The 69,836-nt window shown below is 50.0% G+C and overlaps 3 protein-coding genes across 7 annotated transcripts in view; 1 reads left to right on the top strand and 2 right to left on the bottom strand.

Annotated features, from left to right (window-relative positions):
* The first annotated feature begins 2,110 nt into the window (after positions 1-2,110).
* SDCBP2 (syndecan binding protein 2) lies at positions 2,111-19,332 on the top strand. Of its 2 annotated transcripts, none has more exons than XM_015241794.3 (9): positions 2,111-2,293; positions 10,185-10,256; positions 10,923-10,992; positions 11,602-11,702; positions 15,113-15,253; positions 15,913-16,088; positions 16,168-16,339; positions 18,183-18,274; positions 18,513-19,332. In XM_015241794.3, exons 2-9 carry the CDS (start codon positions 10,203-10,205, stop codon positions 18,565-18,567), a joined length of 861 nt encoding a protein of 286 aa, XP_015097280.1. In that variant the 5' UTR covers positions 2,111-2,293; positions 10,185-10,202; the 3' UTR covers positions 18,568-19,332. The 2 variants fall into 2 exon arrangements, with proteins under 2 accessions (XP_015097280.1, XP_031530866.1); XM_031675006.2 differs by lacking the exon at positions 2,111-2,293 and adding an exon at positions 5,783-5,867.
* A 326-nt stretch (positions 19,333-19,658) lies between these two features.
* On the bottom strand, positions 19,659-60,193 carry SNPH (syntaphilin). 3 transcript variants are annotated; one of them, XM_072943959.1, is made up of 6 exons: positions 60,098-60,193; positions 59,750-59,856; positions 31,937-32,033; positions 31,144-31,251; positions 26,800-26,949; positions 19,659-23,823 (listed from the first exon to the last, which is right to left on the bottom strand). In XM_072943959.1, exons 3-6 carry the CDS (start codon positions 31,984-31,986, stop codon positions 22,650-22,652), a joined length of 1,482 nt encoding a protein of 493 aa, XP_072800060.1. In that variant the 5' UTR covers positions 31,987-32,033; positions 59,750-59,856; positions 60,098-60,193; the 3' UTR covers positions 19,659-22,649. The 3 variants fall into 3 exon arrangements, with proteins under 3 accessions (XP_072800060.1, XP_072800059.1, XP_006207369.1); XM_072943958.1 differs by lacking the exons at positions 59,750-59,856; positions 60,098-60,193 and adding an exon at positions 36,873-37,138; XM_006207307.4 differs by lacking the exons at positions 59,750-59,856; positions 60,098-60,193 and adding an exon at positions 36,873-37,138 and having other exon boundaries at positions 31,937-32,592.
* A 4,227-nt stretch (positions 60,194-64,420) lies between these two features.
* The window catches only part of RAD21L1 (RAD21 cohesin complex component like 1), a 23,629-nt gene continuing 18,213 nt past the window's right edge, over positions 64,421-69,836 (bottom strand). For both annotated transcript variants that reach the window (XM_031674973.2, XM_006207398.4), the window contains exons 14-15: positions 69,587-69,664; positions 64,421-66,001 (exon numbers count right to left, since the gene is read on the bottom strand). In XM_031674973.2, the coding sequence (XP_031530833.2) occupies positions 65,813-66,001; positions 69,587-69,664 (267 nt within the window). In that variant the 3' untranslated portion in view covers positions 64,421-65,812. The remainder of the gene's footprint in view (positions 66,002-69,586; positions 69,665-69,836) is intronic.

Raw genomic sequence — 69,836 nt, forward strand, 5'->3', positions numbered from 1 at the left:
TGGCTGATGACTCAGGTCTGCCGGGGGGCTGTTCAGGAGTTTCTGAGTGTCTGCCGCATATTGGATCACCTTGTTTTAGACTTTTGAAGATTGTTCACACAAATGTATAACAAAGCAGAAATATATCCTGGTCAGAGCCAAGGTGCTACTTTTTATTTTGAAAATAGCCCCTAGAGATCTAATAATAAGTCCTGATCCTCATGGAACTTCAGGTCTAATTGACAGCCTAAGGTACACAGGAATAAAGGATGATTACTATCAAAGAGTGGAACGGGACACTCTGATCCAGAGCTCAGAAGTGGGACAGGCCACATGGATGGGGATGACTGGGGGGCTTCCTGGAGGAGAAGCTCAGTGCATCTGGAGAGGTGCAGTGGGGTGGGGGGAGGCATTCCAGGAGAAGCAGCAGCCCAGGCAAATGAAGGGGAGAGGACTGTGGCTTGGCTGGGTAGAGGCGTTCAGGGAACAAGATTGAAATGGTAATAAGGGGGTGGACCAGGAGGCCTCAGTGTCAGGTCTGGAGTTTAGTCCTGACCCTGACCCTGACCCTCCCTCCCTCACCCTTCAGAGGGAGCCACTGAAGACTGAGCAAGGACATGCCAATGGAAAGAACTTCTTATTGGCTGGAATAGGGGAGAGCCAGAGATGGGAGGCCGCTGTAACAGCGTGGAGCAGAATGAAAGCCCCTGCATGTGGGTAGGAGTCAGGGGACAGGAGTTCTAGTCCCAGATCTGTGTGACTTGCTGTGTGACTCGAGGCGAATTCCTCACCCTTCTGGTCTGGTTTCCTCCTCCATCTTCTTGAAAAGGCCCTTTCAGACCTGGACTGAGTGAAGTGAGCTGTGTGTGTGTCGGGGGGGAGGGGAGGGTGTCATTTGGTTCAGTTGGGGGTCTCTATTTTCTACTTTTGTTCGGTCATCAGCCAGGGTTTATCACATGCTTCAGGCCCACATGGCTCAGCCCTGGGGTGTGTCCACGCCTCAGCTTCAAGGGCATTTGTCTCACAGAGGGGAAACCAGGACCTTGGAGCCACTGTGCAGCTGTGTAGCTTGCAAGAGGGACTTTGCCTTTGCCCTATTGCGCAGGGATGGCAGAAGCCACTGACATAAGGACTGTAAAGCCCGTGGGGCGGGCTCTCCATGCACTGAGCGCTCAATGATTGGCAGCTGCCTTTCTGAAACACTAGCCCGCCCTGGGCGGCTGCCCTGCGTCACTCCTCCTGGGACAGCCCAGCACGTGGGTGCCAGGCCCTCCCCAGACACCGAGTGTGACACGCACCTCTGAACAACCAAACCCACTGGGACCTCAGCTAAATTCCTCCCCCTTTTCTGTTTCATTTTATACAATTATTAGGAGAGAGAGTCGAATACAATCAATTTTTTCAAAATTTAAAAGGCATCAAAAAGTGCGCTATTAAAAAATCCCCTCCCTCCTCAGCACACAGTCCCTCAGTTTTCCTTCCGGGAGACAACCCACCTAACTTCCTTTTTAAAGCAATTGGTCTTAATTTGATCCCCCCTTACAAATATCATAAACATTGGAAGCAAAAACTAACTTCGAAAGAAAACAAAACCAAACCCCACCACCTTGAAACTCACACAAAAGTACAAACCAAAAACCCCGCCCACAGCCCCACCATCCAGAGTTCTAGCATTTTAGGGTCTGTCCTTGCAGACTGTTCCAGTGCCTATTCACTTTTGAAAAAACAAAAACAAAACACAAGATGATTATCACAGTATTGATTTTTCAGTATGTTGCCGGAACATCTCCTCATGGCTTCTTCCTTAAATGGCTTTGACAGATTTATAATCTTCTACAGACACTGCCTTAATAATGCAGCTCTAGTGATGGGCGTTTTGGGATGTCTAGATGTCCCTATTACAAGAAACATGGTGTTGGGCCTGGAGACCTCACTGCCTACTTTATTTTCTTGTAACAAATTCCCAGAAGAGGAAATACTGAGTCACAAGGTTATGGCCATTTTGTAAGACCCGTCAAACTGCCCTCATGTTCAGTAGGACTTGGTGTTCAGTCCAGATCTGATGCTTGGTTTATACCTCTTTCAACCGCAGTTGTGTGAGCCCCTAACCCTAATTCTACATCCAGACTAAGGCCAAAGTCTTCCTCGGGGCCTGGTGACCTGCCTTGTTGACTTGGGCCCATCCCAGTCCGGGTGAGTCAGCTGACCAGGGAGCAGGAACCCAGCTGGTACAAGGGCCACCGCCTTCCAGGGAGAGGAGCAGACTCCGTCAGCAGTGCCTGGAGGAAGGCACGCAGCAGCACCTGGTCTGCAGGTAAGAGCGGGGCCCCAGAGGCTGGGACTGGGATAAGCGAGACCTGCTCTCATCCGTCTTCTTCCCTCCCTGTCCTGGCCCTTCTGGGACCAACAGGCCTTTTCCTCTCAAGGTGCTTCTCTCTGAGGTTTCCTCTTCTGGCCCCAGCTCTGCGCCAGGTTTGAGGGCTGGGTGGTGTTTATCCAGACATCACTAGGGCCCCAGGCTCCTTCTGACTGCCCGGGCAGTGCTTTTGGAGGTGGGACCCACACTTTGCTCCTTGAAGAGGGCCCTTGGAAGGCCAAAGAGCAATTTCCACCAGGAGCCGAGGGTACCAGCTTCAGTTTCTGTTACTTCTCCAGCTGAAGCTGTTCCCATCAACAACCTCCCTGCCACGGCAAGGAGAGTGTGCTGGGGATCCGGGCTGGTGGCCTGACCTGAGGACTGGCGTCCTCACTGGGAGACTCCCACGCAGTCAGGAGAACTGATGAGGTAATGGATGTAAGGGGCCAGGACCTGCCCTCCACACAGCAAGCCCCAGAAAGTGGAGCTTTGAATGGGGTTGCTAGGCACTGGCAGGCTCTGCACTGGCTGCTTTACCTACAGTGGCCCAGATACTGATAACTCCACCACCATCACTTCTCACCCGGGCTCCCTGTCCCTCTAATCGATCTTCCAAACACCAGCCAGAGGGGGCCTTTTCGAACGAAAAGTTAGATCATGTTACTCTGCTGCTCAGAATTCTCCAGTGGTAAACACCAGTCCCCAACATGACCCACCACCCCCATGGGATCTGGTCCCTCTCACTACTTCTCCAGTCTCCTCTCCTACTAACCCCCGCTCTGAAGAGCTGACTTCAGTCTCACCGGTCAGATGTTCCCTGAATGCAGCAGGCACCCCCACCTCCAGGCGCTGCAGTGGCTGTGCCCTCAGCCTCAATGCTTTTCCCTACCCACTTAGGCTTTTACTCAAGTCACCTGTCACCCTCCACCCCCGGCAATGAGGCTCTCCTGGACCTCCAGGCGGGCTGTCTGTACCCACCACCCTGCTTTATCTTTCTCCCCATCACTTCCTACCATCTAACACAGCGTCACACTTATTTATTGAGCCAGGAAGTAACACTCAAGGACAGATTTTTCTTTTGTTTCTTGCCTTATTACTGGTACCTAAAACAGTCCTGGGAGAGACATTCAGTACATATACTGGCTAAATGAACAATCGCTAATGATTACTGCATGCCCTTTATGTGCTAGTCCTTTCCATACACATCTTATCTAAGAATCTTTTCATCTCCATAACTCTCTGGTGCCAGTATCATTACCCATATTATAAAGGAATAAATGACATGCAAAAGGGACTTGTCCATGCTCGCTCTCCCACATCAGGGGCAGCAGTCTGAACCCATCCTGCCTGCCTCCAAGGTCCTTGCTCTTGCTCTGCCTCGCCTGGGCCTGGATTCTGGAGTGTCTGCATTCCTTGAAGAAGTCCAGGGTTTCTCCAGTAGGCAGTACAGCCTGAGAGAAGGAGGGGAGTATATGCTGGTGGCCTAGCAACAGCCTCTTCCTTTCCGACTCACCATATCCCTGGGCTAATTTGGCCTTCCAGGAGCTATTCCTCTGACATGCTAACCCACGCTTCCCTCCCGCACACTGTCTTCTGAAGGATGGATGAGCTGTCCACAGGAACGAGTGGGTGTCCTGTAGTTTCAGCTCTTTGGAACAAAGTGTTCCAAAGGCGCGCTCTCAATCCAAAGTCCAAAGATGGGGCTGACGACCTCTTTTCAGCCGTGCTGGTCTCTGAAGACCTGATGGCTGCTTTGTTGTGGGGGCTGTTATTGCTCAGAATGTCAAAAAGTATAGAAAGTCAGGGATGGAAATTCTGGAAAGTGCAGTGGAGAGGAAAATTTCTCTGGGTGAGATGGGTGAGGTTGGTTCTTTTCCTTTCAGAGGAGCCCATTAACTGCAGGAAGCCATCAGCACCGAACTGAGCAAACTCTTCCACTGTCAGATTGCAGGAGCCAGCCTTTCAGTCTACCTCATCAGGGCAGTGTTTCGTCTCCCTTTCCAGGCCCAGGGTTTTCCTTCAAAGGACTTTTTTTGAGGGGCTTTCTCTTCCCTCTGTGTCTGCTTTTCCATTTCTTGCAGAAATAGTAACTGGATGACTGCTGTGTGCCAGGCACTGGGCACAACACTGGGGCTTCAGAAATGAGTGACATTTCTGACCAGAGAGGGAGACAGGCAAACAATTACAGCACAGCGGAAATCCAGGAAATGCAGAAGGCCAGGCTCAGAGCAGATGCTTACTAAACAGTAGAGGAATGAATGATAAGGGAATATGAGGTTCCATGGTTTAGAGATGGAAGGCTGCCTAACCCTGTTTGGTTTTGAGGATTTGGGGGAAAGAAGAGGAGTTCAGCAGGTGAAGAAGGGGGCGGGAGAAGGTGGGCATGGCATTTGAGACAGAGGGAACAGCACCTGCGAAAGCACAGAGGCATCAACTAGCAGGGTGAATTTTAGGATAAGCAAGCAGTCTGGAATAAATGAAATGCAGCGTGAGTGTGGAAGAGTGAGGAGGGTACCGGGAGTCCGTGGAGAGGGTACTAGGAGTCAGGTCATGGAGATTCCAATGTCAGGTTGAAGTTCGAGATTTTATCCTGAGGGCAGCAGCTGGGTATGGCTTCAAGCAGGAGCTGAGGATAGCTCCCAGATTTCTGGCTCAGACCACGGGGTGGATTTGGTGCGGTCACTGTACAGGGGCAGCAAAGCTGGGGGGAAATGAGTTGTTTGAATAACCTGCAGGAGGTGGTAAAAGAACTGGAAGGCAGCTGGACTGTTAGTCTGGGCCTCCCTATCCGTGTAGTAACATACTCCACTCTCACCCTCCTGAACTCTCTATCCTTCAGGATCCAGTCAGCGCTCCCTTCCGTCCTCCAGACCTTCCTGGCTACCCTAGCCTGTGTCCTGCACCCCATAAACCCAACTGCCTGAATCTCTAACAGGCTGTGGGTCCGATTTCGCTGTGGGATGTGATCTGCCCGGCGAAGCACAAGACCAGAGTCTTGATTTTTTTTACCTAGTGGGGTTAACCACCGCTCAGGATGAACCCGCCCTCTCCCTCAGCCTTGATTTCCCGCTTTGTGAATACAGCCAGGCACAAAGTGCACGCACTGTGGCACCGGAGAAAGTCCCAACTGTCCCTAGGGCCCGTTTTTCACTCCAAGCCTCAGGTTCCCAGTCTGTCCGACGATCTCCGATCAATGATCTCCAGACGACTCCCACTCTGATCCGCCTGTTGCTGGTAACCGGGAGGGAGGCGACCTCCCCTGGTTGCTACGGATTGCGGCGCAGGGGCAGAGGCTCCGCCAGGCCGCTAGGGCGCGCTGCGGCAGCTGGTGCGCACGCGTCTCACCCACTCAGGCTTGCGCGCCGTGACATGAGGCTCCCGGGGCCCCGAGAGTAAGAGGCGGAAATAGGAGTGTCCTTACGCCCGGGTTGCTTTCCCGGTGGGTTCCTTTCCCGGTGGGTTCCTAGAATCCACCCAGCCTCTTGCTTTCTCAAGGCGCTCATGGCTGGCGCCTGCATCCACAAAAAAACAGGTAAAGCAGCAGAGTAAGATATGGGAAGGCTTGGCCGGGCTCTGTGTCCCCTCTTTACCGGACTGGAGGATGCGCGGTCAGATCGAGCTTTAAATGGGCGAATGTCCCTTCGCTTCCCCACACTCCGGACCCCTGGACCCTGTACGGCCGCCCGAAGGCGCGAGGGTGCGGTCGAGCCGCCCTTTGCTGACTGACGAGATTCCGTTCTAAGGCAGCCGTGGGAGGGGAGGAGGGCAGAGCCGACACATCTGCGCTTCCCGCTGCGCGTTGCTCGTGCCGGAAAGGAAACCCTCTCGCTCCCCCCGATTTCGGAAGCGCCTTCGGTCCTGGGGTATTTCTTACCCGCTGTGACCTCATCGTCCCTCCCATTCTTTCACGGGTTTCTTGCCGGGCCCCGACTCCTGATCCGGTGCTGAGCTGCAAGTGCCCCGCCCGACTCCACGCAGTTTCCCCACAAGAGTAACTTAGTGATGGAGCCCTTCCTGCCCAGGGGAAGGCAACGTGATGCCCTGTCTGTGCTATAAGAAATGAGGGCAACGAAAGTATAAAATATAAAAGAATATGCCCTTCACTATGTAGAAGCTCCGACTGGATTGTTCCTGATCATGCTTGTATTCTAACTTAAAATGAGTGAGTTTGGACTGACGGTATTCAACTGAATTTTGCCACAGCTTACATTTGGCATCTTGAATCCAAGGCTAAATGTATTGTATACAGGGGTGGAGTCACTGTGACGGCTACAAATGCAGACGCACATGGGCGTGTTCTGGTGACTCACCTGGGGGAGAAGGATCAACAGTGATTTTCCAAACCGGGAACAAAACAAAGTGTAACTTCCCTCGGTGAACTTGTTATATACATTTCTGGATGATGTATATTAAAACTAGGGAAAATCTCACTGTATTTGTATATAAAACAGGTTGTAAACATATTTTTTGCCTACATGAAAGTTTGGCAGGATACTGGCAAGTCCTACAGGACAAAGGACAGTTTGTTCTCTTCTATGCATTACAGGAGATCCAGGTCTCTGCTCCGTGCTTCCTAAATGCTCAGTCTCTTTAGTCTTGTGACACCCCAAAATGCCCACAAAAATTTCCAATCTATTCCTTGGAGAACTACAGATTTATTCAGTCAAATAACAGTTTTTGCCAGCATACAGGTGCGGGGTGCTGTTTTGGTGGGGAAGCATAGGGTGGTGAGCTGGACAGTCGCTGCCCTTCTGAGATGGGGTCCACTTTGAGAAAATACCCAGATAGTAATCATATAATATGATAAATAACTTTAATTGGCACACAGTGAACCTTCAGATGTTGTACATGAATAGATGGATGATTGAATGAGACACAGCGTATTTGCTGGCACAGAGCCATTCCCCACTGTATCATGAACTGCTGAAAGGGGAATACCTGCTTCATGATTCCACTCAGAGCCCAAACCTTAGTTGCGACCAGAGAAAGTGGCAGTGGTGAAGGGGTCCCAGACACAGAGGAAGGGCTGCGTGGTCCTAGCCTGGGAGTGGTTCCCAGGAAGTCAGTCTCTGATTCTGCTCTCCCAGAGGGCAGCTGCTAAAAATATGACTGCTCTGCTGCTTCAGTGTTTGAAAAAGCAGGGCAGGGGTGGCCTTTTATTTTCACATCATGATCCTGGTGGCAGAGCATGTTTTGGGCAGATGGTACCTCCTCAGGACTGTCCCAAGATGCAAATCTCCCAGAGTGTGTGCAGAGTGAGGAAGACCACAGGCAGAGGAGTCTCTTCCCTCCGCTTGTCTAAAGGAGATGAGAGCCAGTCCCCCTCTCCCCCAGGACAATCCCTGACCTCTTGAGATGACTATTTCTGCCCCCAAGGTGAGGCTAGGGCAAAGATCTGGAGCTGCCTGCTTCCAGGAGCCAAGTAGCGCACCGGCTGGATGATACTTTGGGAAACAAGAAGTTGCGTGCAACCCCATGTAAGAGGGAGACCTGGCTGAGTGTTGCCCTGCACGATTGCTGCTCTTGCATTGCCGAATATTTCAGTTTTTTTCCCAACGCAAGTTAGAAGTGAAGAGTTTTCTATTTACAGATTGTAAAATATTGGCACTAATTCAAATTAAAAAAAAAAACAAAACAATGTGTGAGAGGAGAACGAAACCTGTTTGGGACCTCTTGTCTTTGTTTCCATCCTGGGATGGTGGATGTCCTTAGGACATCACAGCTTTACTTTACAAGGAGAAAAGTGGAAGCTCAGGCAGGATGCATCACTTCCGGAAATTTTATTGAATTAGTGTCCCTGCTCCAGGCTAGGTGTTCCACAGCAAATTAGCTGGTCCAGTTCCTGCCCTTTTGGAACTCCCAATCTGGGTAGACAGATAAGTAGAGTCAACTACAGGAGCAGTGAATGATCAAAGAGTAAGGATAAGGGGTGGGTGAGACTGGAGGGCAGGAGACGGAGCACAGATCAAGGCAGGCTTCTCAGAAGAAGAGCCCTCTGGTCTGGGACTTGAAAATCATTGAGAGTTAGCCAGGTGGGGAGTGGGAGGAGTGGAGGGGTGCTCCAGATAGACAGAAACGCATGCAAAGACCTGGGGACATGAGACAATGCGATGAACTGGAGGATCTGAAAGTAGCTCATTGTGGCTGGAGCTGAGGGTGGAGGTTGGGAGAAACACCTGTGGCAAGAAATGAAGCAGGAGCCTTCCTCAGGGGTTGCAAGCAAACGTCTACTGGAACTCGGCTCCTGTGAGTAAAGCAGCCTCGATGTGAGAGACGATAGAGGGTGGGAGGCCTGGGGCGCCCTGCTCGGCTGTGGACTCAGCTGCAGTCCAGGGTTGCTAGAGTGTCCTGTTTTTCAGGAGCAGTGCGAAGTTAGAATATTAAACGCAGTGTCCTGAGTTCTGTGTTTAGGCTGCTAATTTGCATGTATGAAGTACTCAGCACAGGTCAAATACAGGTCAAATAAAATCTGTTTGCCTCTGGCCTGTGAGCCACCGGTTGCCATCTCTGGGGGAATCGTTAAAAGCCTTGTTGGCCACTTCAGGGGATGTGGGCTGGATTCGGAGAGTGGGGAGCCACTGAGGGGCTTTAAGCAGCGGCAGGACATCCCAGGCTGGTGCAGAAAAGGTCTGTTGCCTGAGGACAGCATTAGAGGAGCTAGGACCGGTTGGAGGATATTGTGGCATCTACGGAGGGGCAGGGGGCGTGGTGGAGTTCCGTACAACAATGTGGGGATTAGGAATGGGATATGGGAGAGAAGGGATTTGATGGAAGATTAGAAGGGGGAGTGGTGGGGGGAGCACTGGGGAGGGTTAAGTTTGACACAAGGGTCAAGACAGCAGGTGCCAAGGAAGGACAAAGAGCAGTGATGGGTGGGGATGACCTCAGCCCGTGTGGGTCACTCAGGGGAGATGCCCAGAGGATCTGGACCTGGCCCAGGGAATATGGGCCCACTGGTGAATAGAACACCCTTTGACCCCAAGGAGGGTGGCGCAGGGGTGTCCAGCTGGAGCGGAATGGCCCAGCAAAGGCCTGGAGAGGTGAGAGCCAATGTGTTAGTGGATAAACAGAAACAAATCCAGAAAGACAAACTGCTCCTTCCTCCCATTTCAGCTAGGAAGGAAATAAAGCATTTCTGCCAGATAATTCCTTTGAATTTCTTGGGATCCCTTGCTCTGAGGTCCTACTAGTTCTCCTCTGGGATAATTAGAAGGCATTTAGTAAATGTTTCTGGTGCTCCCCCAAAGCCCCATGCCCTCCCCTCTTTAGAGCAATGCTCTGTTGAGTATAAATTATGCTGCAATGTGCCTGTTTTTTTTTTTTAAGAATTTCCATCGGTCTTTATTGTGATCAAGATCAAGGGTCACTAGTGAGGCTGGAAATGAGTGGTAAACAGTAGGAGCTCAAATGCCTAGAGGTGAGGGGTATCAGGGCAGGCGAGGACTTCTAAAGTGCCTGCCACCATTCTGTTGTGATATTAAGTCCTCACTCACTTGATACCGGGTTGAACTCTATGCAGTTGAACTATTCACCTGCTGGACTGAATTTAGGGCTTCAGACATCAGACCTCGTAAACCTGTCTGACCTTCGAAACCTGGCAGGGAAGGATGTGACCCTTGGTCGTGCTCTTCCTGGTCAGCATGTCTCGGGTGATCCTGGGGCCCAGGTTCTAAAGCCTAGAGTCTAAGGAACGTGGTGGGATGGGAACCAAGCAGACTGGTTTAAATCCCAGTCTCTAAAATGGGGATAATAGTACCTTCCTGATGTCCTTCTCATCCTGAGAGTGCTGAGGGGCACGGGTTCGTGCCTCCTCTCACCCCTCACCCTCCTCATCCCCTGTGCTCTGCAGGTGTTCCAAGGGGCAAACATGTCCACCCTGTACCCATCTCTGGAAGACCTGAAGGTAGACCAAGCCATGCAGGTAACCTGCCAGGCCTGTGTTAGCCTGGGTCCCCTGAGGGGGCGTTCGGGATTACCCCAGGATGAGCTTGTCTTGGATCAAGTGTCGGAGGCCCCTGGGAGTTCCCGATAGGCCTGCCCACTGCAGGGCTGGCTGGGCAGAGCAGGTGTCCGGAGGCCAGGGCAGTGGAGTTTCAGCAGGAATGGAGAACGAGCAGCTGCGAACAGGCCCGTCTCCTGCTGGCTCTGTCCCAGCGCTTCCTCCATCCGGGCTCAGTAGACCCCATGCTCTAGGGCGAGTTTCCCGAGTAAACCCTGTGGCCATGGCGTGTGGCCTGCTCAGCCCCCAGAAGCCCTTTCCTCCTTCCATCCCACATGTGGTTCCAGTGGGTTTTGAGAACTGGGGACTTTTTGACTGAGAATTTGGTTGGGAAGTGGGCCTCAATGTTCCAGCTGCCTCAGGTAGTGATTGAGTCGTGACATTTGGTGGGTGGGGGCCCCTGGGAGAACCCCAGAAGCGTGGACATCTGTAGGGACCACATTTACATGTGACCTCGAAGGTTCACAGACACCCCCCTCAGGCCCGCTGGCATACCTAATGCCCTGACCCCCAGTCTCAGGGAGCCCCAGGCTCCGAGAGCTCAGGGGGTCCCTTCACAGCTGATCAGGACTCCCTCTCCCTCCCCAGGCCCAGGCCAGAGCTGCAGCCAGGATGCCCGCCCTGCCAGTGCAGGGGACCAATGACTCCCAGCCTCCAGGTAAGGGAGTGGCTGGGTGATCCTGCCCGAGAGTGACCTCTCCTGGCTATTTCCGAGTGTCTGCCTCTTGCCAGCCACTGAGCTGTGGGCACGGTGGACCCTCACTAGAACCGTCTGAGGGGGACACTGAGAAAGCTAAGGCTTTGTGAGGGCACCAACTGCGCTGACTTAGGGCCACCAGGGAATGCCAGATGTGTGTGGTGGCCCTGGAATTGCTCGTGGCCGGCTTGATTCAGGTCCTGTGGTAGCAAACTTGAACTCAGGATCAACTCTCCTCCTCCTCACCGTGCAGTCTCCCCAGAGGTGCCCTGAGGTCTGGCCGGGGCCAGGTGAAGTCAGTTGAGTTGAACACCAACGTGTTCACGGGGTACTTGGTGTTTTGGCTGCTCCTGGAGAAAACTGACCATCAGAGGGGATGACCCCCATCACCAGCGAGCGTTCCTGGGGATGCAGAGTGCTCTCGGGGAGATACTGTATTCTTGGGAGTAAACCACAGTCCCAGGCCCTGTTTCTTAATACAAATGAGTGACCACGTGGGAGCCAGGTAGGTACGGCTAAGCTCATGCCCCGCGTAACACCTTTCTTCTTCTTTCCTTCCCTTCCCATCAGTTCTGTACCCAAACCTGGCTGAACTGGAAAATTATATGGGTCTTTCCCTCTCCAGCCAAGAAGTCCAGCAGAACCTGCCTCAGATTCATGAAGGTGCCAGTGTAGGTATTTGTCTCTTGCCTAATGTGAACACAGAATGTCCCAACTGCCCCTCCCTGGTCTTGCTGTTTAAACAGACTGGAATCTCCTCTTTCCCCAGCATTCCTGTGGCTCTGTTCCTTGATGGCACGTTTCATCTTGAGCCTTCATTAAAAGTGCTGTGCGATTTCATGGTTTTCCCCAGGGGCCTTGGGGCTGGAGGGCTACTGCCTGCCCTTTGACCTCTGACCTGCTGACCTGGGCCTTTTCGATGAGAAGGGAGGGCATTGAACCCGGCCTGAGCCTGGGCGCTTGCAATGAAGGGCTGCCTGGGACCTGACAGAAGCTGCGTTGCTGGGCCGGGCCTTGGGGGAGGAGCTTGTCACCCAGCTCCCGTCCCCAAATTAAATAGTAATGCTTGATTGCTGCCCTCCATGTCTTTGGGGAGCAAAAGAAATCATAATGTAGAAATATTCACTCTTGGGAATGTATTCACTTAGAGAAGCAGTCCCAAACCCTCTCCCAGTTAGCTCCAGCATCCCTGCGGGCCACTTGCCAGTGTCCTTGTCCGCCAGCCTCTCCCTGATCTAGTGCAAATCTACTGCACAGTGCAAACGCAGATCTTGCTAAGGCGGCAGGATTTCACGAAGTTGTTGGAAGCAACGATGTGTGCTGCGGCACCGACACAGGAGGGTCTCACCGGAGAAATGGACAAGGATGAGGGCATGTGGGACCGTGAGAGAAACTGGTGACACCCTGGGGTATTTCGTGTAGGGAAGTACACACATGAAACAAAGTAGGTCATGTTGTATAAAGTCCAGTTTTAATTCGGTGATTTAATCCTTCTTTGATCCAATAATTAAGACAACCTAAATTTTGATAAAAATATGACAGATAAATGTATTTTTATAATTACAAATTTTAAAATTGTTTTTTATTTAGTTTTAACTTTTTATTTTTAAGTTATCATAGGTTCATAGGAAGTTGTGAAGATAGAGAATTTGTATTCTTCACCCAGCTTGCCCAACAGTTCCATTTTATGTAACCACACTATAGTATCAAAACCAGGTCTTTTTCATCGGTACAACGTGTGTGTAAGGTTCTATGTCATTCTCCTGTCTGCAGCCACCAGGGCAGTCAAGATACAGAACTATGTCATCACCACAAAAGTCTATTTCTCTTACTGCCCCATCATAATCATGCCCAGCCCCACCTCACCTCCCTCAACTCCTGGCAACCACTAGCGTGCTTTTGTCCCTGTAATTTAACTTTGCCACTTCAGAAGGTTGTGCAAGTGGAATCATAGTGTGTGACCTCTTCAGGTAGGCTCTTTCCACTCCTCCTCATGGCCTGCAGAGCCTTGCAGGCTGTCACGCGTGTCAGGAGTTCTTTCTTTTTTTATCTCTGGGTTGTGTTCCATGCTGTGGATGTGCTCTAGTTTGTTTAACCTGTTGAGGGACATTTTAATTGCTTCCAGTTTTTGTCTGTTACAAACTAAATTATGATGGATGTTTGCATCCAGCTTTTTGTATAGATGTAAGTTTTCGTTTCTCTGGGATAAATGCTCAGGGGTGCAGTTGCTAGGTAGTGTTAAAATGTATGTTTAACTTTAAAAAAAAAAGAGAAACTGCCAAATGTTATTTCCAGAGTGACTGTACCCTTTTACTTTCCTGCTAGCAATGCGTGAGTGTTTCGGTTTCATCACATCCTTGGCAACATTTGGTGTTATCACTCTTTTAAATTTTAGTTATTATGATAGTGAGGTCTTATCATAGTCTTAGTTTGCATTTCCCTAATGGCTAGTGATGAACATCTTTTCATGTGCTTATTTACTAGTGAATATTCTTTTTGATACAATGTTTCTTCATTGTTTGCTCATTTTCTAAATGGATTTTTGATTTTTTAAGTCATCCTTTGAGCTTTATTCCAGAGTCCTTTGTCAGATATGTGGTTTGTAAATTATCTTCTCTCAGTGTGTAGCTGTTCCCTTCCAAAAATAAACCCTTCTTGAATTAAAATGGTTTCTTGGAGAGCAAAAGTTTTTAACTTTGATGAGGTCCGATTTGTTGTTTTTTTTTCTTTTAGGGATCATGCTTTGGTGTCCTAAGAAACTTCACTGAGCCCTAGGTCCTGGAGATTTTTCCTTTTACTTCCTTCTAAAATTGTTATAGTTTTATGTTTTGCACTTAAAATTATGATTGAATTTGAGTTAATTTTTGTATTCGGTCTGAGGTCGGAGTTCATATTTTGCCTGTGGCTGTTCGGTTGCTCCCACATCCTTTGTTGAAAAGACTGTTCATTCGCCACTGAATTGCTCTTGCACCTCAGTTAAAAAAGCAGTGGCCTCTGCTTGTGTGAGCCTCTTTCTGGATTTTCTCTTCTGCTCTATGATCCAGATGTCTGTCCCTCAGCCAGTATCAAACTATCTTGATTACTATAACTATATAATAAGTCTTGAAATTTGGTAGTGACTCCTCCTGCTTTACTCTTTTTGTCAGAACAGTTTTAGCTCTTCTACTTCCTTTGTCTTTTCATACAAAGTTAAATAAACTTCTAAAGGTACCTTGCCTGTATCTACAAAATATCTTGTAGATATTTTGATAGAAATTGCTTTAAATCTTTATATCAATCTGGGGACAATTGATAGCTTTACTATGTTCTTCTGATCCATGAATGCAGAATATCTGTCCATTTATTTAGATGTTCTTTGATATATTTTATCAGTGTTTTGTCATTTCCAGCATACAGTCCCTGCATATGTTTTGTTTGACTTTTTTGTATGTTGGTCTTGTATCCTGTGACCTTGCTGAGCTCACTTATGAGTTCTAGGAACTTATTTGTATATTCCCTGGAATTTTCTGATGGGTGCCATGCAAACAGGGGCCATTTTATTTCTTATTTTCCAATCTATATGCCTTTTATTTCTTATTGCTCTGGCTAGTTCTTCCACTATATTTAATAGTAGTGGTGAGAGTGGGCATCCTTGCCTTGTTCCAAATCTTAGGAGGGAAAGCATTCATTCATTTTGATACTTTAAGCTTAATGTTTTTCAAGGCAAAAATCAAATTGAGCCTGTTCCCCCCATACCCCAATTGTTCACTATGTGATGTGAAATTTTTCTTTACTTTTAAGTGTATTTAAAGGGATCTTCTCCTGATACCAGTTTGCCTTGGAAAAGGAGCGCCCCTTTCCTTTATATCTGTCCTCTCGTCCCGCCGTGATTTCCTGGCTGTTTTTTATGGGTGTGGACTTTGACGCCCCCTAGTGGTTTCATGGAGCCATATGTGTGTGTGGAGACACATGTGGTCTGGGGTGGGCTGGGGCCCAGGGTCCACTCCATTCTCCTCTCCCCATCCCTTCTTCTGCCCCAGGGACCCTTGAGGCACAAGGCCCCAGGGGCCAAGCCGACCCCCTGCTCCTCTGTTGTCTGCAGACGACGGGTCAGGTGGTGGCGCCAGTGTCCGGAAACAGCGTGGGCGTGCTGCGTGCGGAGATCAAGCCCGGGGTGCGTGAGATCCACCTGTGCAAGGACGAGCGTGGCAAGACGGGGCTGCGGCTGCGGGCCATCGACAAGGTGGGGCTGGGGGCGCAGCGGGAGAGAAGGGTTCTGTCAGAGGGCGAGCGCGTGTGCTGCAGCGCCCGGCCGCAGCGCAGCTTCCCACACTCACTCCCTCGCCGGTATCTGGGGTCCTGGACGCATCACCAGGCCGAGAAGTGGGCAGCCTGGGGAGCCCCGTCCAACCCTGTAAGGAAGGTGTCCGGCAGGCTGGGAGCGGAGGCCCACCTAACGCCCAAGGCCAGGCCCTTCCTCTCAGTCCCCTCCCGCAAGGCCTGAGGGCTGGCGCTTCTTTGCCCCAGGGACCCTCCACCTGCCCCTCCGTGGGCTCGGCTCAGAGCCTGCCTTCCTCCCTAGCCCTGGTCACAGGGGTCTGGCTTCTGGCCGGCAGTCTACAGACAGTGGAAGCCAGGGGCACCAAATGCTGTGGTGACAGACCTTGTGTTCCAGTGGTTGGGGATGCAGCCTCCAGTCCAGGTTGAATTCCTGACTCTGCTGCTTCCTAGCTGCGTGGCCTGGAGTGTTTCCTCACCAGGTTCTGCCTGGACCTGTGGTGCAGAACTGTATTTCCATACCCTGTAGGCTCCAGGAGAATCAGGAGGCAAACAGCAGCTTGGAGGAAGGACATGGGCTCAGGGTGGACCAGGGGAGCTGACTGTGGGGCCTACCTCCCCCAGGGGCTCTTTGTGCAGCTGGTCCAGGCCAACACCCCCGCGTCCCTGGTGGGGCTGCGCTTTGGGGACCAGATCCTGCAGATTGATGGGCGGGACTGTGCTGGCTGGAGCACGGACAAAGCCCACAGTGTGTTGAAGAGGGCATCAGCCGAGAAGATCGTCATGGTCGTTCGGGACAGGTGAGTAGCCAGGTCCCAGGATCCTCTCTGTCTGCCCCCGGGCACACCCCAGACCCAGCTCACTGTCCCTCCCTGCCAGGCCATTCCAGCGGACCGTCACCATGCACAAGGACAGCACTGGCCACGTAGGCTTCGTCATCAAGAAGGGGAAGGTCGTCTCTTTGGTCAAAGGGAGCTCTGCGGCCCGCAACGGGCTCCTCACCAACCACTACGTGTGCGAGGTGAACGGGCAGAACGTCATCGGGCTGAAGGTAGGCGTCGGTGGGCTCCGTCCCCGGGTGTCAGGGGCTGGGAGACTGCCGGGCTGCGGGAAGATTCGAGTCTGTGGGGGCCTGCTGCCCCCGCCCCAGCCTCAGTTTCTCATCCTAAGGCTGCTGCAGGGATTCAGTGAAACTAGGTACATTGAGGTGCGCGCACAGTGCAGGCATGAGGTCGGTGCTCAGTAAATGTCAGCTGTTGTTAGTTACACACGGAGGCCAGAGCTGTGACAGGGGTGTGTGATGGCGTTTGTGAGGACCAGGGGTCCCGGGGGGCTTCTGGCTGTGTGGACACCTCCCTACTCTGTGTGGCACCTCTGTTTGCATCTTGGATCACATTCAGTGATGGGGATATTTCAGAAAACTACTATTCAGGACTGTATTTCTTCCCTGTCCCCCTACACCGAGGAGGTGTGTGTGGTAGGCTTTATCCTTAAACACAAGAAGGAGCAAGTGGTCCAGGCCAGTGCTGTGACATAGACTGAGGGGTAGGTGCCTTCAGTCCATGGAGGAGGATGAGTCACGTGGCTTTGGGTCCCTGGATAAATGAGAGTGATTTATCCTGACTTGATGCCACCGGGACCAAGAGTGGTTCTTAATCCCAGTTGTGATTTCGAGTTGGGGTCCTTCCCTTCCTGCAGCCAGGGCTTCAGGGCTCACAAGGCAGGGCTCCCTGGTGGAGGTGGCGTGGGCAGTGGCATCTCACTTGACAGATGGCAGTCTTTTAAGCCAGTTCTCCTCCCCTCACAAGAGTCATCAGCAGGCCATTCATGTGTATCTGCTTCCCTGTGCTGGACGGTCTCCCCACCTTCCCTGGAGGCTTGTTCTAGTGGCTCATGAGCATTGTGATCAGGAAGTTCTTCCTAATGTCTGCCTAAGATCCCTCCTGCTGCAGCCTCCCCTTCCTCTGGGACCAGGCATGATAACCTGAAGGTAACACATTATACTAGGAAGCTGAGTGCAGTAATGCCGATTCTGAGTAACTGGCTCCATCAGATGTTAGTAAATTCACTCCTTTCAAAGCAGGACAGTTCTTTCCTCTTAAGATTTCTGAAGAGCATTCATTCTAAAAGGTGCTGCAGATTCTCTCATCCTCAGTGGTGACTCAAGGCATCACTGCGAACTTATCAATTATCCTGCCAAACCATGGTGGTGTAAGGCTCTTGGGAATGAGTCTGCCCCTTTGTTGAGTGGCCCCAGAGAGTACCCTTCTTGAGGTCATTTTTATCTTTTCAAACATCTCTCTGTTTCCACCCTGTGGCCATCACTAGTCCTGTGGATCACATCTTCTCCCATTTATCCTGGAACTAAGAAAATGCATAACCCAGTTAGAGACCCGCAATGGCCATAGCATCAGTCTTTGGACTGTTTGGCACATGCTGTGCAAAGACTTCATTTGTTGTTCTGCCTGTGATCTGAATGGCGTCTGCAGGCAGGCCTCTCTTTTAACTGGTCAACAAGATGTAAGAGGAACGGGTACTCCGTGGGCTTGGCTCAGGCTGGCTGGCTGCCAGGAGCCCAGCGGGGGTGTGGCTGAGCCTGGGAGATGGCTTGGAAGATGTGTGCTTGGTGAGATTCCCGGGCTCTCTAGGGGAAGGGGAGGACAGTCACGTTTGTGAGGCCCTATCAAGGTGAGGGTGCGAATGGCGTGCTGACTTTACCGAGAGATCCTCGGGTGGGAGGCCCATGTTCTGGCCCAAGCAGGGCCTCACGTGGGGGCCTGCCACCCTCACCTGGGAGGCAGCTCCGTCCCTGCCGTCTTCCAGCAGGGGCCACAGAGAGTGCCCGCAGAGTTGCCCCTGGCCCCCAGGGTGACCGCTCACTCATTCTTCTCCAGGACAAAAAAGTTACGGAGATTCTGGCCACAGCTGGGAATGTCATCACCCTGACCATCATCCCCACAGTGATCTACGAGCACATGGTCAAAAAGTAAGCCTGCTCCCCTCCCGCCTTCCCCTCATCGCCCCGCCTCCCAGCCACCTGGCTTCCTTGAGGCTTGTGCCCTCCGCGTTCCTCCCTTCGCCTCCCTTCGAGGTGGTCAGTGGCGTCTGATGATCTGAAAGTCTTAGGAATGGAAGTGAGGGCCCACAGGGCTGCACGGGCGGGGGGCCAGGGCCGGGGAGGAGGAGCTGCCAGTTTTGGCGACGGGCATTGTTGCTGTATCCAGGTTGTCCCCGACGCTGCTCCACCACACCATGGACCACTCCATCCCGGAAGTCTGAAGCGGCAGGAGGGCAGCTCCGCCCTCCTCGCCTCCTGCAGGGAAGGGAGAGGCCTCGGGTGACAGGCTGCTTGCGGAGGCCTGCCCGCTGGGGGCGGGGCTGTCTCGAGGCGGGTGTGTTCCAGGTGGGTCTGTCGTTCATACACACTGGCCTCCTTGGGCTAAGGGGACTAAGGCGGGGGGCCCACTGGCAGCGAGTCTCTGTGCCGGTTTAAATGCTGGGCGTGTAGGCAGGCCGGCCACTTTCCGAAAGTTGCATCTGGGTCTCTTTCAAGATTTTGCCTCTACCAGAAAAAACAGTTCCACGTTTTGAGAGAACAAACACATTCTTTGTGAGAATTGGTCTTCCTTTACTTGCTCTTTGTCACAAACTGTATATAGTCATAACCCTTCACTGTCTTTTGAATAGAGATTTGATTTTAAATGAAATCCCTTTCTCAGAAGTAATTGAAATTCCAGAATCCTCGGTCCCAAAATATGCGAGAGCTGGTTTTCTTTCAAGCGGTGGTGAGACCAAGGCCGTTCTACGCGTTGCCTCTGAGAGCACTGATTTGACTTTGCCGCCGTCACACAGCCCCTGCCAGTCTGAAGCAGGGGTGACTAGAGTGGGGACGTGGTGGGACTCGGGAAGGGAGCACTGGCTTTAGAGCACCCCTGCTCAGCGACGGTGGCAGCTTCCGCACCTGCAAGATGGGTGTGAGAACACGTCAGGGGGGCTGGAGAGGGTGGAATATGATGCACTTACAGAATCTAGCGAGTCTGACACTTGGTGGGGGGCAAGTGACCCCCAAGAAGAGAGTCAGAGGCACGGCAGAGCTGAACCCTCAACCTCAGAAGAGATCTCTGCCTGCTCGGCTTTTGCTCGTGTGCCTGTTATGACTCTCATGCAAGTGTGGACAGTTTGAGCCTCCGTCATGCCCCCATTCCCCAAAAAAGACACAATATAAAGCAAGCAGGCCAAAGGTCTTGTTGTGTTTTCATGCTTTAATTCAGAGCTGTCAGCTGCAGGTACAACTCTGTCTGAACAAAAGGACCAAGGAGACAAAAGTGAAGACCCCTCCCCACCTCCCACCTTCCTGTATCCCCTGAATTCTCTGTTAAGGGCATGGCCGAATATGATTGCACACTGTAAGTTGTTTGCGCTGACCCCTAGGTCAGAGAGGGGGTCATGAATTCACCGGGCAGAGGCCCCTCCTCGGGCCTTGGCCCCAGGACCTTGTCATTTGTGCACCCCTCCCCGAGGCGCTGCCAGATACCCCTGTGCTAGTGGCGACTGGGAAGGGTGTTCAGTAAAAAGCTATGTTATCCCGTTGGGAGATATTTGGAATAAACTCCACTTGAGGCTAGCTCTCTGGGCAGAGTCCCAGCCCCCAGCTCTGATTCCTGCTTGAGCCTGGACCAGAGGAGCAGTCAGGTAGCTCCAGCCTGGGCCCCGCAACTTAGGAGAAGCCACTTCTGGCAGCGAGGCTCCAAAGGACCAGCAGTTCCAGAAGCTGATTCCTGGGAACATTGTCCCTCAGGATCTAATCAGCTCCAGCCAGAGGCTGGGGAGAGGGGAGGCCCCAGAGATTTCTGCTCCAGAAGCGGAGGGCAGGAGGAAAGGTCACAGCCCACAGGAGGGGGTATCAAGCAGGAAGGAAGAGGGAGCCTTGGAGGGTGAGCTCTCAGCAGGGGGCCCCGGCCTCGCCCTCCAGCCCCGCGTTTGGAGCCCTGCGGTCAGGGCTGGGAGGCGCCGCCCCTTTTGCATAGATGCGGGATTCTGAGCACACACACGCACACACGCGCGGGCCGGGGGCCCAGCGTCTGTCCCAGGCCTGGGACAGCGGCCGCCTCCTCCACTGACAAGAGGCAAAGCCCATGGAAAGCCCCACCAAAGCCTCCAAAAGAGAGGACCCCCTGTGCTGTGGCCTGGGGCCCCTATGATCAAACAGGCAGGTCTCGGGGGCCAGAGCAGCAGCAGAGGGTGGCCCCGGCCCCACTCACCTCATCCACAGGCCTCGGGGTCCATGCTCTTCACAAGTGGCTCCTCCAGCATCAGAGACAGAGCAGACCACAGCCCTGGGCCTGACCACGTCCACCAGAACACAAGACACAGTAGGAAGGCCACAGACAGCAAGACGCAGACAGGAGTAGAGGGGCTACGTGGCTTGACTAGATTCCATTGGTGAAAAATATATAGATTTTATGTTGTCAAATATAGTCGTACATTTTCTCAGCAAAGCCTTGACTATCTCTAAGGAGACACTATGCAGCTCTGTGGGTACACGGCACAGGAGGCGGGGTCCGAGGCCAGTCCTGGCTTGGCTTTGGATTGGGTCTGTCCACTGCCCCTCCATGTCGCGACCCCAGGGTCCTGTGGGGCAGCCCAGCCCGGCCCCCAGAGTTCAGGTTTGGTTCAGCTGGGGCGGGAGGTGCTCCACAGAGGCTGGCAGTCTGAGGCCTGGAGCGAGGAGGGGGAGCTCTGGAGGCACAAAGCGCGTGGCAGAGGGGCTCTCCCCACGATGGCTGGGCCAGCTGCCCACTCCCAGTGCATGCAGGCGTCCCCCCTGGCGCGGAGGGCACAGAGAAGAAGGGCGGAGCCCACGAGTCAGGCAGCGGCTGTCAGAGCAGCAGGGGTGGGCAAGCAACCTTGGCAGAACCAGAGTGGCCCCTAGGCCAGAGGGGTGAGTAAGACACAGGGTCCCACCAACTGCCCCCACCGCCAAATGTGGGGCCTGACTCTGGAGAATGAGTGGGGCGACCAGATGGGTAGAAATCCTGCAGGAGAAAAGGAGTGGGTTTATTCCGTAAAATAATAATGCTAATAAAATGTCAGCAGCTTTGCTAGGAGACCAAGATGTGGTCCCGGGGAAGGAGGGGGACTGAACCTTCCCAGGCCCACTGGGCTTGGGCTGGGAGCCTCACTCCACCCGGATCTGGGAGACCGCCCAGGGCAGCCTACATGTCCTGCACGGACGTCGTGGCTTCAGTACCCCATCTTGCCGTTCATCCCACCAGAACTGCCCCTTAGAGGTTGACAGGTATAAGATTTAGGAACCTTCACCCTAGAAAGCAAGCAGCCACCTCACTGGAGATCCTGGGATATGTGAGAACCAAGCCCCACAGTGCAAAGCAGAAGTTGGTCCTAAGGTCCCCAGAGAGACTCAGGCAAGCTCCAGGGAAGGTCAAACCAGTAGGGGAATGGCTAAGTCCAGCCCCATCCCCAGGCTCCAGGGCCTCGACTCAGAGTCTGGAGGAGCCCCTTTGAGCTGCCAGCCCCTGTCTCCTCCTCTCATGCTGGCAGAGTCTCCAGACGGACCTGGAGCTCAGGCGAGCATTTGCACCCCGGCACTGACCCACCTGGCCTCACAGGAGAATTCTCTGACACACCACGCCCAGGAGCACTGAGGGGAAGACAGATGTGGGGAAGGTCTGGGATGAACAGACAGACACAGAACCACGCTGCTCTCTGCCACCTCTTCCCATTGCTACCTGTCCTCCAGCCCATGGCCTTGACTGTGCTCCTGAATCCCAAACCGGGAGCAGCTGGAAGAGGCTGGAGCGCAGCCCAGGCCCAGTGGCTGCAGACCCTGCCTGAAGGGTTGCAGCGACCCCCATCTGAGGAGGGAATACTGGCCCGGAAGCCTTGGCTGAGGGCAAGGGGTGGCTTGGGAGGGAAGGTGTGGGGTGAGCTGGGAACTGGACAGGATGCGGGGGTGGGGGACAGGGAGGCTCAGAGGACAAGTGAAGCCCGGCCTCCCCGGATAAACACACCAGAGACTTCCTGAGCAGGGGCTGCCCTGTGTGAGGGACCAGGTGGGCCGGGGGGCCAGGTTGGGGACCTCACCCTCTCTCTCTGCAACGTGTCCCATCAGCGTGCCTCTCTTGCCTTGCTCTCTCCTCCCTTCTCTCCTGTTGAAGCTTTGGGATGCCTTTCCCCAGCCCCGACTCCCAGCCTCTGACACTGTTAACAGCCAAAAAATACCACTTCCAAACCCAAAACTAAATAAATAAGATGATGCCCCATGGGAACATACGAGAGGGAGGATGGCACCCCTACAATCAGTAGTCAGGCCGCTGGAGCCCCGGCCGGGACGGGGCTTCTCAGAGCTGGGAGCTGCCGCCCGCCGTGCGCACGCTCGGGCCCTGCTGGCTCAGCGAGCGGCAGCTGATCCTGCGGATGGAGTGCAAGGCCACGGTGCAGCAGCCCCGCAGCAGGGAGCTGATGTTGTAGATGGGCTGGCCCTGGCGCCGCTGGGAGCGGCAGAGCCAGGCCACCGTGGGCACGGCCGGCACCACCACTGCCAGCAGATCCACGATGTAGTGGCGGCTCCAGTAGCTCTTGGGCTCCTTCTCGGCCGCGGCCGCCTCCTCCTCCTCTTCCACAGGGCACGCCACGCTCACCGACAGGCTGGGGTTTGGGTTCGCACCGGGGTGGTGTGGGCTGGGCCCCTGAGTGATGGGCTCCGGGGCCTCGAGCTCGTCACCCACCGTCACCACCACCACAGAGTTGGGGTCTCTGGGCCCCGGGGGGTGGGGATCCGGCTCCGGGCGCCCGTCCCCTGACTCGGGGACGGCCCCGCAGACCTGGGCCTTGGTCACTTTCTCCAGGATGTTGTCCAGGTCCGGCTGGTACTGCACAAAGTCCGTCTGGATGGCGCGCTCCTGCATGCAGCTGGCCTGCACGCCGGCCTCCGTGCCGCACAGCAGCTTCTCGTAGGTGTTGCTGGCGGGGAAGCGGGGGCCCAGGCTGAAGGAGCTGTGCAGCGAGGAGGGCTCCTCGGGGCCGCAGTCCACCCCTGACGACAGCAGGCTGCTGGCCTCCAGCGCATCCGTCCGGCTTAGCGTGTCCTCGGTCGCCACGAAGCCACTGTCAATCCCGTCCTCGGCGGAGGCGCCGGGTGGGCGGTCACCACAAACGGCAGGGTCGCTGAGCTTGGTGTAGGTGGAGCTGCGGGTGAGGGAGCGGGCCGGGGAGCCGCCGGCCGACTCGGCAGCCCCGTCCTCCTTGGCCAGGCCGTTCTGCGCCACCTCCATGCTGTGCAGCAGCGTCTCCAGCTTCTTATTCTGGATGTTGATGTCCACAAAGTACTTCTGCAGCCCCTTGTCCTTGTCGATCAGGTTGTTTTTGACAGTGTCAATGACCTGCTTGAGCTGCTTGATCTCCTTGCGGGCCTCCTTCAAGGCCAGCTGGGCCTCCACACGGTGGCACTCCTCCTCGATCCAGTCCTCCTGCATGCGCGACAGCTGCGTCTTCAGGTCGTCAATCTCCGTGTCCCTGTGATCGGATGAGACACACATGCTCTCTGCCTGGCCTGTCACTGCCACCAAGGCCAGGCAAGGAGGGGGCTGTCACCAAGGACAGAGGGCCTGGCTGCTGCCACTCAGAGCGAAAAAACAAAGGAGCGATTTGATGCCTCTTTCCTCGTTCTCTCTATTCCCCAGGGAAGCAGTGTGGGCGGGAGAGGGACCACGGGGCCAGGATGGGCCCTCCTCGGGGACAAGAAGGAGCCACCGCCGAGTTCTGATCCCCTAGAGCTGAAATGCAGAGGACTATCCACATTTAAATCTGTCACCCAGAAGAGAGTAGACAATAAAGACTCTCAGTTTAAGAATGCCACTGCTATGAAAACTTAATACATCCATTTAAAAATCTTCACATAAAATGACAGAAACGAAACCTTAAATCTCTGCTCTGCAGAAGGGCATGTGGCCCGCCAGTGGTGGGCATTTTCAGTGGAGGGCTGTTTGGCCAGAGACCCCGGGGAGAGAGTGAGGAGCCACTTAGTTTTTATGAGAGAAATGACTGCCTCCAAGGTAGCCGGTAATTTTACATCTTCCCTCAAGTGGAGGGCCGAGAAGTGGTGGCTGAATGGGAGGAGAGTGATGAGAACAGGGTGGCTGTCTTTCACCTTTGCTGGACGTTTCATTTTTGTATCTACTGCAGAGAAGAAAGGCCAATAAAATCGCCAAAAAAAGCATAGAGCTACTCCTGCAAGAAGAGGCGAGAGCAGGCAGACAGACAGTCAGAAGACGTGTCTAGAAACTCTCAGGCTTTTAAAATCCTTGAGTCATAGATGCATCCAGGGTGTGCAGGAGAGGGAGGTGAGGTAGAAAAAGCTGCTGTCAAGTCCAGAGGTAAAGCCAGGGTGAGACTGAACAGAACAGACTAAAAGCAGTGAGAAAGGAGGAAAATAGTTCTTGAGCCTGAACTCCAGCCCTGGACGTTCCTCCTCCAGCAAAACGGCCCACACGCAGCCCAAACCCTACGTTGACGTAAATAAAATCCAAAATGCCCTGACCACCACTTTGGGGTTTATGACTCCAGCAGAGTGACCATCCCAGATCAAGTACCAGGCACTGTGCAGTTCAGGAAATGGGACCAGGAATCTCACTCCATAAAGCACCGCAGGGACTGGGACTGGAGGGCTGCAGTGGCCACAAGGTCCACAAGAGCATCACCTGGAAGGGGAGGCAGGGGACAGGCTGCCCAACAGAACACAAGTCAGTGACGGCAGTGGGATGGCAGCGGGGACCCGGAGCTGCTCAGAGCCCCACCAACAGACAAACAGGCAAGTGTGGGGACACTTGCTCATGCCTCCTGCTTCAGAGTGGGGGTGCTCATCCTATGGCAGCCCTCCTCACTGGTGCTGAGCCCTAGGGGGGAAGAGTGAGTTTGGAGAAGGCACTGGGTACGCTCAGCTCAGACGCCTGAGCTATGGCTTCCCAGCCCTGTCCAGGTCTCAGTGGGCTGCAGGGTGTTACACTTGAACAGGGTCCTGAAGGATGGATGCGTTTGCCAAGGAAGAAAGGTGAGGAACGGGCATCTCGGAAGTGGGGACCCAGCATATGAAAGCACAGAGTGTCAAAGCATCTTTGAGCAGAAGGTAGGCTACCATGGAATGAGAGGTTTCAGGCTGGATGTTCAGAGCGTGTGTGGAGTGTGACAGCACAGCCAGTAAAGGACCGCCACCAGTACTGCACGGGTGCCAGGCAGAAAGGCCAGGAGCTGAGGGGCGGGCGCCCTGCCCAAACTGACAGGCAGATGGTCTGCTCTGAGCCGCACCGCAGCCCTAGGAGGAAGCAGGGAGGTGGGCTGTGTGCTTCCTGAGGACATCAGTGCAGGTGGCCAAGCAGACCCAGGGCATCACTGAGGAGATGATGGGAAATAATAATAGGAATCCTAGCTCTGCAGACAAGGAGGCCCACAGAATGCCACCTGTAGCCTCCCAAAGTTCAAACCGACAGCAAACCCAAACTAGATGGGCTGGTGGTGGAGCTCTGGTCAAGAAAGACATGGTCATGCATACTGTGTGCTCCCATTTACACAGAATGTCCGGAATAGACAAGTCCACAGAGACAGGGTTAGTGGTTACCAGGGGCTGGGGTGGCTGGGGGGAACTGGAGTGTGACTGCTACTGGGAACAGTGTTTCTTTTTGGGGTGATGCAAATGTTCTGGGATTAGACACTGTTGATGCTGGCACCATTCTGTGAATACACAGAAAATCCCTGAATTGTTCACTTTAGACAGATGAATTGTATGGTATGTGAATTCTATCTCAAGAAAGCAGTTACATTTGAAAAAGAAAAAAGAAGGCATGGTTGTGGTGGCCTGACCTCCAGTGCTCCGCCCGGCACCTTGTCCAGCTCAAAATCGGCTGCATATTTGAATCCACTAATTGTCTAGAAAAGACGCTGAGGCGATAAAGAGCTCAACCATAAAGATGAAGCTGCCGGCCGGGAAAGGCAGAGGCGGGAGGGTCAGGACTGACCCAGGGTCCGGAGAATGAGTTCAGACAGGCCCACGGGGGTCCCTGGGAGACCCCGGGCTGGGTGGGAGCTCAGACATCATCTGTAAGTGGATGAGGAGGGAAGCTTCTGGGGCCGGGACTGCTGGGCCACAGGCCCTGGTGACTCTCTGGAGGAGGCAAAAGAGGGCTAACGGGTTGTTTTTCTCCCGCAGAGAGAGACGGGAGAGCCAGGGAGTGCACCTGTGCTCCTACTCACCAGGTAGGAAGGAGCCAGGGGAGGAGAAGTGGCAAAAAGGGGCCGCCAGGCTGCAACCCGCAGAGCACCACTCCCGGAGGGAGGCCGGACAGGCCCTCCCAGGGCACACTGCTCCTGGCCTGGCCCCAAGGAGTGGGCAAGGAGCGGCTGAGGAGGGGGCAGGGGCAGGTGGGGTTTTGCTGGGAAGGGAGCCCCCAGCTACTCCGTCCTCCCAGAGATGTCGCGGGGCCCCGGCCGCCCGCTCACCGGTCCTGGAGCCGGTCCTGCGTGTCCTTCAGCCGGGCCTTCAGGTGCCGGATGCACACCTCCTTCTGCTGCAGGGGCGTCAGGTACTGCTCCGGGGTGGGCGGCTTGATGCCGTGGTTGTCACTGCACAGTGTGTACTTCATGGAGCGCCTGCAAGGGGACGCTCGTCAGCCACAAGGGGCACAGGTGCTGTGGCTCCAGGGAACAGGGGGACCCCGGCCTCACCCTCCTGGTCCCAGGGCCATCAGAGGGCTGCAGGCCAGGCCTCCCCCACAAGGCCCCTGTGGGCACAAGAAGGCCCAGCCCTCCTGGAAAGTAGGTTTTATTAAGGCCCTTCTGAGTGATGAGCACAGTGTCGGGGTGGGGAGCTCAGGGCTCCTCTCGCTCGGAGCGGGGAGACACGTCACAGAGCACGCATATAAGCCTGGCGCCCCCGGGGCATGCCACCAACATCATCTCCGTCAACCCAGTCCCGGGGTGCTGCCCAGAGCTCAGGTGTCCAGCCTCCCAATCCAGAGGACGATTTTGGGGGCCAGAGACTGGAGAGGGAGAGGCCTCCCCCTCCGTGTGCCTATCCTAGGGCCTGCTTGGTGGGCGAGGACTTACCTGTGAGTGACTTCATGTGAAAATCTAACAACGGTACAGCAAGAACTGTATGAGGCATTTTTTGTGTCGTCCTCATCATCACCTAAGCTTTCATGGTGCAGAACACCGTGTGCAAGACTGGTGTGGACGTGGACAGCCTATCCTTGCACTGGCGTAAGGTGAGTGATAGTTCATAGAAAATCAATAATGTGTTAGTTTTCTTACTGTTCTATCACTTTGCTTTTAAAGAATCTATCACCGCATAGTAAGCCTTTCTCTCATAATTGGAGACACTGCATATTGGCCCATCATCACAGGTAAGTGGTTTTTAGAAAAATGTAACAATGTTTCCAATACCATATTATGAGTATGGCTGTAATACTATATGCCATAAAAATTTTATAATGATTCACTCATTAGATAGGCTTGGTTACTGTGATGCAATCGGGTTGATCACAAAAAAGCAATCATAGTGTGGCTCCTTTGTTATCAATGCATGCATTGTATCAGTGCATGTACCTGTAAATAAACATGAATTTCCTTTCACATTATCTTTTCACTTTCCATATCTTGTCTTAGTAATTCGTATAACACCTACAGTGTTTCGTATCATGTAAGACGATGCTGATGTGGGTACTGACAGACGATTCATCTTGGAAACAAACAGCCTAAACTTACAGTATCAATAAATTCAGTACCGTTCTGTAAATGCCTTTTCTCTTCCTTATGATTTCCTTAACATTTTCTTTTCTCTAGCCTCTATTATTGTAAGAATACAATTTATTACACATACAACATACCATGTACGTGTTAATCAACTGTTTAGGTTGGAAGGCTTCTGGTCAACAGCAGGCTATTAGCAGTTAAGTTCTGGGGGAATCAAAAATTATATGTGGATTTTCAACTGCACAAAGGGTCAGTGTCCCTAACCCCCTTACTGTGCCAACGTCAGCTGTACTAGGACACCAGCTCATGAACGCGTTCACACAAATGCAGGCAGGCCCCTTCCATCTGCACGCGTCCACACACGCTCTGGGGGCACAGATGCGCACACATGTGAACACCTGCCGGCTCTGGGCATTGACCTGTTAGCAGCTGGACTCGGAGGTGGCAGCAGGCACTGCTCCGGGCAGCCGCTCTCCCCGGCATGGGGTGGTGCAGAGGTGGGTGTGCGGTGAGCTCGGCCTGGTCCCCCCAGGACGGGGAAGGTGGGAGGGCCAAGGCTTTCACCCAGGGAGGGGGGTGCCCCAGTCCCACCAGCAGACCACGGCTCAGTGCCCCAACCCATAGCTTCCTGCTGGTTGTTCTGTTTGTGAGGAAACCTCATTGGATCTTGGCTTAAAAATGTGGGTGTGTCCTAACTACAGTTACCAAAGGGGAAAGGGCGGGGAGGGATAAATTAGGGGTTGGAGAATAACAGACACGCATTACTATATATAAAACAGATAAACAACAAGCACAGGGAACTATATTCAATTTCTTGTAATAACATATAATTGAAAAGAATCTGAAAAAAAATATATATGTATGCATATGTATAACTGAATCACCTTGCTGTACATCTGAAACTAACACTGTAAATCAACTGCACTTCAAAAAAAAAACCCCCAAAAACCACCCAGCGTGCTCTCACACACATTAGCAGAGGGCTAGCTGCCATGCAACTCCATCCCTGTAGGGGACAGGGGCTCCCAGGTCTAGGGAAGGACAATGACTATTTATGGGCCTCAAAACGACAGGCCCTGGTGGGGCCCATTCGCTGAAGCAGCCAAGTTGGAGGCAGTTTTAAAAGTTTTGTGGAATGTTTACTGTATTTGTAAATTATAAACTATTGGAGAGAAAGTGTGGATAGGAGTGGAGACAAAGAGAAACGACTCTCTCCTGCTCACTCAGCTCCTGGCCCCCAAGTTTAGCTCAAGTCAAGTCACACACTGGCCTGTTTTCTGGGTGGCAAAGGGCAGAGGGGTGGTGTCAGGCTGGAATGGGGGTCCCCCTCTGGTGTGCTCTAAGAAATCTTCCAAAAGAGAAGCCAGCAGGGGCCCTGAGCCCCACATGCAAGTCCTGTGGACATCCTGGTGCCTTTCCCCATGCTGGGCATGGAGGAAACAGGGTTACTTAAACTAGTAAGAGTTGATGATTAGAGAGGAAGTAACTGTGTTTTTAGTCACTAGTTCTATCTTTGTGGGAAAAAATATTTTTAATATAGTATGTATTCACATATATGTAACCGAGAAGAAAAACATACTATAATTCGTATCTCAGCTATTCACACCTTGGAACGCCTGGCTATTTGCAGCGAGGCCAGAGTCGTGACCCCGCAGCTCAGCCAGTAGCAGCAACTCTGATGGTGGCAAGAAGACCCTTCCATGGAAGCAGCTGTCAGCCGCAGGGTTGGGACTGTCCCTATGGGCATTTTTGCAACATGGTGTGTGTGGCAAAAACCTGCTACTAATAAGAAAATATTAAAGTTGCCAATTATATACTTTTCAAAATGTAAGGCTCACTCATGCCCCCCGCCCCGCATTCTGGGGTGGGGTTACAGACAGGATGCTGGGGCCTGGGGTCTGCACACGTGTGTCACCCATCATGTGTGTCACGGTGGGAAAACTCAGAACTGCTGCCTCAGGGCGGTATGGACATCCCTTCACACAAAATACACTCATTCTGCTGGAAGCAGCAAGACAGCCTTCCCAGGAGGTACTCTGGCCGTGGGAGCTGCAGACCAGAGTCTCCTGGCCTCCTCTTGCCTACGACTCTCAAGTTGAACCAAAGTCCTAGTGGCAGCAGTTATCAGTTCAGGGCCACCTGCAGTGTGGGGCAGGTGCAGATATCAACTCACTGAAGCCTCCAGGTTATTATCTCCACTTTACAGATAAGGAAAGGGAGACTCAGAGCTGAGAGGTGAACAAGTCCCAGACTGCACCCTAAGCCAGTGCTCCACCCCCACAGGAAACAGGATGGGGCGCCACCATCACAGCTCTCACTTCCTGGTCTTCGAGGACCCACAGCCCCCTCAACCTGCCTCCCCACCCCGATCCTGTCTTCCCTCCTTGGCTGAGAGCACAACTCAGCCTGTGCCGCATTTGGAGCACACCTCGCTTTCCAATCCGACTCCACCTCTGCCACCCTCGCAGTGTCTTACCTGGAAGAGCAGGCAGGCAGAGCTGTGAGCTGCGTTCCAGAATCCATTCTTGCCTTTTCCCCCAAAAGAACGCTCACCTACCCTGTCTGGGGACAGCGCTGCATCGGGAACCACTAACTCCCCCTGCAGCCAGTCAGTCACACCCAACTCCAGCCAGGACAGCATAGACAGAATGTCCTGGGGAAGGTGTTCTGTCTCAGAAAACATGGGCCTCTGGGAAGCTTGGGGGCTTTGGCCCTTCTACCTTCTTTCCTGGATGCCGACCTGACGCCTGCAGGAGTAGCCATCTCGTAATGACGAGGAAAAAAGCTATACACCAAGGATGGTGGAGACACGGCCCCCACGCTTCAGGGAGCTGCCTGCTTCTGGACCCTTGTTCTGAAAGCATCACCCCTACTTCGTCTCAGCCCTTGTCTTCAGTTATGTGCAGCTGGGTGTTATCATATGCATCTCACAGACAAGAACCGAGGCTTGGAGAGAAGGGACCTGCTCAAGGTCACACAGCCAGGGAGTGTGCTAGAGTAGGGGGGCTGTTTGAACACACACCCCCCACCCACCCCTGGGCACCTGGGTTCCCAGCCAGCTGGGCCTGGCGGGCGGGAGGCAGGGCTGGTTACCTGGGCGTGGGGCTGCTGTCACTGCCCTTGCAGGAGCCTGAGTTGCTGCTGCTGCTGAGGGAGGAGGTGCCGTAGGCATCCCGCACGCTCACAGGTGGAGAGGTGCGCCTGGAGGCAGGAAGAAGAGGCAGGTGCTCGTTCTGGCTGGGGGGCAGCTGCGGACACTGGGCGAACACCGCCAGGCCGCTGCGGCCCAAAGGGCCCCCACTTCGGGGTCACCGCCGGGGAGAGAAGCAGAAGGGGGGACGCACAGACAAGGGTGACAGAACAGACAGTGCAAATCAAGATGGAAAACCAGAAGGAGGCCAGTCCTCCTGGCTCCCCAGGATAAGAAGGGAGGCTGAGCAGGGCTGTGGGCCAAGGGTGGGGTCCCTCTACCCTTATTAAGGGTCCCCCTCAACTTCTAGGGTCCCCCAAGCCTAGAGGGGGAGGTCACTGCACCGACTGAGACAGAGGTGGAGAAGAATGGGGCAGGCAGGAGTCGGGACAGGAGGAGGGGCACACGGGGAGGCCAAGTGAGCTTGCGGGGGAGGCGGCAGGACATCCCTCGAGTAACTGCGAAGATCAAAAATTGACAGGGATCCAACGGCTTATGTCTTCAGAGAACTTTTATGTCCACTGTGTCATTTGAGACCTTAAGTAGTTCCTGAGATGAGTGTTAACAAGCCCATTTTAAAGATGGGAAAACTGGGGTGATGACTTGCTCAAAGACAAGTTAGTGGCAGAGTGGAGACAGAGACCCTCCCTCCTCCCACCTTCAGAGGCCAAGGCTCCGGGTAAGGGGGAGACTCACCTGCGGGATCCAGCAGAGGCCCGTCTACTGCCTGGCAGGGACATGGCCATGAGGCTGTGGGTCCGGGTGAGGGGCGGGATGGGCGGTGTCCCCGGGGCTGAGGAGAGAGGGCGGGTTGGGGGTGCCGTGGGGAGGGCCGGGCCTGGCCACGTCATCCTCTCGCTGGGGCTGCTGCCCGGCATGGCTTCTTCTCTTGCCCTTCAGCAGGACACCCGGGACCGAGCGAGGGGCTAGCTCTGGCCACAGCTGCCTCCACCAATGAATTTAGCAGACTCCCACCGCCCGACTTAAAATCACAATCGTCAGTGCCTCAGGGTGGCCAGAAATCATCAGTCCAACCCCGTGTCCTCCAGATGAGTGGGTGTGCCCCAGAGAGAGACAAGGCCTTGCCCAAGGTCACACGGGCATTGGGACAGGGTCTCCTGACCGTCGGCTCAGCACAGCACAGCACAGCACTGAGTCCTCTATGCTATGAGCCAGGCCCCTGGATCCCTGAGTTTCGGACCCCACCCTCAAGTTGGTCAATCCTCCCTCCTTGGCGGGGGCTGCAGACTGAAGGACTCCTGGAGCAGGACCAGGAACCCCAAATTAGGCTGGGCTAGTCTCGACGTCACCTTCCCAGAGTGCCCGCTGGCGTGTGGCTTGGGGCTTCCCGTCTACAGGGGAGACAAGACAGACCAATACACCAGCACACGTGTAGAAAGACACATGGACACACATGAACATGAAAAAGTACCAGGTCCCTGCCATTCCGAGGCATGCTGCACATGGCTCAGTGAACGTGCTCAGGAGGCCCGCCCACAATGCAGGACATGCAGCCCCGGCCCGCCCCCACCCCCCGCCTCACCCACATGCCGCACACAGGCATGCCCGCACTCTTCCACGCAAACATGCACGCTCATTTCGGGATGCACCAGGAACTCAGGACGCAGGCTAGAAGCAGAAACCTCCCTGCCCAGGGGTGTCTCTGAACCCAGACCCACGAGGAAGTGACCACGCCTTCAGAGATCCATCCCTGGCCTCTTGCCAAGTGGCTAGGGAGGCTCAGACCTGGGGTCCCTCCCAAGACTCCCTAGGCCTCTTTCCTGAGTAGAGGCTTGGACTCCAAGGGCAGCCCTACAGGGGTTGAAGGACAGGAGAGGCCACATGCTGGGCTGGGCGTCGGCTGCTGTCAGGGGAGGCCTCGCTGGGCATTAGCCCAGAGCCCCTGGAGTCCGAGATGGGGGGGCCTGGGCCCTTTGCAGTCAATGTGCTAGCTCCATGCCAGCTCCAGAGACCCTAGGCCCCTCCTTCCACGTTCAGAGCAGGGACTAAGGACAGTAGCCTGTTACAGGAGACTCAGCCGAGGACACCATGCTGGGAGAGAAGCGTTCCCCAAGCCCTGCTCCACACCAGACCCCGTGCCAACCGCGTTACGTACATTACACCATCGACTCGTCCCAACAGCCCTATGAGGAAGTGCTGCGGTTAGTCCCTGCACGGACGGGGAGTCCGAGAGGGAAGGGCTGCCCGAGTCACAGCCCCAGCGTGGTAGGGCTGACACCTAAACCAGGCCAAAACCCGTTGCTGGGGGGCCGAGTCCCAGACCCCGGAGTCCCCGCCCAGGGCAACACCCCTTCCCACGTCCCGGCCTCTGGATACCCGGCCATCCCAGCCGGCGGCGGGGCTGCCTCCTGAGCCGACAAAGGCGCTGCTCAGGTGGCCTGCTTCCTGGCTGTGACACAGACGTGGCCTGTTCCCTGGAGGGCCCAGACACAGCCAGCATTGTCTGCCTGGAGGTGTCGGGTGCCGGGCACAGGAGCCGTCGACACCCTGCCTGTCACCTGAGCTGCTCACCCCAGCTTGGTGACATCCCACCCATCATGCCTCCCTGGGCAGGGCCTCCTGCAACCCAGGAGGAGGAATCACGGGACAGGGGCTGGGGGGACAACGGCGCTCCTCCGTACTTGCCAGGAAGGCCACCAATGGCCCACTGCCTCCTGGGCCCAGGAGGGCCTGGACAGTGGGGCAGGGATCTAGTCCTCGCTCATGGGTGGGCAAGGGCTTCAAGGACCACCTGTCATTGACTGAACCCTTCTGTGGCCAGGTGACCATGCTGAGTGCTTTCATGTGCCTTGGCCCATTACTTCAGATAACATTGCTTCAAGGCAGGATGTGTTATCACATTTGTGCCCAAGGTCACACAGCTTCATATCCAACAGGCCCTGGCTTCTAGCCCCAAGGATCCTGGCTTCACCGGCCATCCTCCCATCACCACTCCCTCCCGTCCGGGCTTTTGGGAGGACTTCTTAGCAGAGGCAGGACTCAGAGCTGAGGCTGGGCCTCACTCTTCCAAGCCAGCTCCAGTGAGTGTTGCTAAGGAGCTCGGAAAGTCCGGGCAGAGTTCTAGGCCTAGGTCCTGGGAGGCAGGCACGCTGCCTGGTTTGCCTCGGAGCTGCGTGTGGCCTTGGTACAATGAGGGCTTTGTCCCAGCTGTCCCTGCTCCTACCTTGCTTGGCAACTCCACTCCTCCCTCCTCTTGTGCTCCCTCTTCCTTCCTCTCTGGCCGGGGCTGGGAAGGGGATGGCATTTGTACCTGGATGGAGCTGACAGTCTCCTGGGAGGCCAAAGCCAGCCATTCATCCAGGACAGAAGTGGAAGTGGCATTTCCCCTGCTGGAACAGGACCTTGCAGACTGAGGTCCCTCATGGGAGGGCAGAAGACACCGAGGCCCAAAGGGCATTGCCTCTCCAGAATCCAGCCCAGAAGCCTTGGTGCACACCCTGTGTTCTCTCAAGTCCTCCCTCCCCTCTGGGCCCCATGGAGGAGGCAGGTTGCTATGGCATTTGTCACCATGCTATCTGCTCGGCCTGGAGTCCTGCAGGCCTGTCCCCAGGTGGCCAGAGGCTGCCACTTGGAATGGAAGGTGAAGAGGAAACCCTCAGCTGTGGGGAGCTGGGCTGACACTCGCTCATCACCTCCATCCAGGCCAGAGTAAGCCCAGCCCCTTCTCACCCCAGCCTCCTACTTCCCCATCCTGCCCACACCAAGGCAACTCTGCTGCATCCACCCCTTTGATCAGTCCCTCACATGCCCAGTGTTTCCTGAGGGCCCACAATGGGGATTCAGGGGATCTAGCAGGATCCAGGGAACAGGAGATGGAAGGAGTCAGAAATAGTCAGAGATCTGGGCTCAAATCCCAGTTCCATCACCCTCCAGCTGTCTGCCTTGGGCAAGTCACGCCACTTCTCTGAGCCTTCGCTTCCTCATCTGTAAGTGGGGCTCTAACTCAAAGCATCTCATATGGTAATTGTGAGAATAACACGGGGTAACACATGCATGGGGCTTAGCCCAGGGCCCACAACACAACACTCAAAAATGGGAACTGCCAGGATTTTGGAGGTAGATAACTGCAACGCAATATGAGCTTCAAAACAGAAGCACATTCAGGGTTTAATGGTGGCTTCAGGAGGGTCAGGGAAAGCCTCTCCAAAAGGAAATTTACGTTGAGTCTTGAAGGATGAATAGGAGTTCACCAGGCAGAGAAAGTGAGTGGGAGGGATGGAGAAGCCTGGGCAAAAGCAGTGAGTGATTCAATAGCGTGACTGCTCAGGAAACTAGGCAACCTGGGAGAGGCAGAGGCACAGCGAGCGTGAGGCTGCAGAAGCGGGGGGTAGGCAGGTTATACAGGGCCGCAAAAGCCAGGATCTTGTCCACTGGGCAATAGGGAGCCATGGAAGGGCTTAAAAGGGGGATGGACAGAATCAGATTTACATTTGAGAAAGCTCCTAAGCAGGGGCTTTTGTGGACTATAGCTGGAAAGGGGCAAGAATAGAGGCAGACAGATCAGTTAGGAGGTTATCCGAAAATTAGAAGGGCCTGGGTCAGGGCAGCAGCAGGAGCAATAGAGAAAAAGGCCTGGAACCCCAAAACTCATCAAAGGCCCCCAGTTGAGTAAATATTAGGGCAAAGCTCTTGATCCTGGCATTCAAGGCCCTCTCGCCTATACCCTTTCCAACCGGCTCACAGCTGCCTGCTGACCCCTGAGGAAAGCCCTGTAAGTTCCTCCCACATCTTTGCACAAGCTGTTTGCCCAGCCGGCAGCACCTGCCCTGCCTGGCCCTGCCCGGCCCTGTCCTCCTGTACACATCACGCTTTCTGTAAGGCTCTGCCTGCCAGGCCTTCCCTCCTGGGACTTCTCCCGTCACTTACTCTCTTGACCACTTAGCAGGCCATGCCTTGGGTTGAAATTCAGGGAAAACCACCCTCTGGAGTTCATAAAATAAACACCATCAACACACAACTGTTAGTAACACAATGGTTTAAACAGGCACGTATGATAGACCAAGGGTGTTGGATCAGATGGTCTCTGAGATACTTCTGGGTCCAACATTCTCTAATTCTAGGGCTGTTAATGAAATGATAGACTTCCAATTGATGCTTCCTTCCCTTTCAATCACTAGAACTCCTAGGTTTCAGTTTCTCCATCTGTAAAATTAAGAAGCTGCATCCTCCAAGGAGACACTATGGCATTTTATTCTACCAGCAAGTTATGGGGGAGAAACCAGACGCTTGGGGCAATCTAATATTCCAGCTAAGTGAAAGTCCCTGTATGTACTATAAATTATCTTTTTTTCCCCAAAGAATTAGCCATCAATAAAAGAAGAAAGCTATCCTAAAATCCAAGGGAACAGAACAGTCTGTGTCTGATGACTCAGGCCTCTCACGGCGGTGGAAAGCAGAGCAATGCAACCAACAGAACAGACCGACTTGGGAGGAATCGTCTCCCTGCCAAGGCAACACTAGAATGCAGAACATTCCGCCTGCCCGTCAAACAGCAGGGCGCCTGGTGCTCCTAGAATGCTAATGCAGAGGAAGTGGAAGGTGGAAGACAGCCGGGAGGGTTCCAGCAGCCATCCCTGGATCTCAGGGGATTAGTGCTGTGAGGGCTACTCACGTGGACCTCCCACTGGCTTCGCGACTTCATCAGCCACTACACTTTCCTGAATCACCAGCGAAACCCAGGACCCTTCTTCCTCGACTTGGGAAGGGACGCGGTGGTGGCATTTTTCCAGCTTGCTTCCTGTTTCCTGCACAAACTGCTCTCAGAGCTGGAACCACAGATGGAGCCACTGGACTCCTTCTCACCGCAGCAATCTCAGCACAGCCCGGGGCAGGCCCACAGCTTGGTCAAATGCTGCAAGCGCCCCCCTCTTCCCAGGCAACCAGGACAGGAGTGAGGGCTGAGGAGGCTGCTAGGCAGGAAGTCTCTAGTGGTTAGACTCAGATTCCAGAGCTTGGAAGGCATCGAGCCCAGTGGTTTCAAAACCACCCATCTGTTCTACATATGGAAGGTCTGAAATAAGGCTGCATTTTCTAAAGGATTTTATAGGCTAAAAATCTACACCATGTGTGTATATATATATACACACATACACACACACACACACACACACACACACACATATAATCAATTTATTTGCAACACAGCCCAGTCCCCATCACTTCAATGCAGCACAGGAGTAGAAAAGAGCCACACTGCAAGCATCATTTAGTCCAAGGCAGTACTCCAAGCATCCCAACACAGCAAGCCCATCTTCCCCAGAAGCCCACGCCCAGAGCCAAACCGAACACACAAGCAGGCAAGCCCAGAATGAAGTTGGCAATAAGAGACTACTTCACATCCACTAGGATGGCTGTAATCAAAAAGACAATAACAAGTATGGGCAAGGATGTGGAGAAACTGAAACCCTTGTGTGTGGCTGGTGGGAATGTAAAATGGTGCAGTCACCATGGAAAACAGTCTGGTAGCTTCTCAAAAAGTTAAACACAAATGACCTAGCAATTCCTCTAGTGGGTATATACCCCAAAGAATAGAAAATAGGTGATCAAACAAAAGTTGGTACAGGAATGTTCATAGTAGTGCTATTCACAATAGCCAAAAGGAGGAAATAACCCAAATGCTCATCAACGGATGAAAGGCTAAATAAAATGCAGTCTATACATACAATGGAATAACATTTAGTCATAAAAAAGCATGAAGTATTAACACACGCTACAACGTGGATGAACCTTGACAATATTACGCCAAATGAAAGAAGCCAGACACAAAAGGCCACATGTTGTGATGCGATTTATATGAAGCGTCCAGAAGAGGCAAATCCATAGAGACAGAAATCTATTAGCCGTTGCCAAGGGCTGGGGGACGGAGGAATAGGCAATGACTGTTAATGGGTACAGGGTTTCTTTCTGGATTGATGAAAAGTTTTTAGAATTACATAGTGGTGATGGATACACAACTTTGAATGTACCAAAACCCTTTGTATTGTGAATTGTATTGTGTTGGGTGAATTTTATGGTATGTGAATATATCTTAATAATATATATACATGTATGTGATATATATTTTATATATATATATACACCATTGTAAAAAGACAAGCATGGTCCAGGAAGGCGAAGGGAATATCCCAGCATCCTGGCTCAGCAGGCAGCGACAGGACAGGAATGAGAAGCATCTCTCCTGCCTGACTGCAGGCAGCCGGGCCCAGAATGGGTGCCTCCCTGGTGCTCCTGACTCTGAGTCAGCCTGAAGGAGACATGAGACTAAGGCTGCCCCTTTTGAAGGTTTGGCACATCCCCATCACCATCTGATCCTCACAGAGTCCCTGTGGAGGGAGGCAGGTGGAGACTGATCCATCGGCCACATGGGAAACCTGAAGCTGCAGACCTTTCGAGATCACTCAAGGTCACACCTGGGCTTCCAGGTCATAAGCGCCTGCGTTTCTACTGCATCATGAAGGTCTCATAGTACAAGAGAACTGGGGCACATACCGTTACGCTGCGTGAAAAAGGAAAAATCTACTTTCCCGGGAGACTCTAAAATACCGCGATGGAGATGCGGGGGTTATATCCCCGCATCCCGGCTCCTCACGCTTCCACAAAAGCAGGACATTGCATGTGGAGGAAAGGGAACTCTCCTATGCTGTTGGTGGGAATGTAAACTGGTGCAGCCACTGTGGAAAACAGTATGGAGGTTCCTTAAAAAACTAAACATAGAACTACCTTATCACCCAGCAATCCCATGAAAACACTAACTTGAACAGACACATGCACCCCAGTGTTCAAAGCAGCACTATTTACAAGTAGCCAAGACATGGAAGCATCCCAAGTGCTTACCAGCAGATGATGTGGTCTATAAGCATGCAACGAATATTACTCAGCCATAAAAAAGAATGAAATATTGCCATTTGCAACAATGTGGATGGACCTAGAGAGTATTATGCTTAGTGAAATAAGTCAGACAGAGAAAGACAAATATTTTGAGATATCACTTATATGTGAATCTAAAAGTAATACAAATGAATCTATATACAAAATAGAAACAGATTCACAGATACAGAAAACACACTTGTGGTTACCTAAGGGGAGAGGAAGCGGGAGGGGCAAATTAGGAATATGGGATTAACAGATACAAACGACTATATATAAAATAGATAAACAACAGGGATATATGTAAAGTACAGGGAGTTATACCCATTATCTTGTAATAACCTATAATGGAAGATAATCTGCAAAAATACTGAATTGCTAAGCTGTAAAATACAATATTGCAAATCAACTACTCTTCAATAAAAAGATAATAAATAAAATAAAATAATATAGTTCCTGGAAAAAAAAAAAGCAGGACATCACAGAAACAGGACGTTAGCAGAGAAAGGAAGATTATTCAAAAAGAAATTCTTTCATGTATCTTCTCCGTAACCACTGTAGGTCTCTCCATGTCCCTCCAGGAATCAGCCACGTGGGCAAAGGAGAAGCCCTCACCATGAGGAGTACCGTGTACAACACTTCTGACAGCAGGGGAACCAGGTACTGTGCGCACCCAGCACCGAGAGACCCTGAGCTCCTCGAGCCACGTCACATGGTCCCTCTCAGTGACCGTGGGCCCTTGACCTGTTTGAGTCGCAGCCACCTCAGGTGTTCAGCGAGAACCACCCTGCCTGTCTCTTCATGACTCAACCAGGGTAGTGAATGGAGGGACAGGGGAAGTTCTTGGACAAACAGAGGATGGAACATTTCTCGCTATTACTACCAATACCTCTTGAAGGGGATCTTTTCTTCTTTTTCAGAGGCATTCCTTGCTTTAGGATCAGCCAAGCAGACCCAGGGGGTGACTCTGAAATTACTAGCACCTCTACCAGGCCGACTGTCTGGCGGCGGCTCTCCGGGGCAATGCCCGGCAGGTCTCCTATATGAGGAAGGTCAGCAGAAGTAACCCTGGTTTCTATCCCTCTGCTGTCCAGCTGTGCCCCTCTGCAGACTGCCATGGGAGGTGTGGGGGGCAGACAGCCCACGGCGCAAGCCCCGGCTTGGCAGTTGCCTGGTAAGTGGCTCCTGGCAGATGGAAGCCCTTCAGTGACCTTGGCCGCAGCATATGCCTCCCTGGGCTTCCCAGCTGATAGAGCTGTCAAGCCTCCGCCTGGCTCCTCTCCCCACCACCTCCCCCTGAGGTCCCAGCTCTGAAGCCTCATAGGATAGGGCCTCTGACCCTACGGATTCTCTCTTTTTCCCCAGATCTCTGCCTTAGTTCTTAGGATCCTTGAGTCAGTGTCTGCTTCTCCCCTGCACTGACCCCAGGTACCTACAGGCGCTAACACACAGAATTCTAGAATGTAGAGGCTCTTAGGTAGACTTTGTCACAGGCCATCATTTTACAGAGAGAAACTGAAACTCAGTGAGCATGTGATTTGTCTGAAGCTCGCCAGCAAGTGGGGGACAGAGTGTGGGCTGGGAGCGCAACTCCTGACTCTAGTGATGATGCTGCTGCTTTACAGCCCCCACCCCATGCCCCCATCTGAATCAGGCAAAAGTTCAATAAAGTAAGAACAAAGGGTGGCTTTTTGAGTAAAGAAATCATGAAAGGAAAGCCGAGGGTAAGCCAGAAGTCCCACCAACTTTAAGGCAGCTCACAAATGACATAGTAAAATATACACTGAAATCGAGGCCTGAGGAAGTAGGGATGTCACAGCCTGACTGCACACACAGACATGGTGGTGATAATGAGGTTCACTTTCCACCCTGAGCTTCCTGGCCACCAAAGCAGAAAGAGAAATTATACTTAATCTTCTTGTTCTTACAGTTAGGGGAGAGCGGCGAGCAGAGTAGTTCTTCAGGGGAAATAAAGATCCCCCAAAAATGAATGCTAAAAGAAACATTATTGCAGGGGGTTTGCCGTAAGGATAGAGGACTACCTGGTCGGGAACCTGCAAGGGGGGGGGTCCCAAGACAGAGGAAGGACGGTGCCCTCGGCGCTCACCCAGGTCATCCTACATGAGCTGTGCTTTGCTGGCACGAGACTGAAGGACCCGTGGAACACAAGGACCAAAGGGCTAAAGGAAAGCACAACATCCTCTGACCTGCCTGGGACCACATGCCTTTCCATGGAGTCAGAGGGCTTCCGTCTCCCTGGGAATCCAAAACAGGGAACCACGTAAATTCATGCTGTCTCTTGCATTCTCTCTCTTTCTCACTCTTGCTCTCTCTCCTGGCATTTCCTGACAATCTATTCCAACTGCCACATTTTCTAAGCAGAAAACCGAGGACTTGCCAAAGGCCATAATGTGAGCTGTAGGAGCAGGGGACATGAGACTGAAGGTGGGCCAGCTGATTCCAGTCTCACTGACCACCCTGGGCATGCCACTCCTGTTGGAAGTCAAGTTTCATCTATCTTCTTGAGGCTCCTGGCGGCTTTGCGAGGAGATACAGGCTCACCCAGCCGTTCCTGTTTAGCCCAGGAGCCATGTCGATCCCACATCAGCATCCTTTTCCTCTCCTCTCAGACCCACTTTCTTTCTCCAGGTGCCAGCTCCCTGCCATCCTCAGCAGGTGATTCCTGTCCAGCCAATTTCCAGTGGCATTTCCCCTGTCAAGCTGAATTCTTTTGCCTTTGCTAAGTTCCAGGGCCTTTGACAAGGCCCAACATAGCTCACGCTTGCTGGAGGATGGTGGGTAATTATAAACCCCTCTCCCAAGACTTCCAGCTCTGGAGAAGCTACCCCACCCCTTAAGTTAGCTAAAATGAGCATTTAAAAATGTTTTAAGGGGGAAGATTCTGGAAACATCTATGTCCCATATTAAAAGCCCTTTGTCTCAGAATGAGTTTTTCCCCTTTGCCAAGAGGCCAACTTAACAGAAAGAAACCATGGCTTTGGGCTCAAATATGCCTGGATTTGAATTCCAAACCCCATCACTCTACCTTTATGCCAGTGGCAATGCCACTTTACTTCTCTAAGCCTCAATCTTCTTATCTGTAAAATGGGGCTAATCACAGTTGGTGTGCCGGAGTACAGTCACAGTTAGCAATAACACACGCTAAATGCCTAGCAAGGACCTGGCATAGGGAAAGCACTCCATAAACAGCACTGATTTATTTACCTATCTAGTCTTATTCTTAATGTTATTCATACATGTTACATCTTTATCCTACCCCAAAATCTTAATCTGAAACATTACAGTGGTTTGTATATCAGTGATGGGTCCCTCTCTTTCTTCCCATGCTTAATTTTCTTCACAGTCCTTGGCAACAGCTAATATAATTACATATTTATTGATTTTGTTTATTGTCTCTATGAGCTCCAGGAAGGTAAGGATATTTGCCCGTTTTGTTCTTAGTGTAGTCCCCAGTGCCTAGCGCACTACAGGCCCTTAACAAGTATTTGCTGGATAAATAGTTGGTTCTGCACTCACTTGGGTTGATGGCACTACTCAAGTAAGTGTGGGCTTCTTAGCAAGTCAAAATGGGGCAAAAAAGCTTTGTAGTACTTAATTTATATTATTATAGCCCTTTTTACACATGGTGTCCTATTTAGTTGGGTCTGTCTCTCCTGCTAGATTTTAAGCCAGGGTTTTATTCATCTACAGATCCTCAGTAGCTAGCAGGGTCTTGAGTGCAAAACTCTTAAAACCTGCATCTGAAGGAAAAACATGAAAGCAGCACAGTTTTAAAGCTGCCATTTCATCAGTCTCCCGCCGGGCACTGTCCTGGCCGCTCCACATTTATTCCCTCAATTCACCCTTATGTCCCCCTACAGGTTAGGGGGTGTTCTCTCCATTTTACCACCAAGGAAACTCAGGCTCCAGAGGCCAGAGAACTTGCATGAGGGCACGTGGCAAGTAGGTGGTAATGCTGAGAGTGGAACTCAGAAACGATTCCAGCGGCCCCTCCAGATTACACCTCCACACCCAGGAAATCCATTATATCAACAACCTCAAATCCTGACAGCAGACCCCAGAGAAAGATGAAAGACCCAGCAATTACAGTGGATCCTCATTGTTTGCAGATTCTGTTTCTGTGAATTCACCTACTGGCTGACATTCATTTGTACGCCTCAAATCAGGACTCTGTTCCTTCATGGTCATCGGCGCACACGTGCAGAGCCATTAAAACTCTGAGTTGCCTGATGCCCACGTTCCCAGCTGAGATGGAACAAAGCAAACTTCTTGTTTTATTTCTCGTAAACAAGTGTTCTTTTTGTGGTCGATTTAGATCCATTTTTTAAGACACTTTTGTGCTTTTCTGTGGGGGAGGGGGGCAGATGTTGCAATTTAAAATGGCCCCAACCAAGCATTGTGCTGAAGTGCTGCCCAGGGTTCCTAAGCTCGAGGAGGCTGTGACGCACCTTACGAAGAAAATATGTGTCAGGTAAGCTTTGTTCAGATGTTAGTTATAGTGCTGTTGGCACAAGTTCAATGTGAATGTTATCAACAACATATATTGAAGAAGGCGTTTTTAAACAGAAACACAAATAAAGAAAACAAGGTTACGTACTGGTCAGTTGATTAAAATGTTAGAACCAGAGGCTCCCAGGAAGTTAACCCTGTGTTTTCCCTCAAGAGCAATGGCTTCACACTAACTCAGGGTTTGCAGCAGCTTTATAGAACATAACTATTGCAAATAATGAGAGTTGACTGTACTAAGCACAGGTTCCCAGAACACAGATTTGCACACAGTAGGTCCAGCTGTGTTCACGCACAAGTGTGCACACCTAACACACTCATCTGTATGTGCTTGGCTCCGTGTCCTAAACACTGCCATTAGCACCGGCACCAGCCGACCCCTCTGAGGGGCGTGAGGACTCAATGCAGGAGCTCAGGGAGTAGATACAGACGCTCCTGGATTCAAATCCCAGCTCAGCTGAGTGCTGTGTGCCTCCGGGCCAGTCACAATCAGGGCCAGTTTCCTTACGTGTACGTGAGGTTAGCCACTGCCACGACGGTAAAGTGGGGCTGTGAGGGTCAGGCTGCCAAGCACAGCGCCTAGCACACAACAAGCCCAGGCAGCAGGCCAGAGGCTTTCAAGGCCTGTGTGTTAGCGGAGGGCATGTATGGGGGCCCAGGAGAGCCAAACTTAGGGCCTCTCCTCCTTAGCAGACTGGCCTTTCTGCTCTCGCAGGCCTGGGCCTCACTGTGCCCGGAGCTACCTCCAGGAGCACCTGCAGACCAGGAGTCCAGGAACCAGAGGATCAAAGCCAGAGGTGCTCAGAGGCAGGCGATTCCAGAAGTCCCAAAGTGGCAGCCCATAGACTGCATTGTGGCTGTAAGGCCACTTTCCTTTGCGTATTTTAATTTCAGCCAACACTTATAAACTGAGAGATTTCACACTTAAAACCCCCCAGATTTCTACCTTGTATTTAACAACCCCAAAGATCTTGCAGCTCTGGGCCCACAGTCCTGTCTGGCAATGATGGGCTAAGACTGAGAAGTGGCTCCTCTCTCCCAGTTCTTACCAGTGCGCTTGCTCTTAGACCTGGGCTGTTGTGTTTGTCAGCTGCCTAGCACTAGAGTTTGGAATCGCTAGTCTAGTCCAGTCCCACTTTATGAGCAGAGGATCTGAGGTCAGGGGAAGAGGCAGCACTGGCCCAAGGCCCCAGGTAAATCACTGGTGGAGCTGGGACTCAAACCCTTGCAGCTCTAAACCCAGGGCACTGGACACACAGGGAGGCAGGGAACACAGAACAGGGGACTCAGGCTGAGGGGGAAATCCAGTTCAGGAAAAGGCTGTTGGGTCCAGAAAGCCACAGCACAGACCAGCACTCTGGCTGCAGTCAGCGAGAGCTTTCTCCTTCCCACCTGCTGGCAAACCCAGCCTCCCCGGCCTGTAAGGTAAACTCCTACACGGCCGCGTTGACACAGTGCTCTCAGGTGTCCTCTCCCCTGCCTCTTCCCCTGAGCAGGCCAAGATCTCCATAATCATGGGGGCTCCCGGGGCGGCATGCCAGGCAGGGGCCCTTCCTAGGGCATAATCCAGCTGCCGAACCTAGTCCTCAGCATTAGCTTCCTCGTCTGCAACGTGGGGTTTCAGCTGCGAAGGTTTAATCAGGTAATGCCCGAAAGGAGGCTGGAACGCACTGCCCAATGAGCGATCATTTCTTTCCCTAATTTTATAAACCAAGGCCCAGAGACAAGTGAGTAATTCATCCCAACACGGTCACAGAATTACCTCCAACTGGATAATTTTGAAATGTTAACTAGTTATATTTATGAAAGTTGTCATTATAGCTGTAAAAGTAGCACATACTTTTTTTTTTTTTTAAAAAAAGCCTTCAATCTGCTACTCAAAGATACACCCCTGATAAATTTGATTGCTGCTCCTTCTAGGTGTTTTTCTAAGCACAGGAAAAAAAAAACCCTCTTTTTTTGCGGGGAGATTGTTATTTTTACGTAGTTAGAACCATGGTATAGAGGCACCATTATATCTCTGAAAAATTTAACGTAATTTATGAACTGCCCATAATAGGGCATATTCTGTATAAAAAGTATTTCATGGGCTGTATAACATTCCATGGATCCATCATGGTTACCGCAACAGTCCCCTCTGTTGAACATGTAGACTTTCTCACTATCAAAAAGAATGCTACAGTAGATATCTTTGCATAATGATTTTTCTGTATTTAGAATTATTTTCTCAGGATGGATTCCCCAGCAGTAGATTTATGGGGTCAAAGAGTGTAAACATGCTGCCAAACTGCCTTCCTAAAGGGCTGAGTTGCCAGCTGATTCTCCCCACATCACACACGCACAGCAGCTGTGTTTCCCCCTGGACAAAACCTGGGCATTTAGCCTTGCCTCTTGAAAGGCAAGGAATTCAAGCTCAAACACCAGAATTACCCAAGATGATCTTTCTGTGTCTCTTTGGCCTTGCAATAAGTGTCTTCACCCCCGAGAGGCAAGGAGGAAAACTGAGGCCTCCTGGAAAGACCTAGCTCAAAAGTGGCCTAGTTCCAAGATTGAAAGCAAGTCTCCCTAAGCTTCTCCACTCTCCTCATCAGCCCTTCTTATCTGTGTGGCAGCCCTGGTAGTCAGTGTTCACCAAGTGTCTGTGCACTGGGCCCACCCCGATAGCCCCAGTAATCAAAGCGTGTGTCAGGGAGGGGCTGAGCAGAAGAGGGAGGGAGTCTCTCTGCAGAACTCAGGAGCAGGCTTCTGAGGATGGATGCAGAGCCATCTGGGGAGGAGCATTCTGGATTCAGCACAGGTGGCAGGGCTAACATTGCAGAGGCACGGAGGAGTGGGGAGATAAAGGGTGGGGTACACTGGACACCAGTGTAGGGGCCAAAAGGGAGCAGAGAGGAGACCAGGTGCTAGGGGAACAGCTTTTGAGACTACAGGAAGATGTTCTGAGCAGATAAAGGGCAAGGTCAGGTTTAGGTTATAGACGATAACCCTGTAGCAGCTCTGTTGGAATGGGCTGGGAGGGGATGAGAGGCACCAGGAGAGCTAAGATGGGAGAAGAGGAAGTGATGAAGAAAAGACGGCTTTGAGAGAAATGCAGGGGGTAGACTCTTCAGGGCCTGGAAGAGACAAGCTGTGGGGAAGCAGAGAGAGGTGCCCAGGTCTCTGGGGAGTGGGGGTGATGTGCACTAATCGCCGCCCACCCAATGTTCATCTCCCCTCCCTCCTTGATGACAGGACCCTATCTTTGTTCAGAGGCAGGCAATACATCCAGCTTAGAACATGCAAGTGACCAGAGTGGCAGAGGCCGTCTGGCCAGTGCGCTGTGAGCAGCAGCACCTGGGCTCGAGAATCTGGTGCGCTGCCGCTCAGCCTGCAAGGGTCAAAAGGGAAATGGGCATCGTGCCTTCAGGGGCTCGGAGTCTCCCCAGGTGCCAGGAACAGGACTGGATTCAGAATCCAGGCCTAGCAAACACCAGCTGAAGGAAGTCAGGCAGCCAACCAGGTGATCTGAGTTCTCAGAACCCCACACAGTCAATCCAGGTATCAAGAAAAGGGCCCTGAGGGAGCTCCACCATCCATCTCCTGCGACACAGGCCAGCACAGTAGAGGCAGCGCAGAACTAGGAACCTGGACACTTCACTCTGCCACTGACTCACAGGCCTCAGGGCACACCTCTCTTGACTTGTTGGGACCTCAGTGTTCCCATCTATAAATGAAAGTAGCGCCCCACCTCACAGAGCTGGGTGACAACCTGGCCTCTGCCCTCCTTGTCAGCCTCGCCTCAATCACATCTTCCCAACCATCCTCACTGATTCACCTTGTGGGCTCACCATGCTTTTGCCAATGGGGTGCCCTCTGCCTAGAAAGCCGTTCCACGCTTCTTCTACCTACTTGTCTTCCACGCTCTATTCAAACATGGACGCCCATGCCTCCACAGAAGACAGAGTTCACGGCTCCCTTCACGGTGGTTCCATTGCCATGCTCCTTTTGGAGCACTTCTTACATCAGTAGGACACAGGCTGGCTACACACAACTTCTGTGGACCACAATTTTTCCATCTTTTGAGGGTTTCTAAGTCTATGAGCATGTGCACACATACACACACATACAGGGGCATCTGGCTTGAGCAGCATGTGTACTGCTGGTGAACTGTGAAAGGGCACTGGCAGAAGAGGCAATGATGCCCTCAGCCAGGCTTCACACAGCCCAGAGCAAAGCACAAGAGGATGCCCTGCACTGTTCCAGCCGGTGCATCCCAAACCGGCCCGGCACAGCACGGAACTCGACAAACCTTCCTTAATGAGTGCATGGTTCCTTCTTCTCTGTCTCTGAAAGGCCTTTTGATGGCAACAGATAGATGGTGTTGACACACTCCTTGTGCTTGGAGTTGGGACAGTCAGCTAGGAAGCTCCGCGCTGGCCTCTCACCCATAGGAAGGCACTGCTGTGCCCATTGTACAGACAAGATGAGGGAGGCTCGGAAAGGTGACCTGACTCGCCTAGAGTCACAGGGAAAGTGACTGAAGGCATTAAGGTACCCAGCATGGACCCTCTTCCTCTAGAGATCAGAGGTCTGGGTGGGCTCTGATGCTACACCCTATGGGAGCTCTGGGTGATCTCAAACAGGCTCCCTGTTTGTAAAATGAAGCTGTTGAGATGTGTGAACTTTGAGCACCTCTAGGTGCTGTCCGGTGACTCTGCATAATAGTAGGGAAGGACTGAATTCAGAGGCTGCAGTCTGTCAGGAAGCCTGCCTCTCTGTGAGTCTTTCTCTCTCAGACCCTCTTTCTCTCTCTCACACACCCACACGTACACATGCACAATGAGTCTGAAACTCCCACGGTGCCCTCTGGGGCAAGACACAGATTGTGAGAAAATATTTGCAAAGTATATGTTTGACAAAATTTATATCCAGAATGTATAAAGGACTCTTACAACTCAAAAATAATAAGACCAATAACTAAGTGATTAAATACTTAAACGCTGGCAAAATATTTGAACAGATACTTTACCGAAGAAGATATATGGCAAATTAGCACACAAAAAAGATGCCAAATGTCATTAGTCATTAGGAAAATGCAAATTAAAGCCATAAGGAGATACCACTATTCACCTGTTAGAATGATTAGCAGTAGAAAGACTGATCATACCAAGTGCTGGTGAGGATGTGGAGAAACCAGAACTCTCATGCACTGCTGCTGGGAGTGTAAAATGGTACAGCCACTTTGGAAATACTCTGGCATCTTTTTAAAAGTTTAAATATACATTTAGCGACTTATCTAGCCATTCCATTTCACTCTTAGGTATTTACTCTAGAGAACAAGAAGGTATATCCATACAAAGACTTTTATAAACAAATGTTCACGGCAGCTTTGTTTGTAATAGAAAAAACTAGGGAAAAAACAAATGTCCATCAACAGATGAAAGAAGAAACAAATGATGGTTTATTCAATAGAATACTACTTTGCAATAAAAAGGAATAAACTATTGATGTTCACAGCAACATGGCTCTCTAAATAATTATGCTGGGTTAAAGAGACCACACCTGCCCCCCCCATCACAAAGTACATGTTGTATGATTCCATCTACATAAAATTCTAGAAAATGCAAAGTAATTGATAGTGACAGAAAGCAGATCAGTGGTTGCCTGGGGAAGGGAGGGGAGAGGGAGGCATGAGAGGAGGGGATTACAAAGGAGCAAGAGGAAACTGTGGGTTGATGGATATGTTCATTATCTGAATTGTGGTGTTGGTTTCATGGGTTACATACTATGTCAAAACTTACCAAATTGTATACTTTAAGTATGTGCAGCTTAATGACTGTTGACCACACTTCATAGAGCTGGAAGAAGGAGAAGGAGGGGAAGGGGCAGACGGAAGAAGGGCAAGCAGCGGCACGCAGGAGGAGTCTTTCTTGGGAAGCCTGGCACACGCACACAGTCCTGGACACAGACGTACATGCACCGAGTATGAATCTGCCACTTGGCCTCTAGGGAGGCTCTAAGAGTCTCTCAGCTCAGGACTCCGACTGCTAGAAGCACCAAGGCTACTTGTCATTTGCTCATTATCTGTCTAGAGTACTTCCTGTGTGCCTGGCTTGTGCTGGGCACTGGGGATTCAAAGGTACATCAAACCCAGGGGCCTTGCCCCAGGTGGTTCGTGCTACGGGCCATGGTAGAGCCTTCCCAAAATTCAACTTAAACATTTAGCCTCATGCCTCAAACATCTCAGTCAGGTTCTCTTCACAGGATCTATTAGAATTCTTCTTGGATCTGATTTTGTTTCTAGCCTTGCCATCTTGTGGGAGAAAGCCTTCAATTAGCTCATAACTCCTGCAGTATTCTGTCTTTTATCTGAGCTAAGCAGACGTCCAAGCTGAACCCCAAATGATTTCTAATAATTGACTAATGAGATCTGAGTCAAAGTCTTCATAGGATCACAGAAATTCGGTGCAGGAAAAAACTGGAAGGTTTCAAAGCCTCAAATCCATCTGATTGAAGATCCAGTTCTCTAAACAACATTCCTGTTCTGCAGTCACCCAGACCTAGCTTGAATACCTCCAGTGAGAGGGGAGCTCACTACCAACTAAAGATATATTTGAAAAACTAGAGAAGTTATAGAGTTCTTTCCTTCTAACTGTGGATGGAAGGGTAGTGGCATTTATTAAGCACTGACTGTGTGCTAAACCCTGTACTTGGGGCTTTACCCATATGGGATTTCTAACCTAGTTTAATTCCCTCCCCGGGTTTGCTCCTATGAGGCTGGGATTATAATTATAATCTCCATTTTTACTACTGAGGAAACAAAGGGTCAGAGAAATCAAGTGACTTGCCCATGGTCACAAAGCCAGTCCACGGTCAAGATGGAGATGGCAGTTCAAGTATGTCCAACTTTAAAGTCTGTGCTCTCTGTTCCCGACCACTCAGAGGGCAGGGCGAGTGGATGCGATGCTGTCTAGGCTTGGATCCTGGTCTCCTTCATCTGAAGGCTGACCTCTGGGATTCCTTACAATGGCAATCTCCTTCTAGTCCTAATGAACTCCGAGGCCCATCCTCTCCCAGGCACGGGAGAGCACAGAGCTTGGCGTGGCGACTCAGACAGAACCTCGGCTCTGGGGAGGAGCTGACAAAGAGGGACCCTTAAAAGATGGCATGTGAGCTGGGCCTCGAGACAGATGGGAACATGGAAACGGAGCAGCAGTAGTAGGAAGAACACTTCAGGCAGAGGGGACTGGGGTGAGTAAAAGTAATGGAGGTAGAAAAGAAGGGCCCAAGGAGGGAACCCTGCTGAGCGGGGCTGGAGTGCATCCAAGGGCCCCCGAGGGACATTTCTGAAGTGACAAAGCTCCAAACTGCCCTTCTCGAGCTCTTGGGCCTGCTCACTCCAAATCAGGCCCAGGGCTGGTAATCTCACTCGTAAGAGCCCAGCTGAGGGCTGAGGAGGGAGGAAGGGACACTCACAGGCCTAAGAGAAGAGAAATAGAGAGAGAAGGAGGATGACAAAGCAGCAAAGAGAGAAGAATGGGTGGGGAGAACGTGGGTTCTGGAATCAGGTATTTGGCAGCTCAGCCACATAGAATGGACACGTTGCTTACATTCCCTGTGACTCAATTTCCTCAACAGACAATAAAATAGCACCTTCTTCAACAGCTGCAGGAGGACGTGCTAGGTCACACATCCCTGCACCTGGTATGGAGTGTAGCCCTTCCCATTTACTGGGACAAGAGCTGGGACCCGGCGGGGTGGAGGAGAGACTGAGGCTGTAGAGAGGGGAGGCGTTTGTAGGGGCATCTGCTGTAGGCCAGGCCCTGTCAGCAGATTGTCCCTTGTCCCTTCTCCTTCCATGCAGGAATGATCGATCCCCCTTTGGTAGATGAGAACATGGCCTGGGGGAAAGACACATTGTCTGAGTTCCCAGGCTAACAAGCAGCGGAACTGGAGATGAGCCAGGCCTGACTCTAAAGCCAGTGCTCACCCTGAGCAGCAAGTAGCTCCTAGGAGGCCCAGGTTGGCTTCAGTGGGAGGAGCTGAGGCTGCCCCATTCTGGCTCTGTGCCCCAAACGTGAGGAAAGTGGCCTTTGTCAGATGCCCTGGGCTGCCCCTCAGCCACCACGTTTGGCATGCCTTTCTAAGCCCAATGTCCAAAATTTGCCACTTCTGAAAGGGACGATGGGAGGGGGTGAATGGTAAAGTGAAGAGAGGAGGGGATGGCTGGAGGTAAGAGGGGGAAGTGGTGAAAAACCAGCCTCTTATTTTTTTTTTTAGGCAATGTTATTTATTTTTATTAATTTATTTACTTACTTACTTCAAAAAAAAAACTGAAGTATAGTAAGTTTACAATGTTGTGAAAACCAGCCTCTTAATGAGGCTTTGGGAAAGACTCAGGATTCATTGTGCCTCCATTTCTGCCATTTTTCAAAAAGCTCCAGAGAGCAGGGGAATGCCCTTTGCTAAGAGGTACCAGCCCTACAGCCCAGCCAGACAGGTGGGCTCACTGCTCTAGGACTTGTTCACCTCACACAGTCCTACTCCTCTCCCCTTCCCCAGCCTTCTAGGCCCTGATCTAGTTCCTCCTCCTCCTCCAGGAAGGCCTCCTAGATAGCCCCATCCTACAGCTACTCTTTCTCGTGGGCACCCACTGCTTGCATCGCCTGTGACCAGCCCTACACTAGGATTCCAGATCCTCTCGACTGCAAGACTGTCAAGCACAGCCGATACTAAACTCCCCCACGCTGCAAGAGTTCCTTCTAGAACATCCAGACCTATGTGAGCAGCCCAGAGATGAGGAGCTAGCTCTCAAAACAGTTTCATTGCTAGATGGTTTTTCACTTCAGCATATTCTTCCTTGAACTGAGCCAGAATTTGCCTCCCTGGCTGGCACTTGTAAATGCTGCTCTGGGGTCTGCCCCTCAGGGCGCGTGGAAGCCCAGCTCTCTCCTGCGACTGAACTTCGAGTATCTGCAGACCATTATCTTTACCCCTGAAGACTACTATTCTGTCCCAGCAGTATGAGAAACCACATCCAATACACCTGGGTTGGGGTCCCAACCCCTCCACTTTACGGTTACAGAACTCTGGCAGTTCCTTCTTTCCCCTAGTCCCCGTTTCCTCACCTTTTACAAAAGCTCCCTACCTCACCAGGTGGCACTGTGCCTCACCTGTCATAGGGGTATTTGTTTTGTTCACTAATCACTTCTTTAGAGGCAACATGGCTTAGAAGAAAGAACAGAACTTTGATGCCAAACAGACTAGCATTTAAGTGTAGGCTCTGTTCCAGAGCAGCTGTGTCACTCTGAACAAACTACTTCCCCTCTCTGAGCCTCAGTGTCCTCATCTATAAAATGAGGGTAACATATGCTAAGTGGGCTTCAACTGTTTTGCTTCTTGTTTTCCCTGACCCATCTGTGTCTTGGCCTTTCTTCGGGATCTGCCCAGTTTTCCAAGTTAACAATAATGCAGCCACCCCTTTATGGAGCACCAGTATGTGGCAGGCACTTGCTGAGAGCTTCAGATGAAGGGTCCATTCGATTCCTGCATCATTGTCTCAAACAGGTACCGTATGGCTAGCATCTCATACTCAGAAGGCTCACAATCAAATGGCAGCTGTTATTAATATTTCTATGAGCCAGGCCCCGTGCACCTCCGGACATCTTTATCAGGCTAAAAAGCTCCCTGAGAACAGGGTCCACATCCTGGTGGCTGCCTGTAGACACTTCATACAGATTGGCTGAATGAGTGGTTGTAAACACTTCTTTGCATTCCTGCACAGTGGCCAGGATAAAGCCTGACCACGGTAGGTGCTTGATGAATATTTGATTAACTGGAGCCACAAAAATGTAAACTGTCCTCAGTGGTTTCAGTCTGAATCCCAAAATGCCCTGAAAGCCTGTCAGCAGAGCTCCTCCTGCTAATTGGAACTCCTCCGAGGTCCTTCTCTGAGAATGCTCCAGGCCTCCTCCACAACCAGGCCCCAGCTTCTCCTCGGTGGTGGCTGTGTGGCTGTCCGGGGAGAGACCGCCTGCCGTCCAGACCTCATCACAGCCCATGCAGAAGGTGGCAGAACCAGCCAGGAAGCACCCCTCCCACTGAGGAGCTGCCTGAGCCTCTCCTCACGCCTGTCCCTCCTGGGCCGGCTTCACAGGCCATCAGCCAAGTTCCCTCTTCTGAGGCTGCTGACCAAGCTTCCAGAGACCTTGTGGTAGGAGGTCGGCTAGTGCAAGCTTTAGTTGGGCACAGAAGTGACCCTGGAACTCAGTCCTTAAAAAGCTCAGTCCTGACAGTGCTACCAAAAGGGAAGGGGCACAAACAGGGCCTTTGAAGCTGGGGGCCCAGAAGCAGGAGATTACACGTGCTCCTTAGCCTTGCAGACAGGGCATCCGTGGCCCAGGCCTGCACTTTCAGTTATGTTTCCTTTCTCCCCTCTTCATCCTCAGCTGACAACCATGAGCACTACGTGCCTGGCATCTAGAAATTCACATCAGAGGACACAGACTGATGGCCTGCCACAGACACACTTTAATATATGCATTTAAAAATGTTGCCTAATTGGCCACATTTAAAAAATCAAGAGATGTCACAAACAAACATCCAGACTTCTGCCTTATAAATCAGAAGATCTGACGACATTGGGCCCGCACTCTTGAATGGCAGGAATGGGGGGAGCAGGCCAGCAGCTGCCTCTTCAAGCAAACATTCTCCAATTTGCTATCATTTCCAAACAGCCCTGCCGACCTACATTGTCTCTAGACAACTGGGGTTGGCGTCCCCTGCTTTACATGTTTTATTAGCGCATACAGACCTCCTAATGACCTTATGAGGCAGACAGCTTCATGTCCCCATTTTACAGATGAGGAAACAGAGGCTCTGAGAGAAGAAGTAAGTTGGCCAGGATTTGAACCCAAGCAGCCTGAATCCAGAGACAAACACAAGGACACCGGTCTACAGTAAAATGAGCAAAATATGGACAATGCGGTGAGTTTTTAAAATGTATTCATTTGAAGGAGTACTTTTTTCCCCCTGATTTTACACAGCCTTCTTACTTTAGGGATAAAGTTATTAAAACGCTCTTTCTCTCGCTATGTAATAGTAACAGCAAACAGAACAAGTGTTGTTTGAATGTCCTTATCTGGCAAAATAAAAAGCTGGCCAACCTAGGATAGATTCCCAAATGCACTGACGTTTGAAATCTAAGTCTGAGGACCATTTCTCTGATATACAGCCTTCCTGTCCCAGGATGACAGCATGTTTCTGCTGCTCCTCCTGGTTCAAAAAACCCCCATCTCTATCTGCATCTCATCCTATCTTTGAAGAGACAGCTTTTGAACCTAGCCTTTCCCAAGCTCTCTCCCTCCAGCAAACCCACAGAGCATTTGTTCCCGCCTCTTGTTAAATTTATCTCACTCTTCCCCAGGTTACAGTTACCTGTATCCTACCCACTCTTGTAGCCCCAAAGTGGTTCTAGAACAGAGGAAAGAGCTGCTGAATTGTTAGTCAGTCAGCGCGTGACGAGCCCTTCGAGGGCACCACCTCTGACTATCACTTTGCAGGTGGGGGAAAGTGAAGAGCCGTGCCTCAGGCCACCCAGGGAGTCACAGCAGAGCTGAGAGGAGTCTCCCCACCCCTGGGCGCTGGCTCTTTCCACTGCACCAGGCTGCTTCCCAGACACTCCCTTTTGCTTGACTCAGCACCTCAACCCAGAGGTGCTGAGCGTGTGACAAACACTTCATAAATATCTGCCCATTAAGCCCGGGGAGCACAGGCCTCCCTCTCCAGGCTGGAGTTTTGTATCACCTGCATCAAATCCCCACTCAGCGCCAGCTGCCCATCGAGTGAAGAAATGGCCCTTCGAGTCCCTGGTGACCTAGATGTAGAAAGACTCCCATATGGCTCAGAAATGCAATCCGCATTAGGCCGGAGTTATGATCTCAGCCTTGCTGAGTACTCTTGGATAAGTGTCTTCACTTCCCCAGGTGTTAGGTGCTCCAGAAAGCTGGAATGCTGAGAGCAGATAAGAGGAAGAATTCCGCAAGCCTACTGGATTCTTATAGACACTAGATGGCTTTCTAAGAGGAACCTCAGACTCCTGCCTCTAGAGGCCTCTGAGGTCAGGGAAGGATCTGGTCCATCAGGGGCAAATGGATGGTTCCACTGGAACTATGCCAGAGTGAGCCTGGATGGTCCGTCAGACTCTGTGGCCACTTTTGGGGTTGCTGGGGTCAAGAGCCAACAAGTCTTTTAAAATTTTGTTTTAATGCAGTCTTTTATTATTATTTTTTAGAGGAGGTACTGGGGACTGAACCCAGAACCCTGTGTATGCTAAACATGCACTCTACCACTTGAGCTATACCCTCCCACCAAGAGCCAATGAGTATTTAGAACTGTTTGGAAATGTCCTAAGCTGGGCAAGACATTATTATTATTATTATTATCACTATTACTATTACTATTATTATTCACGAACTCAATGCAGAAAAGAAAGTGATGACAGTGGCATCACCTCTCTAAAGCCTTCCTGCCTCACTGAGTAGGAAAGACCATCCCCCTCTCCCTGTCCCATTGCACCCTTATTGGCATTATCACAGCTCCTTGATGGATCATCCTACCTACAAGTTTAGACACTTGTCTCCTTGTTAGCCGTGAGATTCTTGAAAGGGGGGAGTCACCTCTTACTCCTTCCTATATTCTGTGCACTTGGTCCAAGGCCTGATAAATAAATAAATAAACCAATGCTGCTCAATGTTTAGCTAGAGAAGGAATCCCCTCTACTCCTATTCTGGGACAAGGTAGCATTTAGGTCTTTTAGAGCCATAGGTGCCTCCAGTCCCTTTGGGACACGCAGAGGGAAACTGGCTGACCCAGAGTTAGTCAGTGAGGAGGCTCAGACTAAAAAGCAGCCCTTTCAACTCCCGGTACAGTGCACTTGCAGCTAAACTGTCTCAGGTTCTACAACACACTGGCTGTGTAACTCGGGGCAAGATCCCTGGCCTCTCTGCCCTGGCTTCCTCACCTGTGAAATGGGTACAATTATAGTGCCTGCACAATGAGACTGTCTGAGGAGGAAGTGGCCTGTGTAAAACAGAGCACAGCCCACCGGAGGTACTCAAAAAGTGTGACTGTCACGACTGTCAGTCACTCTCAGCCGCTCTCCTTGGTAAAGGGGCACCCGCCACCCATCAGCAAAGCAGAGCTCACGGTGAAAAGGAAGGCTTCCCAGCACTGAGCGCCACGCTCTTCAACCTAGACATGCGTGCAAGCATACACACAACTCATAGCCGTGACAAGCAGGGGAGGTAGTGGAACCACTGCAAGAACACGCTCCTCCCAGAGTCAGGCAGCCTAGGCGTCACATAACAGTTGTACCACTTACTGCTGTGCAGCCTTAGGCAAGTCAGTCTCTCTAAGCCTCAGTCTCCTCATCGATCAGACTGGTATAATCTGTTACGAGGATTACCTGAGACAGGTAATGGTCAGGTGCTCCATAAATGACACTGAGAGTCTTAATAGTTATCTCATTTTTATTTAACAAAATCCACCTGACAAAATGTCAGAACCAGAAGGGGCCTTAGGGATCATATAGTCCAGTTTTCTCATTTTACAACTGGGGACCCAGAGGTCTTGAGAGGAGGTGTGACTGGCCCAAGGTCACACAATGAGGTGGTGGTAGAACGAAACTCAGGATTTGAACCTCCTGATTTTCTACTGTGCATCCATTCTGGTCCACTTGATGCTCCTTTTCTGTCCCCTTCCCCGAAAGGGGAAGTGGCTGGAATCACTCTCTTTCCAGATCCCTTCCCTTCACACTCATGGTTCACCAGCCAGCATCTTCTGTTTGCCAACATCACCACTCTCCCAAGCACACCTCGCCCCTTCAAGCCTGACTCGAGGAGCAGGTAAAACAACTGTTGGCCACTGGCCATAGCAATAACAACAGTATTAGCACAAGTAATAATAATGACAACCAACAATCTGCACAGTGCCCTATACTTAAAAGTGCTTTTACCTACACTGTCAACACATTCCCACAGTTTCTCCCTAACCCAGTTGGCTTAGGGACATAATTTCCTCAAATTTATTCTGTTCAACACTTACTGAGGGCCTACTTTGTGCCTAGCCACAGGCTAGAGGGTGAAGACACAGGAAAAAGACAGGGCCTCTGCAAGGAGGAACCCACCATTGAATAGGGATTTAGGGCAGGTGGGGATACAACTTCTTTTGCCTGAATGGTGCAGCAGCGAAATGCCCTGCCCCAGCCTATTGGCAGCCATCTTGATCATGCTGTCAAGAGGCAGAATGTCTCTGTAGAATAAGGCAGAGCAAGAAAGGGTGAATGCAAGGCGAAACAGGAGAGCAGGAGAGAAGATAAGGAATAGAAAATACAGACATCAAAAACTGGACCTCCTTGTCTCAGGGAGATTCTAGCAGAGACTCCTGGAAGGGCAAGGGAGCAGCAGTGGGATCCACTGAAACCAGGAAGCCTTGGTCCCTGCCTCCCTGCCAGCACATGAGATTCTGATGCTTCTGTTTCCTTAGGGACTCTGCCCTCTGATGCCAAGATTTTCCAAACCCAGAGCTGGGCTATATATGCCTCGCTGGGACCATCATTTGCTAGAATGATGTCAGCGCCCTTGCAGTGGAAATGTCTGTACCTCCTGGCTGCTTCCTAGGCCCTCAACCTGGCAGCCCAACACACTCCAGCGTTCATTATCCCCTGGCAGGGACACCATCTGCAGGGATGTGGAAGAGACCAGTGGGGTGGGGGAGGTGGGAGAGAAGAGGACTAAAAGCAGCCACCCCTCCTCCCTTCCCTTAATCTCCTAAATCCCTCATCCCTGAGAACCTACTATGTGCCAGGCACAGGGACTGTTTTAAATGCTTCCATATACATCTCATTCAATCCTCACATCAACCCTCTGAGACATGTTCTTCCCAGATTTACAGATGAGGAAACTGAAGCTTGGGGAAGGGAAGTAACTTGAAAAGTCACCCCAGTGATGGTACAGGGATGCCAATATAGGACTGTCTGATGCCTTCAGTTCCATGAGGCCCCCAAGGTCAATGTTTCACTTGAGAAGTCCAGAGTTGAAAGAGATCAACTGAGGAAACATCAATTAATTCATAGACCTAAATTTATATTCTGGATTACTCTAATAGAGACATCCCCCGACATATAAGAAAGAGCTCCTTGAGTGGCACATTAAAATTGTACAGACCATCTAATCCAACTCTTACATTTAACAGATGAGCAGACAGACACCCATGCCTAATGAATTTTAAGATGGCTACTTGTGGCCTACTGGCAAGATGAGGGACTAGAACCCCAGTCTCCGGCACTTTCCCTACCCCACCCGCCTGCAGAGATCACCCTTTTCTAGGAAGCAACTCCTGCCTATCCCACCTCCAGATGGGCCAAGAAGACAGAGGAAACAGGCAGTGTGGCACCAGGCCTCTCCTCAGTCTGCAGGACTGACGAAGGGAATCGGGGGCTTCCCAGGCTAGTTAGTGTTCACAGCAAACAGCCCATCATCTCCCTGCTGAAGAGCGGGAGAAACCATATCCCGTGGAAGCTCCAGGGAGACTGAGGCTCAGATCGCCTACTCTAGGGGTCACGGACATTTTTTCCAGATCTACCGCAGGGCCCTGATTCTTCTCAGGGGGTAATATGGGAAGGAAGCAGTCACTGGCACTTGACCTTGGGCTGGGTGTGGGGTTCCATCCTTCTCCCACGCCCAGGTACCCTTGCTCCTCCTCCAAAAAGGAAAGAGGCTTAAATGTTTGCCGAATGCCGGAAAAGAAAGACAAATAAGAATGGGGTGGTCCCTAAAATCCTCCTAATCGCCCGCTTTGAGCATCTTCTCTCTTGCCACCAGCATCTACTAATTAGTGAATTTCACACTGGTGTGTGTGTGTGTGTGTGTGTGTGTGTGTGTGTTGGGGTGCGCTTAGAAGGAGGTAGGGGAATGAAGGGAGGGTAAGAATGAGTCACAGTTAACCCCTCCTCGGCCGGTGCCCTCTGAAGGATTCTACCGCAGCGAGCAGCCCCCGCCCGCCGCCCGCCGCGGTGCAGCGCAGGCCCCCTTCCTGGCTCCGCCGAGGCCTCCTCACCTGAGTCCACTTGCCCTCCGCAGCCCCGCCGGCTTTCACCACTCCGGCCCGGCTTGGCGCAGCGCCTCTGCAGTCGCTGCTGCAGCTGCCTGGCTCTGATCAGCAACCTGCGGCAGTGGGGAAGACAGGGGCGGGTGAGCGCGGGCGGGGACACCCGGGCAGCCGAGCCCCCGGCCGCTGACAGCTGGGCCGCCGAAGCCAGAAAGCCCGCAGGGCAGGCTGCCCGCCGGGCGCCGGGTCCGTTCCCCGGTGCGGCCCGCTCCTCCCCTCCCCCGCACTTGGCACTCTGGGCTGCGGCGGGCACAGCTGATCCGTGGGCCCGGAGGTCCCCGGGGTCCCAGTCATCACCTGCGGAGGCTTCCATGCCTTCGGCTGCCCAGCCCAGGCCGCCGAACTGCTCTTCGGAGCCCCTGCTGGAGGCGGCTAGTTGAGTGCTCGCCGGGGCTGGGGCTGCCGGGAGGGAGGCGGGGGAGGGGGAGGTGGATGGAGGGAACGAGCCAGTCGGCGGCTCGCCGGCAGCTGCGTAAGCCGTCCGTCTTCACTTTCCTTCTTAAAGAGATAGTTAGCATCTTGCTCCCTCAGAGGGCGCGGGAGTGGAGACGCCAGCATGCATGGAGCTGGGGCCTCTCCCACCTCCACACCAGCGTGTACTTGGAGCTGGGCAGCGAGGCAGGGCGGACAGCACGTTGATCCACTGACAGGTCGTGTGACCCTGGCCAAGTCCCTTCACCTCTCTGGGCCCCAGCTTTCTCATCTGTAACATTGTGTGATGATACCATGATACCAATCTTACTTCCTGGGACACGGTCAGTAGGCTTAAACAATAATTTGATCCTAATTCTTTTAGGAACATTATTCACTCTCCAAACCAAGTACCTCTGAGTACCAGAACTATTTAGTGCAAACAGAATCTTATGTATCTGAAAACAAAAATGTTTTTCTTTGAAGTATTAAGATGGAGAATCATTGGCAAGATGGAAGGAGAAACAATCACAACCCAAAGTGTTCATTATACACCTTTCTCCTCTGTCTTCCACCCACTATCACAGGGGAAGACGGGGAAAAACAAGTGGGAAAAGTCCAGAAAACTGGATTCTCTGCTTAGCCCTTCCATTTCCAGCTCTGCAACTTTATGTAAATTAATTCACTCTCTGGGACTGGTTTCTTATCTGCTCCATGTATGGGAAGTGGGGTGCAATGGGAAGGGGCTCCCTCCTCTGAATCAGTCCTGTCTATTTGATCAGTCATTCCTCTGCTCAAAACCACCCCTCACTTCTTCCAGATCTCTGTTCAAATGTCACTGTCCCAGGAAGGCCTTCCTTGACCAGCAAAATAGTAATTCCCTCCTTCCTCATTTCCTCTGCCCTAGTTTTGCTGTGTTTCACCACCACCTGACGTATTGTATTTTTACTATTTGTTATTCTGTCATTATTGTGCCCACTAGAATATACACTCCATTAGGGAAGGGACTTTGTCTCCTGCTATATCCCCAGTGCCTAGGATGCTGCCTAACACATATCTGATGCCCACTAAATATTGACTAAGTGAATAAGAGAGTAAGCATACATGGTGCCAGGCCCTAGTCTTCTTTAAGAACACTAGGCCAGATGTTATCCTGGTCTCTTAAGACTCTTTGGATCCTTAAGTCTCTGTCTACTCTTGGCAGGATTGAACTTGGTACCCTCCACCCTAAGCTCACTTTTCCAAGAATTTGTAAAGTGACTTTACCAACTTCATATCATGACTGCAATACTGGCCTGGTGAGAAATAATTAATATTTACAACATACAACACACATTTAAAATAATTATTTTAAATTAACTGTTACTTCTCAAAGTTAAATCTTTTTAGTAGCTCTGATTTGTGGTAAATCCATTGCTCTATAATAATATACATAATTTTGCAACAAATATCTATGAATTTTTTGGCACTGGTTATATTTTTTCCTTATTCAATGAAATTGAATTCCCATATCAGATGGCCACCATTATATTATGCTTTGTGATAAAATATGGCAGAGCAATTGTAGCAGGAATAGGAAACTGCAGTTGAAAAAGCCATGTGAAATAAGGCCTGCTGTCTTAAAAAAAAACAACAAAAAACCAAAACCCTAATGCTAAACTAGCAAGTGAATTAATAGAATGTTTTCATTGCCCTAAGGCCCATCTAAATTATATAAGTGAATTATTTACGGTTAAAGCAAAACCAAAGGAAGCCATGTAATTATTGTTTGTTCATCAAGAGATAATTTCTGAGATCCGCATCTAAAAAATTTTTTTCTTGCCTATCTTCATATTTTTTTCACTTGATACTTACAAGAATACATTTCCTAGAAATATCCACAAGGAACTTTCCCCCCAAAACACAGAGAACCTCTATCCACATTACTCCCTTCTGGAATGGTGTTAGCTAGTAAGAATTCTCCTCTTAGTGTCATAAAAAGCACAAGATTGAGAAGGAGACAGCCAGTGTTTAGTAATAATGTAAATTGCAACAAATGAGGATTTTAAGCATAAAACAAAATTAGTCTAAAGAAATTAGTAGTTTTGCTTTGTACAAATTGGGAAATACTTAAATTTTTTTAGTTTCAAAAGCAATTTTGGTTCCAATTCTGGGTAAGCACACTCATCCCACTGAACGCAGTAATAAACTGAACAAAATGCATACAGCAGCTACTTGGGGACTCTGAAGAGAAAATATTAGGAGGCAAATTGGGGAAGAAGGCCAGAATTTGATATAACACTGATTAGTGAATTTACCAGTTTTGTTTCCTCTGGTGTCCCCCAGCCTGGTCTCAAGGCAGCCCCAAATCTGGAAGTGGGGAATCAATACAGAGAGAGCTCCCACGTGTCTTCCTAGTTCTGACTTGAGGATCAGGAAAGGAGAACTCCCCAATGCTCAGAGTGAGTAGAAGAAGTAATTTTTCTTTTCTTTTTTAATCTTTTCTCCTTCATCTCACAACCCAGCCTCCAGGCAATCCTGCAGTGTTGGCTGTGACACCAGGGACGCATAGGTGCCTAAAACTCTGAGGGAGGAGAAGCTTCTCCACTCAGCGTAGCTATGGTCCTGAGAGAGAGTGAGCCTCTGCTGTTTTTGTTTGTTTGTTTGTTTGTTTGTTTTTTGTCTTTTGGCTCTGTCCTCCCACCATTTAGCTCCAGCTGCAGATGCAATTGTGGGAAGAAGGCAGCAAAACAAAGAAGGGTAAATAAAGCTCCAAGTTCCAGCTTTCTGGTGAGTGAAACCCCAAAGAGGATAAACCAAATTATAATAATGATAATAATAAAAAAATAATAATTTCAATTACTATTGAAAACTAAAAAACTTGAAAACATTATGCTAAGTGAAAAAAAAAAACAGTAACAAAAGACCATATACCCTATTAGAGACAGAAAGTTGATTAGTTGATGCCAGGAGATGCAGGGAAGGAGGTAGTGGGGAGTCATTGTTTATGAGTATGGGGTTTCTTTTGATAATGAAAATGTTCTAAAATTAGATAATGGTGATGGTTGCATAATACTGTGAATATACTAAAAACCATGAATTGGACAATTAAAAAAAAGAGTTTAACACTTTAAAAATTACATGATATGTGAATTACAGCTCAATAAAGCTGTTAAACCATATTAGCAAATTGAATCCAGCAATACATAAAAGAAATAATATACCATGGCCAAGTAGAGTTTATCTTAGAAATGCAAAGCTGGTTAAAAATTCAAAAATCAGCTGGTATAATCCACCATATTTAAAGAATAGTCTAAAGAAAAACCTCACTAATTAATTCAGAAAAAGCATTTAACAAAATTCAACATCCACTCATGATAAAACAAACAGAAAACAACCTCTCAGCAAACTAGGAATAAAAGGGAATATCCTCAACCTGATTAAAAATACCTCCACATGCCCACCCTCCCCCACAAAACCAGCCATACTTAACATCATAATGGTGGAAGACTGAATGCTTTCCTTCTTGCACTGGAAACAGATTGCAATGGAAGAAATGAAATCGTCCCTATTTGCAGACATGATTGTATAAAATATCCCAAGGAATCTACAAAAACAAACTCCTAGAATTCTGAGAGTTTAGCAAGGTCAGAGGATACAGAGTTAACCCACAAAAGTCAATTGTATTAATGACAAAATTACAGAGATAGAGAACAGATTCATGGTTGTCAGGGGCTAGGGATCAGGGCAGGGAGAGAGGTGGCTGTGGCTACAAAAAGGTAGCACAAGTGATGAAACTGTTCTGTTTCTTGACTGTGGTGGTGGTCACGTGAAGCTACCTAGGTGATAAAGTTGCACAGAACTAAATACACACAAACAGATGAATGCATGTAAAACTAGTGAAATATGAATAAGTGGACAGTATCAATGCCACTTTCCTGTGATATTGTGCTATAATTATGCAAGATGTTACCATTGGGAGGAACTGGGTGAAGGATATACAGGGTCTTTCTGTATTATTTTTTACAAATTCATGTGAACCTACAGTTATCTCAAAATAAAAATTAAAAGTCAACTGGAACTCTCACACATTGCTAATGGGAGTGCAAAAAGGCACACATGGAAAATAACTTGCTAATTTCTTATAAAGTTAAACATGCACTTACTGTATGACTCAGGCCTAGATATTTATCCTAGAGAAATAAAAACATATTCACACAGAGACTGTACACAGGTGTATGTAGCAGGTCTATTTATAATTGTCAGAAGCTGGAAACAACTTAAATGTCCTTCAAGGGATAAATGGATAAAAACTGTGGTATATCCAGACAACAGAATACTACTTAGCAATACATAGGACTAAACTACTGACACATGCTACAACTTGTCCTAATCTCAAAGACACGCTGAGTGAAAGAAGCAAGTCTCATGAAGGTTACATTACTACATAATTCCATTTGTATGACATTCTTAAGAAGACAAAACTATAGTCATATAGAAGCGTGGTGGCCAGGAGTTAGAATGGGGGAAAGGTGTGACTACAAAGGGACAGCACAAAGCAGTTATTTTGGGGTGACTTTATTGGAATCCTGGTTCTGGCGGTGGTTACAGGAACCTATACATGTGCTAAAATTCATAGAACTGTGCACCAAAATGAAAAAGTCAAATTTTCTGTGTGTTTTTTAATTTTAATAAAAATTAAAGGAAAAATTTTAAAAGGCAAATTTGACATAAAAAACTTGTAGTTAATACACTCAAAGAGGCCATTTAGAATTAAGTCTGTAGCACAATTCCAGATACAATAGTATTTTAGAGAGTACCATGGGCTTCGTTTTATAGTACGTTACGGAGCTCACAGAGCATTATATGAAAATTTCTTAACTCAAATTTCAAATAAGAGAAAAGAAAAACAATGGTTTTAATGTAAAAAATGCTCAGTAAACACCAAGTAAAGGCATTTATTTTAGTGACCTTTACTTGAATTGTAGCTGCAGACAACATGCTGAATAAGTGTCTGCTAATTTTTTAATGTAAGAAGCAGACTTAGTTTTGCAGACATATGAATGGTGGCCATAATAATCATTAAATAGTAAATAAATAGGTTGAATGACTTATAAATAGACTTATAAATAAAAGCCATTCAGACAATTTAAAACAAAGATGAATTTTATAACTCTTCAATTAAGATATTAGATTAAAAATCATGACATTAGGTCAAATCAAGAAAGATATGCATTAGAATCAAATAATTATAGTCTATGGGGAATAAGAAGTATTAATTATTAATATCCATAAAATTTAAGTAAATTATCTAATTTTTAAAATTCCTTGAATGATTCTTGAAGGCATGTAGTATTTTAAAAATGTGCCCTAAATGCAACATTCAAGTCAGGGAAATGGTTAATGATATACATTCAAGTCAGCTAAGTTAAAAATATTACTTAGCTATAATTAAGTATTTCTGGCTATGATTATTCTGAACTTACAATGAAGAAATAGGAGGTCAGCCTATCTATGAAATGGACCAGACCTTCAGCGGCTTCCAGATGGCTTCTGCATTAAATTGAGCAAACTATACAGAAATTCCAATAATGACACAAATCTGCATGTTCCGTATTTCCTTCACATTGTATGGAACATTGGTCCCACTGTAGCTATAATATCTGCATAGGGAGCACTCTGGCTCAGCTCAATAGCCTGCTGTTTTTTTAGGACAAGAAAGCTATAAAATTTGGCAGCAGCTTGTTTTCGGTCACTATTTCTGCAGAGATTCATCAGACTAAAGTACTGCATTCCCATCTTGTTGGATTCCTGGGAAAACAATGATAAAAGAGGAAAGGAAAGGGAAACAAGGTCATTAGAAGCAGAGCAGGCTGCGGATGCATAATGAACAACAAAATATTGATATTTTTGATAAGTGACTGTGAAATCCTTAAATGAAGAAATGCAAATGACTCATTAGGAAACTTAAAAAACATCATAGGTCATTGAGCATAGCTTGGTTCATTGAGAAAATACATGCAAAAGAACTCTAAAGTGTTGTACAAATTTCTAATGTGTTATACAAATGTTAGATCTTTTACAAAATTGATGTTAACATAAATGGCTCCTGTGGAAAATACAATTAATTAAAAAAATTATCCACAAGACTTTGTGAGTCTTCAAAAACAATGAAAATTATCAGCCTATCAGGTTTCTTTTCTTTAAAGGTACTTCGCAGTGGAGGTGAATATAAAGAACGCTGGTGGTAAATGTAGTGGCAGGGGAGTATGAATGAATAAACCTCTCCTAGTTTCTCTGCACAGATTAAAAAGATGTTGGATTCACTATAGGGCACCCGTGAACCTAGTAGAAAAAACTGAGGCACAATAGAGTATTTAATTAGACTATATACTTGGAATCAGATTCCTAGACTAGAAGTATTATTTTTGAGTTAGAAATACTGTGGTGAATACTGGCCAGTATCCCTGTGAATATTGTACTAATTTGATAGCTGTGAAGCATCTGCCAGTCCATAACATTTAACAAATTAAAAAGTTAAAATACTTTATCATACTTTATCTCAACCAAAGGAGTGGCTCAGTGTCAACAACATTTCAGAGGTGACATGCCAAGCCATCATTTATTCCCCCTCTTGAGGAGACAAGATGTGGATTGGTGGCTTTTTCTCCAGGGAAAGAGCAGGGACAGCATTCTCAATTTCCTTTTGAAAAACACCCTGAGAGCTCAAATATGCAAGACTGAACACATCCTTATTCTGATTCCTCCAGAAGCTCCTCTAAATTGAAGGTAAAGGAAGGAGATAAAGTGTAAGACTAACTGACTTAGGGTAAAGAAAGCTGGAACCTAAATGCCAGCAGAGCAAAAAGCAAGCCAATTTGAGCTACAGAATCTTGACCCTGTTTGAGGAAAGCATTTTAGGAATTTATTTGGAGAACAAGGATTTTTGAGGAATGCACTAACCATTCTGTCTCTAGAGTGAGTTTCCATTCTGCTGTTCTGATCTATAGATCCTGGATTTGAGCGGCAACATCCAACTGGATTTTCAGCCTCTAGCCAGCTCCACTCACTTCAGACTGGCCAGTCCCCACAATCTGAATTGGCATGTGCCAATTCTTTAATCTATCCTGTTACTACTGTTTCTCCCAACTAACAGGGATTTTTGTACAACTCAGTGGTTTATGTACACTGACACAAAGACTTCTTAGTTTGTCTAAAGTTTGAAGTTAAGGGGAGATTCTGTCAGCAACCAAAGGCCTCTTGAAAAGGTTCAGTCCTAAATTGGTTTTCTCTCCAATTGCAACCCAAAGCTTTACATCTGTCTTCTTGCCCCTACAGAGGGATTATAGTTTTGTTCACTATCTTGATTGTGGTGATGGTTTCACAGATATATACATAACACAGACCCATAACACAGCACATTATCATGAAATTCCAGGCCACTAGGGATAAAGAAAAGATCTAAAAGCTTCCAGAGAGAAAATGAAGGTCACCTACGAAGGACCACAAACCAAGCAGCATCTGACTTTTCAATAACAACACAGAAGCCTAGAAATGTTACAAAGCCTTTAACATTTGGGAGGTATTATTTTCAAACTATGTTCAGATATGTCCAATCAAGTTAAAGGTAAAATAAGGACATTTTCAGACTTGTATGTAAGGTCTCTATCTTTTATTCACTCTTTTAAAAAAATATATTTTATTTTAATTAATTTATTTTTTGTTTTTTGGGGTTTTTTTGTTTGTTTGTTTTAAGAAGGAGGTAATTAGGTTTTATTTTTTTACTTATGTATTTTAATGGAGGTATATGGGTATTGAACCCAGGACCTCATGCATGCTAAGCGTGCACTCCACCACTGAGCTATACCCTCCCACCATCTCCTATGTACTGTTTACCTCAGGAAATTATGAGAGGATGCCAACCACCAAAACAATTCAAGATAAAGAAATAGAGGAACTACCATAGAAGAAATACAGGGAAAGAGACAAAGGAATTCCCATGTTATGGTAAAGGAATGTCCCAAGACAAACTATGGAACAGATCTAGAAAGCAACCAGTCATGATTACAACAGGAGGATGAGCTCTGGGAAGGATGCCTTCAAGAAAAAAAAAAAAGGAACTGATGAATCAATTGATCTGTCTGACCATACTAAAAGGGGTTTTATTATACTGTCAAAGAGTTTAGAAAAAGAATTAAGGATGGGTGTGATATGGACATTAAGCAAATGAGAAAAATGAGGTAACGATTAACTGTCCCCCTCCCCCTAAAACCCATAAAGTTGACAAGAAAAGAAATGCAATTACATTATGAAGCTTCAATGTAAACTAATTTTTGTATAGTCTTTTGTGGCAGCAACTACCAGTCGTCCCTTAATATCCATTCTCCTCTTCTTCCACAGTAATAGAATTATTAGCTGGGCCCATGGTTGCCAGGTAAGGACTACATTTCCCAGCTAGATGTGGCAAGGCAACTGAGCACTGGTCAATGAGAGGTGAAAAGTAATACACACAGTTGCTGGGTTGTACCCTTAAAGGAAACCTTGCTGCTGATTGGAATGCCCACACGGTGGGTAGTTACCCATTATGGATCTTAAGAATAAAGAAAACGAGATAAAGGGAAACTGGGCCTCTGACAACTCTGCGAGCATAGCTGCCATACTGGAGAACACTGAGAGAGAAATAAACTTCCATCTTTGTAAGCCATTGGTATTTAGGCTCTCTGTCACAACCAAACCTGCACCATAACTATTACAATTATAACACTGTAAACACTGAACACTGTGCTGAAAATAGACTTGGGTGGTGGAGCTAAAACTAAGGTAAATTTTCATTTTCTGTTGAAAGGAGCCAACAGATAAAATGGAAAGCTGAAATATTAGGAAAGAGCAGTAAGAACACATAATTAGAAATATAGATATAAATACTGAAATAAACGGTTTAAAATAGTTTCCTCTGGTGCGCAGGATTAGGGATAAGGAGGGGTACGACAAAGGATGTCTGTGTTTCCTTTTCAGTCTTACAGCATAGTACCACTGAAGTTTCAAAATTATATACATGTATCATTTTGATAAAAATATAAGTTAAGTTGTTAAATGATCTATTTCATTCTTAAACTGTTATAAATTTAGTTCCATATTGAGGATTAGTTGACAGCCTGTTAAATGCAAGAATGGGACACAGACTAGATTTCTAGGGGTATGAATATGGATAAGAAGTGCACCAAAAACACTCTCATATTTAGCCCTGATTATACCACTCAAAATCATTTCACTCTAGTGTAATTTGGCTTCAACACAAGTACAGTGAAAATGGTTTCATTTTTATTAGTATCTAGAAGATTGAAGTCAACATTTTATTTATTTAAAAAGTAGGGTTGAAAAACCCTACCATCTTACCCGCAAACTGTTTAACACCTGAAGTATTCTTCGATTCCATCTCTCTTCCTCAATATTTCGTTCGTTCCCCAATGACTCCTGTTTGAATAAAATATTTGAATAAAATATTTCATTTAAGCAAATTTTACTGAATGTTTACTACTTGTGAAACATATGTTAGCTGCCACAAGAAACACAACTGTAACACTGGGTCCTGCCAAATAAGGAGCTAATAGTCTAATAATAGAGAGAAAACACTAACATACAAATA

Source organism: Vicugna pacos, chromosome 19 (assembly GCF_048564905.1).
Source record: "Vicugna pacos chromosome 19, VicPac4, whole genome shotgun sequence".
In the NCBI taxonomy this organism is placed as follows: domain Eukaryota; kingdom Metazoa; phylum Chordata; class Mammalia; order Artiodactyla; family Camelidae; genus Vicugna; species Vicugna pacos.

Excerpts from the sequence above, each read along its gene's own strand:
- SNPH (XM_006207307.4), bottom strand. The coding sequence starts at position 32,118 with ATGCCGGGCAGCAGCCCCAGCGAGAGGATGACGTGGCCAGGCCCGGCC. Across the intron at positions 26,950-31,143 it reads GACAGCAGCCCCACGCCCAG|GCGCTCCATGAAGTACACAC; the intron begins GTAACCAGCCCT and ends GTCCCCTTGCAG. Across the intron at positions 23,824-26,799 it reads CAGGACCGGCTCCAGGACCG|GGACACGGAGATTGACGACC; the intron begins GTGAGCGGGCGG and ends ATCCGATCACAG.
- SDCBP2 (XM_015241794.3), top strand. The coding sequence starts at position 10,203 with ATGTCCACCCTGTACCCATCTCTGGAAGACCTGAAGGTAGACCAAGCC. Across the intron at positions 15,254-15,912 it reads GGCTGCGGGCCATCGACAAG|GGGCTCTTTGTGCAGCTGGT; the intron begins GTGGGGCTGGGG and ends TACCTCCCCCAG. Across the intron at positions 16,089-16,167 it reads GTCATGGTCGTTCGGGACAG|GCCATTCCAGCGGACCGTCA; the intron begins GTGAGTAGCCAG and ends CCTCCCTGCCAG.